At 40.1% G+C, this 64,968-nt stretch overlaps 3 protein-coding genes across 4 annotated transcripts; 2 read left to right on the top strand and 1 right to left on the bottom strand.

The window, feature by feature from the left end:
• The first annotated feature begins 6,512 nt into the window (after positions 1-6,512).
• slc10a7 (solute carrier family 10 member 7) lies at positions 6,513-30,013 on the top strand. The gene is made up of 12 exons (XM_067445498.1): positions 6,513-6,685; positions 7,354-7,436; positions 7,514-7,650; positions 21,808-21,883; positions 22,666-22,704; positions 22,841-22,876; positions 23,542-23,625; positions 23,745-23,910; positions 28,006-28,057; positions 28,242-28,315; positions 28,476-28,621; positions 29,486-30,013. The coding sequence occupies exons 1-12, from the start codon at positions 6,586-6,588 to the stop codon at positions 29,501-29,503; spliced, it is 1,011 nt and encodes a 336-aa protein (XP_067301599.1). The 5' UTR covers positions 6,513-6,585; the 3' UTR covers positions 29,504-30,013.
• Positions 30,014-30,089: 76 nt separating this feature from the next.
• On the bottom strand, positions 30,090-35,241 carry LOC137078313 (reelin domain-containing protein 1-like). The gene is made up of 4 exons (XM_067445496.1): positions 34,913-35,241; positions 33,566-33,791; positions 33,360-33,472; positions 30,090-33,214 (listed from the first exon to the last, which is right to left on the bottom strand). The coding sequence occupies exons 1-4, from the start codon at positions 35,238-35,240 to the stop codon at positions 32,142-32,144; spliced, it is 1,740 nt and encodes a 579-aa protein (XP_067301597.1). The 5' UTR covers position 35,241; the 3' UTR covers positions 30,090-32,141.
• A 2,716-nt stretch (positions 35,242-37,957) lies between these two features.
• On the top strand, positions 37,958-58,874 carry otud4 (OTU deubiquitinase 4). Of its 2 annotated transcripts, none has more exons than XM_067445494.1 (20): positions 37,958-38,442; positions 39,433-39,516; positions 39,620-39,670; positions 39,777-39,823; positions 43,734-43,806; positions 43,951-44,032; positions 44,114-44,270; positions 44,427-44,484; positions 44,584-44,704; positions 44,797-44,861; positions 44,950-45,050; positions 49,279-49,397; positions 49,490-49,625; positions 49,741-49,864; positions 50,483-50,567; positions 50,820-50,875; positions 53,575-54,460; positions 54,591-54,767; positions 54,929-54,969; positions 57,734-58,874. In XM_067445494.1, the coding sequence occupies exons 1-20, from the start codon at positions 38,287-38,289 to the stop codon at positions 58,838-58,840; spliced, it is 3,726 nt and encodes a 1,241-aa protein (XP_067301595.1). In that variant the 5' UTR covers positions 37,958-38,286; the 3' UTR covers positions 58,841-58,874. The 2 variants fall into 2 exon arrangements, with proteins under 2 accessions (XP_067301595.1, XP_067301596.1); XM_067445495.1 differs by having other exon boundaries at positions 37,959-38,442; positions 44,114-44,264.
• Positions 58,875-64,968: the final 6,094 nt, after the last annotated feature.

The following is a 64,968-nucleotide window of genomic DNA, read 5'->3' as shown; positions in this document are numbered from 1 at the left end:
ATAATGAACTTTATCACAATATGCTAATTTTTGAGAAGTACACACAGCATTCGTAAAGAGACAATGAAAAAACAGCTGGTTTAGTCAATGCAGATAATGACTTAAGACTTTTCCAAATTCTGGGGGGATTATTTAAATCCTCTGTGGTTTCAGATAAATACTGTAATGAAGTGTGTAAATGGGAAGGAAGGAGGCGGGAACCGGCGAACGTTCAAAAACATTTATTCAAAATAAATAAACAAAATGAAAGTAAAACCGCGGGCAGCCTCTCACGGACGACTGCCCGCAAACACACAAAATAAAACGTGAGCAGCCCCTCACGGACGACTGCCCACTAACACATAAACAAAACTAAACATAAACTCCAGGCCTGGTCCTCTCTCGTCTTCCGCAGCTCTTGTTCCTCCTTATATGCTCCCGTCACATGGCCGCGAGACGAGACCGGTGTGCCACGCAGCTGGCACTCGTGAACATTAATCACCGGCCCGCTCTCGCGGTCCCTCGCCCCGCTGCCTGTCACACCACAAATACATTTCAGCTTTAGCTTTGCTGGAGAGGGAAGTGAATCTGTTTTTAGGAACTATTGGATATTTCAAATGTTCCTTTAATATTTTAATCCTCAGCATTGTGATACTCTTGATAAGTTTATCAGACACTCTAGAGGATTGTATTTACCACAAAAAGCATAATTTTCCTCAGTATATATATCATGTGCTATAGTGAACTTTCTGCCACACAGATCTCCTGCTCACTGTTATACATCATATTATATTCGGAAATCAAATTTCCAGTCTCATAATGTTGGTGAAAAGCAGAAAGTTTTACAGGGAGTTCAGAAAGCTCAAAGTCTCAGTGAAACAAAAACACTCATGGACATTTTACTATCTGATGAGCCCATTCATAATATCAGACAATTTTAAGATCACCTTCATCATCATCTTTATATAATGACTTCATATTCCATATAAAATCAAAATAACTAAAATAGTGTGTGTGTGTGTGTGTGTGTGTGTGTGTGTGTGTGTGTGTGTGTGTGTGTGTGTGTGTGTGTGTGTGCCTTGTTTGGCAATACTTGTATTAAAATATGAAAACAATGTACTGAGTACTGAGGACATTAGACTGGTCCTCACTAGTTAAAAAGGCTTATAAATCGGCCAAAACAAGTTTTTATTTAAATCTATTGTTCTGCAGATGTTTCTGGGATGGCTAGGTTTAGGGATAGGGGTTGGGTTAGTTAAGGGATAGAAAATATCATTAACCTGATATAAAATCAGTCTATGTTATGTTCTCACTAATATGACAAACGTGCGTGTGTGTGTGTCCAGGGTGTGTGGTCTGGTGTGTGTGTCCATCAGTGTCCTGCTGTCTGTCTGCTCTCTGGAGGATAATGACTTCTGTTTGTTCCTCTGACGGTATGATTATTCTTTAATATTATTCATTTATTAACACACTCGACATTTAACCCTCAAAACATGAGTTTCTGACTGAAGATCTGTCCTGTAATAATACAGTGTGTTTAAGTTGATCTCCATCTTGTGTTAAATCTGCAGGCAGTGTGTGTATAGAAATGGATGGTCAGTGTGTGGATGTTGGTCTCTCTGTAGAGGAGACCCGAGCAGAACCGGCCCAGAGTTCAGTGCGGCCGTGTTCATTCACACAGGAGGAAGAGTGGGAGCGATGGAGATGAAGATGAAGATGAAGAGCGTCTTTAAGGCTTGAGACGAAGTGCAATGATCTAAAAATGTACATTTTAGTTGACTTTATATTAAATAGTTTTTGTGATCACTTATTATAAGGGTGATTACGTAACCCCTCCTATTCAATTCACCTGCTCCAAGCGGGACTCAAACCAGGGTCCGCCGGCATGAGAGTCGGACGCTCTAACTAGGAGGCTAAAGGCTGAAACCTCTAGAGTCAGTCACAGGAGCGTCTCTTGAGGACAGAGGAGTGAGGTTTACTCACACAGTGACTATATAGCTGGCCTCTGGTACAATTACAAAAAGATTTCATTATTTGTTTAAACATTGCCCCGCCTTTGACATTTCAGATCTAGGTTTCCCAAACTGGAAGTTTAAATTAGTAATTAAAATGCCAAATTAAAACAAATAATTGTATAATAAGAAGTAAGAACGTAAAAAAAATAAAGCACTCACTAAAAAAAGATGGAATATTTTATTAGTTTACCTGTCATGTGTCATCTGACAGGTCATTTATTATCGCTACAAAGACGTTATATCGCAAATTCTTTGTCTGCCGTTTCTATAAGCAATAATATTAAATATGTTACACTCTTGCTAGAGAGAGAGAGAGAGAGAGAGAGAGAGAGAGAGAGAGAGAGAGAGATGGAGCGACACGACAGTCCCTGTTAATGAGTGATGATGGCCATTAGTCTGGTTGCACTTCAGGTCTGTGATTTTGGTTGCCAATAATTATAAATATGATGAAAAAGTGAAACTATTAAAAACTTGCCACGCTCCGTCTTGCGCAACTTCCTTCCCTTCACAGCTGAGCGCTAGTTCCCTAAACACCAAACTTGACGTCAGAATCAGCACAATCGGTGTTTAATTTGCCTGATGTGTTTGTTAAGGCATAGATAGAGCTATTAAAATCACAATAATCCGCACAAGAGTTCCCAACTTCAAGGCGGCTTATGCATGTGTGATTTGAAACCGATCACAACTTGCACAGCGCGTCTAAACCATCAAATACACAAAACAAACTGCCTATGTCAAAATGACCGCTTCGAGAGTAATCCATTAAACACAGTTTATGTCTTAAATGGGTGTTAATAGTTGGTGGAAAAATATAATGTATGTTATAAGATCGGTCTTAAAGGGGCAGTGTCTAATAAACCCTGACGATTGTGTCATTAATGTGAATCAAACAAAAGGCAAAGGGAAAGATATACGCAGCTTTAAAAAGCATTAACTTAATTATAATGGGGTAGGTGTAGGACTACAAATTAGATGGACTACAAACCCCATGAATCAATAATAATAATACCAATAATACTACTGCTAATTAATAAAAATAAGAATAAGAATAATACACTATAAAAGGAAACCAACCTGTTGGTGCTTCCTCTTTGTGGCAAAAACACCCCATCTTCTCATTGTGTAATGGCAGATGAAAAGGCCAGTGGTTAATAAGCGGTATAGATCTGAATTGTGAAGTGTTCTCAGGGGAACTGTGTAGACTGGTGATGCATGATTGCTGTTTACTTTATTGAAAGCATTGATGGCTAAATTAGTATTTGCAGAGGTTACTAATATTGACTGGTGTCTTGTATATTGAAGTATTTTGTGTTATTTTGGACCTACAAACAACAGTGGGGTTCCCATTGTCTTGTATATATGGTTTACTCTGTTAAGGGGGAGGGAACACTTTGTAGTGATTTGATGATTTTTGCTTCGGAGTTTGGAGTGAAATGGTGTTTTATTTGTGAATGAGTGTGCACTTATTTGCAGAGTTATTTCCATTTGGATATGATTGAGAACCCTGTCTGCAATGGTTATAGGTTTTTTGTTTTGTTTTTGTTTTTTGACATTTCTGATTACTTGTTGTGCTGTCTGTGAATGTTTTATAATAAACCTTATTATATTTGCAAAGAAACACACTGTGGATGTTTCCCCTTTCCTGAGATGATGGGGTTACATCATTTGTACAGTAAAAACTATAGTGTTGTTTTATATTTGATTACTTTATTAGATGTATTTTAGGCCATTACCCAAACAGTAATGTTAGTAGACCTTCCTGAGATTAAAGCACTATTTTATTTCTATCTTTGTTTTATTGTATTTATTTGACTACTTTGTTTCTTGTTCTTATCATATCTATCTATCTATCTATCTATCTATCTATCTATCTATCTATCTATCTATCTATCTATCTATCTATCTATCTATCTATCTATCTATCTATCTATCTATCTATCTATCTATCTATCTATCTATATATATATATATATATATATATATATATATATATATATATATATATATATATATATATATATATATATATATATATATATATATATATATATAAATTGCCTGTAAATGCACTGGACTGGTGATATATGTTTTATATTCATTTGGTTCAAACATTGCTGTCTATTTTGATATAAATATTCTACAATCTCAGATTATAAAGCAAAGTTATTGAGCCTCATCTCATTGAGCCTCATGTTAAAATTCTCAAATTTAAAGGAGAAAAAAACACGTTTATAGCCTGGTACAATTGTGGTTTTGGCCTATACGGCTAATTTTGATCTTCATGACAACTGTGAATTTTTTTATAGCTCATTCGTTTACGTTATATAAAGCCTTAGAGTTCTGCATAATTAAGGGCATGGTTACTTTGAGTGACAGGTGGATAGCCATTTATCTGCAGTCTATAGTCATTGCGTCACCTAAGCTCCGCCCACATCCCGGCTCTTTGCCCATTTTCTGTTATCCGGGAGTGACGCGCGATGCCATGTTGCTAAGATGGCGACGGCTAGCTCGTCTCTACTTTACGCTTCAGAACGGCTTATAGGAATCCTATGAGTGACGTCACGGACATTACCTCCATTTGGATTCAAAACCATTACCCAAATGGTTTTGAAAGACTACAGCGTCTGGCTTTTAACAATGCTTATTTATAATAATAATTATAATTATGAATGATTTAGTTATAATATGTAATTATTATACCCTTGGATTAAGAATCCAGGTGTGGTGTGTTTCCGGTGATGGCTTCAGTTAAAGCTGCACTATGTAATTTATTCGGCCAGGACTCGGGCAGAAATCATGTTCATGGATGCGGTTATTAACGTTACTGTAATGTGAAGTAGAGCAGGAGCTGAGCAAGGCCTCTGGAGCTAACGGTACAACAATAGTAACTCATGATCTTCAACTTTATAAAAACATGAACTGTATTTTCTGTCTATGAAAGGGCGTGGTTACTTTAAGTGACAGGTGGATAGGCATTTATAACCGTCTAGTCATTGCGTCCCCTAAGCTCCGCCCACATCCCGCCTCTTTGCCCATTTTCTGTTATCCGGGAGTGACGCACGATGACTTGTAGCTAAGATGGTGACAACCAGCTCGTCTACTTTATGCTTCAGAACGGCTCATTGGAATCCTATGGGTGATGTCACGGACACTATGTCCATATATTTTTTCCAGTCTATGGTTTAGGGTTAGTTGTGGGGGAGGGGTTAGGATTAGAGGTGGGGTTAGGATTAGGATTAGGCAATCAGGTAGGGATTTCAACGAGGGGGTAATAATTTGGCAGGGGGTCGAAATTCGGCACAACACCTGTTGCAATGTTCTTCCGCAAGAAGCATACAGTTCTGTTACGCAAAAAGTTACGGACTGCAGCTTTAAAGGTGCCATGTGTAAAAATTGAGGTAAAAATATCCAAAAAAATGGCCTACACGCATCAAAAGAATGAGAAGTAATAAGGGCGATGATGTCATTAAAAAAATGTCAAGTTATAGTGCTGCAGAGATGTCAACCTTAATTAGCAGTAGCATTACTAGCCCCGGCCCGTCAGGTATCGTAATACCAGTCTCGGCCATTGGAGGCGGTATGCGGGAAACATAACCACCAGCCAACCTGGCGTACTTGAACCTGATGTCAATCGTGTGGAAAGTACAGCCCACTACTTCATTTCAGTTCAGGGAAGAGAGTGGACGAATGGCCGAAGCCCTTGGCCCCCTAAATGTATCTGATATGATAAAAATAGCTGTTTTTACCTGACCGGAAAAGCGGAAGTGTGCCCAGCGACTGTGTTCCATCCCGTCATAATAAAAGTCCCGGTACTCGCGAGCCGTTTCGAATAGGCACCCCCAAGTGGACGAAAAGTTGCATAGTGCACCTTTAAAGTAAACATTTTAGCTGAAAACGTTTGTGAAACCGTGATAAAGAGTTGATTGGGTGTTAATTGAGTTGATTGTTGAACAGTTAACTGGAGCCATTGACTTCCATAGTATTTTTTTTTCCTACTATGGAAGTCAACGGCTTCAGTTAACTGACTGGTTACTGACATTCTTCAATAATCTTCCCTTGTGTTCAGCTGTAGAAAGAAATTCATACAGGTTTGAAACAACTAGAGGGTGAGTAAAGGATGACAGAATTTTCATTTTAAAGTGAACTATCCCTTTAATGTGAGCATACACTGAGCAAACCTTGAATAATTAAAAATGTTAAATGAAGCAAATATTTTTGTATGTACAATCTCACTCTTTTGACCATTTTTCGACGATTCAATTAAACCATGAGCAATACGAGATATTTTTTATTGGTGATGTTTTAAACGTTATTTTTAACGCAATATTTTAATGCAATACTTTTCAAAGTAACTTTCCCCATCACTGGTCTTGACGCTAGAAATGTTTTAGAATCAACACACAAAAAAGTCTCCGTTGATCCACAAAAGAAAACAGATTTTCATTAGTATTTATCTAGCTGTAGTAGCCTAGTGAAAATAAGCGAGTGCGCGCTGATAGCAGTCGTTACGGTAGCGCATATGTGTCCGGAAGAGCGAGGAGCGACGGACACTGAGCTCGTCGGTTTTAGTTGCGCGTCGGTTTGATGGGCGATGGGTCTGATCGCTCGCGTGCGGAGAGAATGGTTTATCATCGGTATAGTGCTCGTTATCTCGTGCGCAAAGCTCGCGCCGTCCGTGGGAGTGAAAGGAGGTAAGAACGATCAAACACACACCTGGAAACATTTCTGCCCATACACACTTTAAAACCAGCTAATGCACCAATAATACACAAATCGCTATAAGGAAACGATCGGGATATGCACGAATATGACACAACAAGTGGTGTGATCGATGATTAATAATTTGTACATTGATATTAATGAAAGTTATTTTTATCAGGGATGGTGTCACGTATTGCATAGTTTTCTGCGTATAGAGAGAAACATAACGATAAAGTTGATCAGCATAGTGTCATTATCGATGGGGTTTGATTGTCGTTTTTACTGTAATTGTCACTGTGACACGTTGCAACACCCGGATCTGAATCCTGCATGGGTGGAGAGTTGCTTTAAAGTTTGTTTTTCCTGTTTATACTGGCGTGAGGACATTGACTGTTGCCTTGACAAAGACTTAAACACATTTGAAGTTGGAGGTCTGATAGCCCATAGATGGATAACGTTTTGACTTAGAGTACAGTAACTGTACCATGATACAAATGTTTACATTATGGTACTGAATTATTACCATGTTTGTATTTATTCATACCTATCTAAATTACCATTACACTAGTGTCATTATCCTAGTGTCCCAAAACACATCACAATCACAGTTCCTTATGCTATTATTTCCCCATGATCATTTAACTCTGTTCTCTTGCAGGTCCTCTTCGGCCAGAAATCACCATCACCTATGTTGCAGTATCTGTTATTTTCTTTAACAGCGGCTTGTCCCTGAAAACGGAGGTATGAGTGCTACCTGTTTTTGTTGTGCTTTTCATAGATTTGTTTAAAACTGATTTCTAGTTTGCTCTGTTTTTCAGGAGCTCGCGAGTGCGTTATTGCACGTAAAGTTGCATTTGTTCGTCCAGACGTTTACACTAGTGTTTTTCCCCATCGCCATTTGGCTGCTTCTCAAAGTTCTGGCCCTGACGGCGATCAACGAATGGCTTCTCAGAGGGTGAGTGCTCATATTTTCAGACCTCCCCTCTCATACACAATCGCCCTCTCTACCTGCTCAAGGCTTGGCTGAATGAAGTCTCTGTCGCTGGGGTTGTGCCGTGGGTAACTGGATCTCAGAGGGCTTCTGTGTTGGCGCTTTAGGTTATTTTCCAGCAAGAGAGTCTCCCTGTTCACCTGCAACCTCTACACGTCCTTTCACAGACAGAAAATACAGTTCATGTTTTTATAACGTTGAAGATTATGAGTTACTATTGTTGTACCGTTAGCTCCAGCGGCCTTGCTCAGCTCCTGCTCTGCTTCACATTACAGTAACGTTAATAACCGCATCCAACATGATTTCTGCCCGAGTCCTGTCCGCAAAAATTACATAGTGCAGCTTTAACTGAAGCCAATCACTGGAAACACACCACACCTGGATTCTTAATCCAAGGGTATAATAATTACTTAAATTTAGTGTTGTCAAAAGTACCAACCACGATACCAAATCGCTACTGAAATGTTAACAATGTGACACTTTGAGCGCTGTTGAGCGGAATCGGAAACACCTCTGACTGGTCATTGTGCTCACGCACTCATCAAATATGTCTGTGATTGGCTACTACGATCAGCGCTTCACCAGCATGTTGTAAAAATACATCAATGATGCATTTCACGGAGCACTTGCAGAGATAGACACGGAGCGGTTGAATGCAGGAGTCTATAAGCCTACCGGTCTGCTGTTCGACGCCAGCTTGTGCTTTCAAACGCTCCCACTTTCAAAGACTTCCGTGTTCTTTCAAACCGCTGCCTTGTATTGATCACTTTGACCGCGACTCTGGAAGACTTGGAGTTAAGCTTTTCTCTGAGAAAAGAACAAAGAAAGGCACTGAAGTCATTCTTAAGAAGGGAAGATGTGTTTGGAGTTTTGCCGACTGGATACGGCGAATGTTTAATCTATCAGCGAGCTCTGCTTCACCTTCGTTGCTCTGGTTGGTTGTAGCGCTATCCTATCGCGTGCAGAGGGAGTTTGAAAGACAACCGTTTATCCGCCCCTCGGATTGAGCTGTCAATGGTGAGTTTCCAGACCAAACATCTTGATGTGGGTCAGGCTTGTCAGGCTAGTGTTATCCTGTATCACTTACAAAATTCTTCTGCTTACTTTTAAGTCACTCAATGGTCCTGCTACCGCCTATCTCTCTGACTTACTTTCTCCTTATATTCCCCCTCAAACTCTCCGCTCGTCTGGCTGTGACCTCCTCTGCGAGCGGAGATTTAGTTTATCATCTATGGGTGGCAGGTCTTTCTTTGTTACAGCCCCTAAACTATGGAACTCTCTCCCCCTGCCTCTCAGGACAACATCCACGTTACCTGAATTGAAATGTAAACTCAAAACACATTTGTTTAATCAGTATTATCAGGCATGAAAATGGTAACTTGACATAACACAATCAAATGATAACTAACTCGCTACCAATAATCTGCTTCTAACTGCCCACCATGCTGTCTGTAATATCCGTCTTTCATTGGGAAATGTAATCGCGCATGCAAGAAATCTGATCGATTGCCACAGGAATGCAGAGCAGTCTATACAAATCCTGTTGTCATCGGTGTGCTATGAATTCTGGGATAGGTAGGCTGCGAATGGTTCACCTGCTGAACCCTTCCTTTGCCTGAGAAACGGAGGGCGCGTTTTGAAGTCGCTTTGAAATTGTGGCAGCCTTTATGGTGCCGCTGTGGCTCATTCAGCCTTCGAATGCGACCTTCATTTTGGGAGACAGCTTACATTTGTCATGATCCGTCCTGGCTCCCACCTGGCTCCCACCTGCACACACTCCGCCATCATTCCCCTTCATCAGCTCAACTCAAAGCTTTCTGTTCCTGTCAGTTTGCTGTCTGCACTGTAAAAACTAATTTGTTCAGTTTACTTAATTAAATTGTGCAAACTCGTTGCCTTAATTCGATTAAGTAAGCATTGCTTAATTCCATTAAGTTGTTCTTACTTAAACCGTTTAAGTTTTGTCAACTTAATTCTGTCTGTGATCTGAGGAACCGTGCTCCCAGAGTGCATAGCGGCACTAATAAAATAATTGCTTCATTTGACTAATTTTGGCTTTATTTTACCATTTGTCTTTTGTCAGTATAACCCAAATAACGACAACAAATACAATTGTAAAGGTCTTATTAATAATTTAAAAAAATCCTTGTTAACATTGTTGTGTTTTGCATGCTTAATGTGTGACTCACGCATGGTCAACTGCTATTGTCACAGATATAGGAGGATTATGTCAACCCAATTAACAGTTTATGCCATAAATATTAGCAAAACAGTTTAATAATATCATTAATTGACATGAAATATAGTTATATGTTCTGGGTCTGAAATTGTCATCATAGGTGCATGTCCACTGTGAGAGACATAATCTAAAAATCCAAAAAAAGTCAGGTTTCTGGCCTGTTGCTGAGAAACACAGAGTTTGAGCTCCCTCCAAAGATTCTCTATTGGGTTTAGGTCTGGAGACGGGCTAGGCCACGCCAGAACCTTGATATGCTTCTTACAGAGCCACTCCTTGGTTATCCTGGCTGTGTGCTTTGTGTCATTGTCATGTTGGAAGACCCAGCCTCGACCCATCTTCAATGCACTAACTGAGGGAAGGAGGTTGTTCCCCAAAATCTTGCAATACATGGTCCCAGTCATCCTTTCCTTAATGCAGTGCAGAAATGTCCAGAAATGTGCTCATGTCCCATGTGCAGAAAAACCCCTAAAGCATGATGCTACCACCCCCATGCTTCACAGTAGGGATGGTGTTTTTGGGATGGTAGTCATCATTCTTCTTCCTCCAAACACGTTTAGTGGAATTATGACCAAATATTTCCATTTTGGTCTCATCTGACCACATGACTTTCTCCCATGACTCCTCTGGATCATCCAAATGGTCATTGGCAAACTTAAGACGGGCCTGGACGTGTGCTGGTTTAAGCAGGGGAACCTTCCGTGTCATGATTTCAAACCATGACGTCTTAGGCCGGGGACACACTGCAAGCGTGTCGTGAGCATCTCTGCTGCGTGGCGTGTCCGTTTTTATTTCGGCTCTCATGTTAACCGGTTAGAGCTTGCATACTGCCTGCGTCACACGCGCGGCTCACACGCCGTTCGAGCCGCGCAGAAAACACGTGCACGCTTCAAATAGAAGAGACGCCTATTTTTCAAGTGACACGCGAGCGTTTTGGAAGCGTTTCCAGGCAAAATATAATAGGAAAAGATGTTTATATATCATTTTGACTAATACATATTAATAAATGACATTTTCATGTTTGACAGTCTGTAGGTTAACATAAATGCAGATATAGGCCTAATTGTAATAATAAAAAACAACATAATTATCGATTTTGAAATATTAAACCTGTTAATACAGAACAAAATGTTCTGTAGCCTATTTTGCCGTCAATACCATATATATGTATGGTCAATAGGCTACTGTCGACTAGACAAAAGAGAACTGGAGCGCTGCTGGAATCCCTTTCACCCTATGGTGCTCTTGGAAGGGTTAAATGTAGAAAACAAATTTGGAAAAAATCCAAGTCCAGGCACTCAATAGGATGCAAAAAGTAAAAAAGCCTTTAATGGTAGGGCTAAAACATTAAAACACCAACGCGTATCGGCCCATAGGCCTTCATCAGGGTGTTGGTAACAAACAGACAGGATCAAGCACTACTTAAAGTTGCATTGGTTTCAGGTGTGCTACTCTGGCACTTGCAACACAACTATTTGCCACTAGAGGCAATAGTTCGGATACTGGCTAATGTCAAAAGTTAAACCATACAAATACAAGGAAAAATAAGAGATCTCCAAGTGGTAAAAATAGGAGTGACACCAATACAAACATCTTGTGTACTCTATACAGTTATGTCCCCAAAGTCAATAAATGTGAATAGGCTAGTTACCCATCTTACTTCTGAATTCAATTGTCAAGATAGTTCTAAAACAACAAAAGAAAAATGTTATGGGCATTACAGTACATTAAAAGAATAGTAAACATTCACGGACAACAATACACTGCCCCTATAGAGACACAACCATTACAAAAAAGGTTACAAAAAAGGTGAGAGGTCAAACTCTTCATTGAGACCTGGATGACTGGTGGCCCTCAAGGAATAGATCCAATATGTCTCCCTTTGTTTAAGGCGTTTGATAATATCCCCACCCCTGGCATCAAGGCGAATAGCCTCAATGCCCACTACTCTTAGGGTCGAATCACTCCCATGTTTTGCATCTATATAATGTTTGGCCATTGGATAGTTCATATTTCCAGTCCGAATGGCATATCTATGTTCAGATACCCTGTCTCTTAGTCTCCTTTTAGTTAGGCCTATGTAAAAACAGCCGCAAGTACACTCTAAACGATAAACAACATGGGTAGTATTGCAATTTATAAAACTATTAATAGTGTAGGTCTTATTGCTAAAAACATCCAAAAATTTGTCAGTTTTAGCAATATTCTCACAATAATTACAATTACCACAAGGGAAGTTACCCTTGGGTTGACGAAGCCAAGTTTCACGTTTAGGAGCAGGGAGGTAACTTCTTACTAACTTGTCTTTAAGTGTGGGGGCCCTCCTAAAGCTGATCCCAGGGGGTTCCGTGAATATTTCCCGTAAAGTCGGGTCACATTCAATAATGTTCCAGTTTTTCTTTATAATGTGTTTAATCTGGACAGCCTCCTTGCTGTAACGAGTGACAAAATAGGGTTTCTGTGTTGATACTCTTTTGGGTCTAGACTGAAGCAGGCTCTTCCTTTCAAGTGATTGGGCTCGATTATGAGCTTGAACGAGAGTTTGTGTTTGATAACCTCTTTGTCGAAAACGCTGCTGCATATCCATAGATTGATACTGGAAATCCTGATCTAAATCACATATACGCCTTAGTCTCTGGATCTGTCCAAAAGGTATGTTATCAATGAGCCATGAGGGATGAAAACTATTAGCATGCAATAAGGTATTACGATCTGTTGCCTTTCTAAAGATAGATGTATGTAAGAATCCCTCATTATCTTTTGAGATCCGTAGATCCAGAAAGTTAATAGCGTGTAAATCATAGTCCAGACTAAATTTTAGGTTCTCATTTAAGGTATTTACATATACATGGAAGTCTAAAAGTTCTTTTTCTGAGCCTGAGAACATCAAAATCACATCGTCAATGTATCTACCCCACCACAAGACTTTATCTTTAAAAGGGTTAACTTGGGAAAATATATAGCGCTCCTCCCATAAGCCTAGAAAAAGATTGGCATAATTGGGAGCAAAACAAGCACCCATTGCAGTCCCCTTTTCTTGTCTATACAATTTGTCTTGAAAGAGAAAGATATTGTTCTTTAAAGTCCACTCAGTAAGTTGCACTATAAAGTCACTGGGAGGCATCAAATGTTCAGGTCTAGATGAGAGATAGTGTTTTAAAGCCTCTAGACCCTCATCATGTACAATATTGCTGTATAAAGACTCCACATCCATTGTAGCCATAATACAAGAGCCTATATTACCTATTTGTTCAATTTTCTTTAAAACCTGTGTAGTATCTTGAATGTAAGAAGGTAAATCTGCCACAAATGGCTTGATAAAATAATCCACAAACTTGGAAGCAGGTTCTGTTATGGAATCATTCCCGCTAATTATCGGTCTGCCAGGTGGATTTTCCAGATCCTTGTGGACTTTGGGAGCATATAAAAAGACGAATAACGTGGGTGTTGACAAAGCAAAAACTCATATTCTTTCTTAGTAATCCAATTACGTAATTTTGCCTCATTAAGCAATTGCTCCAGTTCTCTTCTTATAGTGTCCATTGGGTTGGATGAGGGCTTTGAGTAATACTGAGTGTTGTCTGGTTGGCGAAGAGCTTCACTTATATACTTCTTCTTGTCCCACTTATATACTTCAGGTAGACCATTCGACACCAAAGTGGACCTCTTTCGATTCTATAGAAGTCTACATTTGAAGGCCTGGTACTCTCAGAACGCACAGGGTTCAGCTACCTACTCAACCACCACGGTAAACTCTTCTTTTCGGCCTAAGTCTACTTTTTCACCCTGCACCACGAATCCCATTTTGACTACTTTCACCAAAAAGGTGTCCTATGAAGTAGAAAAGCTTTACAGTAAACAAAAAAAGATCTCCCAGTATAACCTCACACAAAATGAATCTCAAGCACTTAAGTGGCTTTCGGAGAGGGATGATATAATCATAAAAAGTGCTGATAAGGGTGGTGCTGTCTGTGTGTGGGACAAGAAGAAGTATATAAGTGAAGCTCTTCGCCAACTAGACAACACTCAGTATTACTCAAAGCCCTCATCCAACCCAATGGACACTATAAGAAGAGAACTGGAGCAATTGCTTAATGAGGCAAAATTACGTAATTGGATTACTAAGAAAGAATATGAGTTTTTGCTTTGTCAACACCCACGTTATTCGTCTTTTTATATGCTCCCCAAAGTCCACAAGGATCTGGAAAATCCACCTGGCAGACCGATAATTAGCGGGAATGATTCCATAACAGAACCTGCTTCCAAGTTTGTGGATTATTTTATCAAGCCATTTGTGGCAGATTTACCTTCTTACATTCAAGATACTACACAGGTTTTAAAGAAAATTGAACAAATAGGTAATATAGGCTCTTGTATTATGGCTACAATGGATGTGGAGTCTTTATACAGCAATATTGTACATGATGAGGGTCTAGAGGCTTTAAAACACTATCTCTCATCTAGACCTGAACATTTGATGCCTCCCAGTGACTTTATAGTGCAACTTACTGAGTGGACTTTAAAGAACAATATCTTTCTCTTTCAAGACAAATTGTATAGACAAGAAAAGGGGACTGCAATGGGTGCTTGTTTTGCTCCCAATTATGCCAATCTTTTTCTAGGCTTATGGGAGGAGCGCTATATATTTTCCCAAGTTAACCCTTTTAAAGATAAAGTCTTGTGGTGGGGTAGATACATTGACGATGTGATTTTGATGTTCTCAGGCTCAGAAAAAGAACTTTTAGACTTCCATGTATATGTAAATACCTTAAATGAGAACCTAAAATTTAGTCTGGACTATGATTTACACGCTATTAACTTTCTGGATCTACGGATCTCAAAAGATAATGAGGGATTCTTACATACATCTATCTTTAGAAAGGCAACAGATCGTAATACCTTATTGCATGCTAATAGTTTTCATCCCTCATGGCTCATTGATAACATACCTTTTGGACAGATCCAGAGACTAAGGCGTATATGTGATTTAGATCAGGATTTCCAGTATCAATCTATGGATATGCAGCAGCGTTTTCGACAAAGAGGTTATCAAACACAAACTCTCGTTCAAGCTCATAATCGAGCCCAATCACTTGAAAGGAAGAGCCTGCTTCAGTCTAGACCCAAAAGAGTATCAACACAGAAACCCTATTTTGTCACTCGTTACAGCAAGGAGGCTGTCCAGATTAAACACATTATAAAGAAAAACTGGAACATTATTGAATGTGACCCGACTTTACGGGAAATATTCACGGAACCCCCTGGGATCAGCTTTAGGAGGGCCCCCACACTTAAAGACAAGTTAGTAAGAAGTTACCTCCCTGCTCCTAAACGTGAAACTTGGCTTCGTCAACCCAAGGGTAACTTCCCTTGTGGTAATTGTAATTATTGTGAGAATATTGCTAAAACTGACAAATTTTTGGATGTTTTTAGCAATAAGACCTACACTATTAATAGTTTTATAAATTGCAATACTACCCATGTTGTTTATCGTTTAGAGTGTACTTGCGGCTGTTTTTACATAGGCCTAACTAAAAGGAGACTAAGAGACAGGGTATCTGAACATAGATATGCCATTCGGACTGGAAATATGAACTATCCAATGGCCAAACATTATATAGATGCAAAACATGGGAGTGATTCGACCCTAAGAGTAGTGGGCATTGAGGCTATTCGCCTTGATGCCAGGGGTGGGGATATTATCAAACGCCTTAAACAAAGGGAGACATATTGGATCTATTCCTTGAGGGCCACCAGTCATCCAGGTCTCAATGAAGAGTTTGACCTCTCACCTTTTTTGTAACCTTTTTTGTAATGGTTGTGTCTCTATAGGGGCAGTGTATTGTTGTCCGTGAATGTTTACTATTCTTTTAATGTACTGTAATGCCCATAACATTTTTCTTTTGTTGTTTTAGAACTATCTTGACAATTGAATTCAGAAGTAAGATGGGTAACTAGCCTATTCACATTTATTGACTTTGGGGACATAACTGTATAGAGTACACAAGATGTTTGTATTGGTGTCACTCCTATTTTTACCACTTGGAGATCTCTTATTTTTCCTTGTATTTGTATGGTTTAACTTTTGACATTAGCCAGTATCCGAACTATTGCCTCTAGTGGCAAATAGTTGTGTTGCAAGTGCCAGAGTAGCACACCTGAAACCAATGCAACTTTAAGTAGTGCTTGATCCTGTCTGTTTGTTACCAACACCCTGATGAAGGCCTATAGGCTACTGTCGACGTTGTCTTTGCTGTATCAATAGGCAATATATTTATATTTAACATGAAGTATAGGGCTTCCCTGTACATTAATAGCAGCAGCAGCGCCGCGTCAGACACGCTTCTGGTGTGCAAAGAAAGAGAAAACGCCAGGCAGCCGCCCCGCGGATGACACGCAACAGAAACGCCACGCTCACGCCATGCTTGCGGTGTCTCCAGCCTTAGTGTATTACCAACAGTAACCTTGGAAACGGTGGTCCCAGCTCTTTTCAGGTCATTGACCAGCTCCTCCCGTGTAGTTCTGGGCTGATTTCTCACCTTTCTTAGGATCATTGAGACCCCATGAGGTGAGATCTTGCATTGAGCCCCAGTCCAAGAGAGATTGACAGTCATGTTTAGCTTCTTCCATTTTCTAATGATTGCTCCAACAGTGGACCTTTTTTCACCAAGCTGCTTAGCAATTTCCCCGTAGCCCTTTCCAGCCTTGTGGAGGTGTACAATTTTGTCTCTAGTGTCTTTGGACAGCTCTTTGGTCTTGGCCATGTTAGTAGTTGGATTCTTACTGATTGTATGGGGTGGACAGGTGTCTTTATGCAGCTAACAACCTCAAACAGGAGCATCTAATTTAGGATAATAAATGGAGTGGAGGTGGATATTTTAAAGGCAGACTAACAGGTCTTTGAGGGTCAGAATTCTAGCTGATAGACAGGTGTTCAAATACTTATTTGCAGCTGTATCGTACAAATAAATAGTTAATAAATCATATATTGTGATTTCTGGATTTTTTAGATTATGTCTCTCACAGTGGACATGCCCCTACGGTGACAATTTCAGACCCCTCCATGATTTCTAAGTGGGAGAACTTGCAAAATAGCAGGGTGTTCAAATACTTATTTTCCTCACTCTATATCTCATATATTACTCCCCTTCCTTTGAAATCAGATTTCTTGTTGCATCGCTGCAATAATAGGAAGAATATTTAAATAATATGGATGAAGTTCCAAGTGCCCAACCGAAGGCAACATCACTAATCACAATTATGGTGAGAGGAAGTGGAGGAAATGAGTCAAAAGTGTAGTCTTTGTGCAGTGCTGACCTTCTGAACATTGCACTGTGAAAGTTCAGTAAAGAGGAACTTACTTACTATTTCGATTTCGATAAACACGTTCTGTCTGTGCTGGGGAAATGGGGAACAAACAGCAAAACAGCTGCGTCTCTGAGCAAAAGTGTTTTATTCCTCAAATAATCAGTTTGAATGAATCAGATAAGTAAATTATTTAAATGGTGAATTAATTATAGTAGTAATTATACTATAGTAATTTTTTACTAGCTATTAAAGGTGCACTATGTAACATTTTTTTCAGTTAAGTATCCAAAAACCACTAGGCTAGTATTATTTATTTTGTTCAGTTGAGTTCTTACAATATCCCAAATGTTTCCAACTATTTGTAAATCGTAAGAAAATTGCCTTCTTTACCAAGCGGGATGTGTGAGGGATTCACCTGTCTGTAGCATCTGCGGTTACTCTCGGTTTCTGTACCAAGAGGAAGTGCTTTAGTCTCAATGAGGAGTCAACAAGTGTCACAACAGCCGCTGAGTCATAGCTTCAAAAAGGTCAAAAAATCCTTTTAAACACACTCTGATGTGTCTAATTATACACAGAGCTGCGTTAGCTAATACTCATGACAGGAAAAGAGAAAATGTTGCCGGTGACTGTGGCATAATGAAGTCCCGTAGTTCACGAGGTGTGTGTATCGTTCATCTCTTCAACACTCGCTCCTGCTTTGCTTCACACTACAGAAACAAGGGCTCGCAATATTCATCAAAATCCCGGGTAGCCCTTCAGACAGGCACCTTCGAGAGTTTGGTTGCCCGAACACATTTAAACTAGCCTGAATCATTTTTTTTATAATTCTTTTTAGATAAATGGACAGGAGTCGAAATATCAATCAAAAACAAAAACGTGTATTTGGTTCTTAGAGAGCTAAGATTTCTATGAATTTCTATCCTGACCGTTCTTATTTTGGATAAGCAGAACTGAAATACCATGTTCCTCTTAACGTTTTCACACGCACAAGTGTCATTGTTTTCACTATTGTCCCAGATACACATGCAGTCTCTTTCATTCAGCAACAACAACAACAAAACAACAACATATATATATATACAGTCCCTGACAAAAGTCTTGTCGCTTATCTATTTTCTAGAAATACCTGATATTAACCTGACTTTTAATTAATTCATTGGTGTTAGAAATAGCTCATATGAAAAGCTAAAACCCTCCCAAATGATGTTTAATGCACTGAAATAAATAATTTTCACAGAAAAAATATTTATCATTTAATCAAGACAGAAAGGTCAAATTTTGGCAAGACAAACGTTTTGTCGCCTGTACAGAAATTGAACAAATTTACTGCAAATACAAAAATATGTCAGCAAATTAAGTTGTGGTGCTGTGAGATCCAAATTTAATATCTTGTATGACTTCCATGAGCTTGAAGGACTGCATCCATGCGGTTTGGCAAGGATTCATACAATTTATTGATGAAGTCATCAGGAATAGCTAAGAAAGCAGTCTTGCATGCCTCCCAGAGCTCATCAATATTCTTTGGTTTCGTCTTCCATGCGTCCTCTTTCATCCTACCCCACATATGCTCAATGATGTTCATGTCTGGTGACTGGGCTGGCCAATCCTGGAGCATCTTGATCTTCTTCGCCTTGAGGAACTTTGATGTGGAGATGGAAGTATGCGATGGAGCACCGTCCTGCTGCAGAATTTGGCCTCTTTTATGGTTGGGAATATAAGAGGTAGCTAAGATTTCTTGGTATTTTAGACTATTGATGTTGCCTTCCACCCTGCAGATCTCTCGTACACCCCCATACTGGATGTAACCCCAAACCATGATTTTTCCGCCACCAAACTTCACTGTTTTCTGGGTGAATCTCGGATCCATTCGGGCTCCAGTAGGTCTCCTGCAATATATGTGGCGACTGTGGTGTAATTCAACAGAAGATTAATCTGAAAAATCCACCTTCTGCCACTTTTCCTGCGTTCATCCTTTTAGCAGGCTGTGGGCCTTGGCAAATGCCACACGGTTTTTCAATTGTCTTTTGTTTAGTGCTGGCTTCTGGGCACTGATTCGACCATGGAGGCCATTTCGAGACAGAATCCGACAAACTGTTCTGGTTGACACAGGGACTTCAGGTGACCAGGTCTCGTGGAGCTCTGCTGCAGTGGTAAATGGGCTGGCCTTGGATTTTCGAGCCAACAAACGGTCCTCTTGAGCAGTTGTCTTGCGGGGTCTGCCTGACCTGGGCTTGTCAAAAACGTCTCCAGTCTCTTCAAATCTTTTTTTTATCCTCTGTACTTGACGCTGAGACACATTGAAGGTGTCTGCCACATCAGCAGCGGATCTGTTCTTCAGCCTCTTGATAATCAAAACTTTAGTCTCAGGGTGAATCTTAGGCATGTTTGCAGAGGTCTAGTTGCAGTTGATGTGAAGGTCTAGTGTACTGGGGTTCTTTTTATACACACTTGAGACCTAATTGATCCATTATTAGTCACAGGTGAAGCTCATATGACAAGGCGACAACACTTATGTCTTTGCAAAAATTGACTCAATGGGCTTTGTGTGAATATTAGAATACTTTTTGAAAGTTTAGTTTTTCACTGAAACATTATCACAAAAGCTGGTGGGATTAAAATGAGCCATTTCTTGTAAAAAAATCTTGATTAGAAATATATTTCAGCGGCACTTTAGGTCAATTTGTTCACAAGCGACAAGACTTTTGTCAGGGACTGTATATATATATATATATATATATATATATATATATATATATATATATATATATATATATATATATATATATATATATATATATATATATATATATATATATATATATAGTATATATTAGTGCTGGGGAAAAAGTAAGTGTGAGATATATATATATGAAATAAATTATATATAGTATATACACATGCAAACGTTTTTTTGGCAAAATGACATTTCCTTAATAAACACCATATTAAAAGGTCACTGTTTACATCACTGCAGCTACACACACACACACACACACACACACACACACACACACACTATATTTTTCTAAATATTTTCATCCCAAGCTGAAACTGAATATGCTTTATTATTAGCTTACTGTCATATACACACCGGTTTTCACAGAGTTGCCTAAGTTTTTAAATTAAAGTTTTAAATTAATATTTCATGAAGGTACCTGTGTTTTTTAAAATAATGACCACTAGGAGGTGTTCTAGGCATACGTTTTCCAGTAACACTTTACAATACGGGTGCACTAATATGCAGTGTACAGTTGTTTTAGTACGTTTGATTTTAGTACGTTTGTAAATCATAATGATTAATTAAAGCAGACAACTGGATGTTGAAATGCATGGCTTAAATAACACACTAATTTAAATGATTACGTAATATATGTTATTAAAGGAAATAATACTTTGACACATTTAATTAATAGCAATTCATATGTTATTTAATATATTAATCATATTGAATGTTCATTAGTTGCTGATGCAGTAATCATTAATAAATGTTTAGTTCTTCATAAGTCAGACATTAACTCACAATGTTTAATGTCAGAACTTGTTGACATTTTCTGGTGAAAATTCTTTAGTTTATACTCCAAGACGTAGAATCTGTTTCTATAGTATCCATAATATAATAATAAACTGAAAATTGCTGCATTTCTACGACGTGCTACGATGAAATGATTTCTTATTTGGTTTCCCCGCCTGTGCGGCCGGATGCCAGAACATCAGCTGTCCATCATCAAGTAAATCTTTTCATAAAGCTTGTGTTCTGGTTTTTAACAAAAATGTGCTTAATAAGAGTATTTTATTACCATGTTTGATAATAAACCAGAATGGAGATCATTGTGTAAGCAGTTTTTAGGTCAAAACGGTTGCAGACAGTGACAAACATTGTGAAAGTACTGCTTTTATTTCAGGTTTAAATCCTGATGTCAACACAGAATTGCCCTTTTAGTCAAAGAGAGAAACGGCATGTTTATGTTAAATGGGTTGTTTCAGACTGAAAAGAGTTTATTGTATAATTTATTTGATAGTTTTACTGAATCTTTAGTTGTATTTATTGTTGAAAGCGAAAGAGGTTTATTTCTGTCAGTGTTTAAATGCTATTAAAGGTTAAGCAAAGTTAGCAATTTGTATGAGTAGAAAAAATAAAATGGTTGCAGATGAATATTAATACTCTGTTTTTTAGCCACAGCAAAATCCAGAATATTCATCGATTTTTAGAGTTCCTGGGAAGACATTATCACGTTTGAAACAAAATGGTGTCAGAATTCATTTCAAATGTGACTTTGTGCACCTGTTATTAATTGGAACATTTTTTTTTTGTATTTGGTTTGTTTTCTTTGTGGTATAAAAGGTGAATGTTGACTTGTTGAACTGTTTCATGTGAAAATTTGTAATAGTCGTAAATCTTCACTATTTTCTCTCTCTCTCTCTCTCTCTCTCGCTCTCTCGCTCTCTCGCTCTCTCGCTCTCTCGCTCTCGCTCTCGCTCTCTCTCTCTCTCTCTCTCTCTCTCTCTCTCTCTCTCTCTCTCTCTCTCTCTCTCTCTCTCTCTCTCTCTCTCTCTCTCTCTCTCTCTCTCTCTCTCAGGTTGCAGACGGTTGCATGTATGCCTCCTCCTGTTTCCTCCGCTGTTATCCTCACTAAAGCTGTTGGAGGAAATGAGGTAAAATTTTAAATTTAACATGACATTTAAAATGATATTCTTCAAAACAATCACTACTTTACAAACACATTCTTCACTACTTTACAAACACTCTTTACAAACACATTCTTCACTACTTTACAAACACTCTTTACAAACACATTCTTCACAACTTTACAAACACTCTTTACAAACACATTCTTCACTACTTTACAAACACTCTTTACGAACACACTTTACGAACACACTTTACAAACACTCTTAACAAACACTCTTTACGAACACACTTTACAAACACATTCTTCACAACTTTACAAACACTCTTTACAAACACATTCTTTACAACTTTACAAACACTCTTTACAAACACATTCTTCACTCTTTACAAACACTCTTTACAAACACTTTTTACAAATGCATTCTTCACAACTTTACAAACACTCTTTACAAACACTCTTTACATTCACTACTATACAAACACATTCTTCACAACATTCACTACTTTACAAACACATTCTTCACAACATTCACTACTTTACAAACACATTTCTCCATAAGAATAACACTGTTACAAAAACACGATCGTATCTATCACAACTTTACATATTTTTCATCAACTTTACAAATGGATCGCACTACAAAATATTGACCATTGTTATAATCATAATCACACTTTTATACAAAATAAATCATAACTTTTTACAACAATCACAACATTTGGTGAAGATCATTGTTAAACATCAAAATCAACATTCATTATTTAGTATTTGTTGTAAAAGTGTATATATCTGTTTTCTTTACAGGCTGCAGCCATTTTCAATTCTGCATTTGGGAGCTTTTTGGTAAGTGTGATAATGCAGAGAGAAAAAGAAATGAGAGGATGGGGAATGGAGCAGAAAAGAGAGGAATAGGCAAACAAAAGAAAACAGAATTAAAAGCATAATGTGAAAGAGTGTGGTTTGTCTGTCCTGTCTGCAGGGGATTGTGGTCACTCCTCTTCTGCTGCTGGTGTTTGTGAGTAAAACTCCTCTTTATTAGTCTTGAGTTCAGTGTGGATGTGCTGGACAACGAGACTGTTATATGGGTGGGACTGTGTTATTATTATTATTATTATTTTATATGTACTTTTGAGTTAAATATGAGAAGTGAAAACTGGGTTTGATGGAAATAGCAAGTTTGACAAAAAGGTTTGATTATGTGGAAATCTGTGGATTTCTTGAGTAAGAAAATCAGGGAATAGTGATTGAAATGGATGTTATGAACGAGTTTGAGAAAGAAATGAATGAGATGTGATGTAATTAAGATGGGACATGTATGTAGACTGTAAACTGAAGGATGTTTAATGTAGAGGCTGAATGAAATTGGATGGATCCTTCTGTTTATTTATTTTGTTGTTTACTTTTTATTTCAGACCACTGTATTTGACCCTTTTATGTTATTTTTAATTCTCTTTACAGCTGATTTAATTATCATTGTTTTTATTTTGAATTCTTACACATGGTTTTCTTATTTCTCATGCATATGTAATCACTATTTTAATTAATTTCTATGTAAAGCACTTTGAATTGCCATTGGGTATGAAATGTGCTATACGAATAAACTTGCCTTGCCTATAATGGTTTTTACTGTGTGTGTGTGTGTGTGTGTGTGTGTGTGTGTGTGTGTGTGTGTGTGTGTAGCTGGGCTCCTCGTCTTCTGTCCCATTCTCCTCCATCTTCTCGCAGCTCTTCATGACGGTCGTCGTCCCGCTCATAGTTGGACAGGTGAGTGTGTGTGTTGATTTGTTAAATCTAATTTCACATGTGAAAAAAGGCGAATGGCGTCTGTAAGGGCAAAGATTAGGAGTGTTAATCTGAGATATGAAGGTGTTTTGTGTGTGCAGGTGTGCAGGAGGTTCCTGAGGGAGTGTCTGGACCGCCGGAAGCCTCCGTTCGGGACGGTGAGCAGCGTCGTTCTGCTCATGATAATCTACACCACCTTCTGCGACACCTTCTCCAACCCCAACATAGAGCTGGACCATCTGAGCCTGCTGCTCGTCGTCTTCATCAGTGAGTGTGTCATTAACCTCTAAGGTTTACATACGATGTTGTGAGTTGGAACATTTCATCCCATGTGTTTAAGAGAACAAAAGCATCACTACCTGGGAATTTGCCACAAAACATCAGAAATAAAAATGTAATTGGGCACGTTTTCCCTCCATTATAATTGAGTTGTTCTCTTGCATTCGGATGCTGATGTTTGGGAACGCAATTGCGCAAGACACTTCTGGAGGGAATTAAACCAAATCACTTTGACTCCGGTGACTAAACCAACATTTGAGATGCTGCGATGCGATTGGTCTGCTGATTAGTCCAGTTATCCAATCACAGCCTCTGTTGAGGCAAAGTCATATGTTTATGTGTTGTGCATTAAATCATTCAGTACATTTGTTTTATCGTAGTTTATGGGCATTTCTTTATCGGGGAAAAAAAGTTTTCAACAAGTTTTCAAAAGCACAACATGGCGTTTCCATTCTTGCAATAATTTTCCAGAAGTATGTGTGACTGTACAGTTGACTGTACAGCCGGTTAAAGGTGCACAATGTAGGATTTTTGCAGTAAAATATCCAGAAACCACTAGGCCAGTCTTATTATATTTTGTTCAGTTGAGTACTTTCAATATCCCAAATGTTTCCAACTATTTGTAAATATTAAGAAAGTTGCTATTTTAACTAAGGACCGGGACACGTCAGCATAGCGTTTGAGCGAGTCGCCTGTAGGGTTGGGCATCGAGAACCGGTTCTAACTTGGAACCGTTTAAAAAATAACGATTCCATTGGAATTGTTTAGAAAATTTATTTTCGGTTCCGATCTTCGGTTCCAAGCGCGCAAGTTTTGGTTTCCATGGCCACCTGATTTCCGGTGCTTGCGCGCCCGCTTGATCTTTTAGTCATGGAAGCCCGGTAAGCGGCTCTGAAGTGTGGATTTATTTCACTTTTAAAAGCCTGGGTCGGCACAGTGCAACTAGTGTTGTCAAAAATATCGATACTGAAATATCTGAAAAGATATAGCCTGCTCAGCTTACACAATCGATCCCAGCTGCTCTCCACTCCTCTCTGACCGACAGCGAGTTGACACGCAGCCGCATATTCTCATTCAGCCGGTTAACCTCTGAACACGACGGACGCGCGTTCTGCTGGACTTTTCCTTACGACAGCGTGTTAGTGTGTGTGATCGGTCTGAATTTCGCGCGGGATTGCACATAATTTTACGAATCCCCGCAGATTTCAAGCTCACATCTGAAGCGCACACACACACATAGTCTACCGTAATAAAGCCGCCCCTGACATACAAGTGCAAATATTTGCTTCTTTTTCCAGCTTATTATTGGTCAAATACACTCAAACAAATTCTCAGTGCACATTTTGAACAGTATGTAAACACAGTCTTAAACTATTCGGGAAGAAATGAAGAATGAGTAACAGGAACAGTGTTCAGGATCAATGAGTGCGGCAGTTCTTAAAGGGACAGCAGTCATTTGTTATTCAAAGTCAAACTACAAAAAGACAAACGATCACACTGCTCTTGACGGATCAACTTGTGTAACTTTAGTGGTTTTATATGAAACTATTTCATTTTTTGCAAAAAACATTATCCAATGTTATTTTAAATTTATTTAGCCACTTTGCGTTTTTTTATTCAGTTTCTTACCTGAATGTTAGACCTACCTGAAAAAATAAAGCAGTCTATTTCATTTATATCTTTTATTCTATTGTATTTATTTGTGCTATTTTTTGTAATATGTATCTTTGTTTATTCAATTTACCATTCAAAATCAAGCTTACTTGTGCTGTGTGTAAAAAATACATTGAGTTAACAAATATTTGTGAGATAATTTTAATAGTAATTGATCAATGTTTATATATGAGAAAAAGCTTAAAAGCTTTATCATATAAAGTGATCTCTTCAGAAGAAATGTTTGATTGCCTAGACTTTCAAAAGACAGACAAAAAATATATATATATATAAAAAATATCAAATTGACAGTATATGCAGCGTTTTCCCCCCGTGGTATTGAAAATAGCATTGAATATCGATGTGACATGTTTTGACTCCACCCCTCAAAGAATCGGAATCGAGAATCGAAAAGAACCGGAATCGAAAGTGAGAATCGGAATCGGAATCAGAATCGTTCAAATCAAAACGATGCCCAACCCTAGTCGCCTGTCAATCGTGTCATATCTGCGCTACCCTCGGTTTTATTCTGTAGGAGCGCTTTACTCTTAGCAGTGTGAACGTCACAGCAGCGCCGAGCGAACGCACAGAGTAACGTCATAACATCATTTTAAACACACTTAAATGTATCTAATATGATAAAAAGAGCTGCGTTACCTTATAATCATGACCAGAAAAAGCAGAAGTTCGGGCGCCCGGTGACTGTGTCCCATCCCATCATAATAAAAGTCCCGGTACTCGCGAGCTGTGTGCTTATGTAACAATCGCTCCAGCGGCCGTGCTCAGCTCCACAACACTCGGTCCTGCTCTGCTTTACACTACAGTAACGTTAATAACCAATCGCTCCAGCGGTCCTGCTCTGCTTCACTACAGTAACGTTAATAACCAATCGCTCCAGCGGCCGTGCTCAGCTCCACAACACTCGGTCCTGCTCTGCTTTACACTACAGTAACGTTAATAACCAATCGCTCCAGCGGCCGTGCTCAGCTCCTCAACACTCGGTCCTGCTCTGCTTCTCTACAGTAACGTTAATAACCAATCGCTCCAGCGGCCGTGCTCAGCTCCTCAACACTCGGTCCTGCTCTGCTTCACTACAGTAACGTTAATAACCAATCGCTCCAGCGGCCGTGCTCAGCTCCTCAACACTCGGTCCTGCTCTGCTTCACTACAGTAACGTTAATAACCAATCGCTCCAGCGGCCGTGCTCAGCTCCTCGACACTCGGTCCTGCTCTGCTTCACTACAGTAACGTTAATAACCAATCGCTCCAGCGGCCGTGCTCAGCTCCTCAACACTCGGTCCTGCTCTGCTTCACTACAGTAACGTTAATAACCAATCGCTCCAGCGGCCGTGCTCAGCTCCTCAACACTCGGTCCTGCTCTGCTTCTCTACAGTAACGTTAATAACCAATCGCTCCAGCGGCCGTGCTCAGCTCCTCAACACTCGGTCCTGCTCTGCTTCACTACAGTAACGTTAATAACCAATCGCTCCAGCGGCCGTGCTCAGCTCCTCAACACTCGGTCCTGCTCTGCTTTACACCACAGTAACGTTAATAACCAATCGCTCCAGCGGCCGTGCTCAGCTCCTCAACACTCGGTCCTGCTCTGCTTCACTACAGTAACGTTAATAACCAATCGCTCCAGCGGCCGTGCTCAGCTCCTCAACACTCGGTCCTGCTCTGCTTCACTACAGTAACGTTAATAACTGCATCCACGAACATGATTTCTGCCTGAGTCCTATTTTCCACCGGCTGTGAGGTGAAGACCACATCTCCCAAGATACTGCGCTCACACTTGGCGTCATCAAACTACGCCTTTGTTTAGAATAGGCGACCTTCAGTGGACGGAAAGTTGCATAGTGCACCTTTAATGCGGTATACCAAATATAAACTTGCATATTAATATGGGACGAAAACATTGGTATGGTCATTTAAAACCTTTTAGCAGCTGCTTCCCCTAGTGGACGGTCTCATGTTTTTAAATATTTTAATATTGACAAAGCATTGTAGGAGAGGTTCCATATTTGGCCAGTGTTTGGTGATAGAATTGATATTGTGACAGGAATGTTTTCATTTGTGACTGGAGAAAGCATAAAACAAATCAAGTGTGTGTGGGTGTCTATTTTTTCAAAATCTCACAGAAAACTTCAGGTTTTGTGATTATAAACTTTACATTTGAACACAGCTTAGTTAGACACACACAACTTCTATAACTTGATAACACTCAAAAAAGAGACCAACTTATAAGTCATCAATTAATTACAACAATTATGTTAGGATGCAATTTTAATTTTAAGGTTGAATTTTCACATCTGTGCTCAAAAAGCGGGTGATAGGTTTTAATAGTTGATTGCAAGAAACTTTAACTGCACTCACTGTAATACTATAAAGGTATATCATTAATAATAATATTGTTTTTTTCCCCATTTTTAGTATTTTCCATTCAGTTGAGCTTCATGTCCCTGATATTTTTCCTGTCTACAAGGTGAGAAACACTCACGTTTCTGTGAACTTTTGACTTCTTCTATTGGTTTATTTCTATCCTGTAAACGTAACCCTCTTAAAAACTATTCTGCATTTTTAGGTTAAGACATAATCCTGACCCCCTTACTCTCTAATGTGTGACTATATAAAGTGTGTATATGTATCGTGTTTTGTGATGTTTGCAGGAAATCCTCAGGTTTCACTGCAGCCGATTCAGTTGCCATCATGTTTTGTGCGACTCATAAATCCCTCACTTTAGGTAAAACACACGCTTCTGTCTGGATAAGGCAAATATAATTTATTACTTACCTTCTGTAACTGAAAACACCGGTTTACTGTGTGTGTGTGTGTGTGTGTGTGTGTGTGTGTGTGTGTGTGTGTGTGTGTGTGTGTGTGTGTGTGTGTGTGTGTGTGTGTAGGCATCCCCATGCTGAAGATCGTGTTTGAGGGTTATGAGCATCTGTCTCTGATATCAGTGCCTCTGTTGATCTATCATCCCGCTCAGATCCTGCTGGGCAGCATCCTTCTGCCCTCCATTAAAACATGGATGAGCAGCAGACAGAAGGTAACACACACACACACACACAGAGCCCTTGCCCCTGCCCATCACAGGAAACATTCTGCATTTTTACATTTTCAAAAAAACATAATTTATTATGTTTATGAATGGATTTACATTAGGGGGACCACTGGCTGGTGATCTTAGGTTTTATTATCCTTTTTTGGTCCCCACAATGTAATATTAACAAGGACAAACACACACACACTCATACACACAAATGTAATTGTATAAACCAGAGAAAGTTCAAACATGACTTTCTCTGAGATTTAAAGTTGGAATTATAAAATTGTTAAAAAGCAAAGACATTTTCAGCTTTAATTTACTAAACTTAAACCCAAGCATGAACAAAACATTTTTATATACATTTAGAAAAAATCTATGTTTTTGTAAAGAGCCATTTAAGAGTATTTTATAATTTATATTCTGAGCATTTATTTTTTGTTGCACTTTAACACACTCTCTCACACACACACACACACACACACACACAAACACTCTTACCCACACACTCACGTGCAAACTCACACACACACACACACACACACACACACACACACACACACACACACACAGAGATCTAATTGTATAAACCAGAGAAAGTTCAAACATTACTTTCTTTGAGATTTAAAGTTAGAATTATAAAATTGTTAAAAAGCAAAGACATGTTCAGCTTTAATTTACTAAACCGGAACCCTAACCATAAACAAAACATTATTATTTATTAGAATTAAACTCAATGTTTTTGTAATGTTTTTGCACTTTAACTTTATTAACAGGATCAGCATAAAACAACAAAAATGTGATTTTCATACGTTGTCAATTCATGCTTTGTGGCTCTGTTTTGACCTCTTGATTTGCTTCCGTCAGACTCTCTCGCCCATATGAGCCCCACTGTGGACTGAAGCTGTGAAACACTTGGCTGAGCCAAACCAAACCCGACCAAACCCATCGAGACCAAACCAGACGAGAACAGGAGCTTTACTCGTCACACGTACAGTAACCAGAGATCAAGTGCCTTAAAGCGGCCCGCGGGACGTCCGACGGCAGGGACCGAAAGTGATTCCATGAGCTTTTTTAAACAGATACTCGAATGTATATGTATATTTTTATATGAATTGTGAAATCTTTTCTTACTCCAACAGCACTCAGACTTTTTTCAGATGGATTTGTGTTCGTTATTTAGACTTCCAGGGAGTTCTTTCATGTATTGGTGTGGCTTCATCGGGAGTATTTCTAAAGCAGTATAAACCGTTCAATGCACTGCTAACTTTCTTACCTGATGACGAGAGTGTTACTGAACCATTGGGCACTTGTTTTGGTGCAGTGAACTCAAAGATCAGCTGCTGACTGTGCCGTGTTACGTTACTGAGACAATAAACAGTGTCAGAAATCCTGTCTTGATGAGGTTGTGTGTGGAAACGTGTGTTTTGAGGTGCATCGTGCAAAAAAATGACAACCAAATACACCATACGCTTTTCAAAATAGATCTATTTATTCAACTTATTAAAACATTTCATTTTTTAAATCAAAGTTTCTAAAAAATTCTAGGCTAATCGGCGAGAATACTGAAACCTTTAGTTCAGGTGCTAGTTTATTTATGGTTAAAATTGAGCTTTTAAACTAGTATTCAGACTAAAATGCATCATTTATGGTTATTAAACACAAATGATATTTTATCTTCGCTAAAGGCAAAAGCACTTTCTGCTTTTTTGTCTGGCAGTCATTCAGGAGGATTAATACAGTGGCTGTGTTTGGAAAGGATTACTTGTATGCTGTTGTTTTTGTATTAATAGTATGGTTTGAAGTTATGTTTTAAGAAACAGACACTTTTATTCAGCTAGGCTGCATTAAATTGATCAAAACTGACAGTACAGACACAAAAAAAAAAGTCCAGATGATTTCTGACGGATCATGTGACATTGAAGACTGGAGTATTGATACTGAAAATTCAGCTTTGATCACAGGAATAAATTACAGTTTTAAATGTATTACTATAGGAAAGCGTTATTAGGGGCCAAGCACCGATTGTAATCATTAGTCATCTTCCGCTCTTGAGTCTATGGCCGCCCATAGAAATGCTTGCGAGAAAGTTTGGCACACTGATAGAGGACCGTCTGAACTGTCCCTGTACCTAATTTGGAGTCTCTAAGTCAATCCCTCTAGCGCCACCACCTGTCCAAAGTTTCACTTCCATTTATGTTAATAACTTTTGAACCATAAGGGCTAGAAGCAAAATTTACTGCTTCTTTGGCTCAAGACGTTTCGAAAGCATGGCATAATTTTCTGTCATGAAAATCATTCCACCATTTTGAATTTTCGAACTCCTTGACCATTGCTCTGATTTTCACGCAAATCTAACCAGATTATCTCCAGACCATGCCGACAAAAATGTATGGAACTTAAGTTGATCCGTCAAACCTTCTTAAATAACAGGCTAATGATTTTGACGAAGATTGAGGAAAAATGGACGTGAGGCTATATCTCTGCTGTGCTTGAGCATTTTCCAACCAAACTTGGGGTGCGTCTCAATCAGCTCCCTAGTTCAGTTGTCAGGGCACTGATCAGGGAGTCAACCCATTGACTTATGTCCTGATCAGCGCCCTGACTAGTGAACTAGGGAGCTGATTGAGTCGCAGGGTTGGTTTGAGTTATGACAACCATGCACTGAGGTCACCTGCACAGTTTTGGCACAGTGCCACCTAGTGGACTGGAGATATGATTTTTTTTTTTTTGATTCGGTGCAGCATGCCAATACGAACTATACCCAATTGTCCCATATCGACCATTTTGGGAGTCAGCCATTTTGAATTTTGACCACCTAGTGGTCTGGAGATGTAAAAGATTGACATTTTTTGGTCAAAACTGGTCTCTTTATATTCGGTGCAGCATGCTGATATGAGCAATACCCAATTTTTTCACATCGGCCACTTCAAATTTTGTCGTAAAATGCTAGAGTTTACGAACGCATTGGCTTATTACGAAACTCGGTATGTGTCTTTTGGACCTTGTCCTAAAGGTACTCAAGGCAGCACCACCTTGTGGTCAAAAGTTACAGTGACATTTCTAAAAATGCAATGTAATGAAACTGGTCTACTCGTTATATGTCTTCGGGACCATGCCAGCAAAAAGATGTGGATTTCCTGTCGATAGTCAAAAACGTTTCCGTATATACCGGTCCCCATCAACAAAATTGATGTCATGATGCCAAAACGCTTCTAAGATTGTATGTCAGCAATACTTTGGCATATTGACATCAAACTTTCCATGTGTCATTGTCTCTTTACTCTGGCAAAACCTATTGTTTGTAACTTTACTAGTGACTGCATTTATGATTTTCCAGTCATTGTTGCAGTTGGTCTGACGCTTACTCCTTTGTGTTTGGCCCCTTAATTGCTGCTTGCAGCTATATTTTTAAACTGTAATAATATTTCACAATGTTACCGTTTTTGATTTTAGTTTCTTTTGATCAAAGAAGTGCAGCCTGGGTGGGAATTAGAGACCGTATTTAGCCATCTTTGTCTGTTCAGTTTCCTGTCGGTGTTATGAGGTTGTACTCGGCCTGCAGCACCAGGAAGCTGTTTTGCCGTATTTTGCGCACCTGCACCAGGTCTCCACACTCCTGCACGTGGATGATGCCTCTGTCTTCATGGTTGCAGTCGTTGAGCGACATGGCGGTGCGTTTGCGGCAGTGTTTCCTCTGCAGGTAGCGCAGACCCACGGCCACGGCCATCCCCAGCGCGGCCGACAGACCCAGTAGCAGACCCAGCTCGGATGTGCTCTGCCTGGGCACGCGCTCCGGCCTCTCGCCCCCTCTCTCCGGTGCTCCAGACGGGTCTTTAGCTTGTTTGGGGGGTTTGAGAACATCCCTAAACAGATTGGAAGTGTCTTTCTTGCGCTGGGTCAGAGAAACGGCACCCTCTGTTGGCTCCCGCGATGGGAAAATGTCGGAGAGGGCTCGGCGGAGGGCTTCAGGATGGAGGGATGCCGTGAAGATCTGTGTGTTGTCAGTGTGTACTAAAGGCGTATACGCGTTTTTTTGTTTCATTGATACGTGTGTATCTGTGCTGTGGGTCTGTAATAGTAGACCCGGGACAGTGTGTGTGTTTATACCTATTTTAGCTTTTATGGAGCTGTGAGATGAAGACGTGCTTGGGAAAGTTTGTGTAGATGTGTGTCTATACGAGGGCAGAGATGTCTGAGTGTTGTTTAGTGGTTGCGTGTTTGTGTTAACAGAAGGGGTTGTGTGTGTGCTATATGTTGAGGGTGTGTTGGTATTAGTGTGTGTAGATGTGTGTCTATAAGAAGACAGAGGTGTTTGAGAGACTTCAAGTGATTGTGTGTTTGTGTTAAGAGAAGGGGTTGTGTGTGTTCCATATGTTAAGAGTGTGTTGGTGTTAGTGTGTGTAGATGTGTGTCTATATGATGGCAGAGGTGTTTGAGAGACTTCTAGTGATTGTGTGTTTGTATTAACAGAAGGGGTTTTGTGTGTGTTATATGTTGAGAGTGTGTTGATGTGCGTCTTATATGGTGCATGTGTGTTAGGGTGTGTAGATGTGGTTGTATGTGTGTGCTTGCTGTTTTTTTCCAATATTGAGGCTGCATGAAAAATACATACACAAAGCATTAAGTATGAACTATCATTTAGGTGTTTGGGTGGCTTGTTTCTTACTTGCCACCCTAAAGTCCACCATGGGTAATCTCAAGGATGTGTGTGCATGTATTGTGTGTTGGTCATAATCACCTGTCGGTTGTCCTGTAACACTGTCAGTGATCTGCGAACTACGTGTCCCATCGTGCACCACGGCCGTTCTGATTCGAGACCAGTACACAAAATAGGACTGAACCAGCGTGATACTGCAGAGAGAGAATGAAAAGGTAAAAAAATGTGTGTGTTGTGCAGATGAAGACATGCTTAGACAATTGATTAATTTACACATTTTGTCTTACTAAAAGCGCAGGTCTCCGCTGGGTTGTGTCGGGGCCCTCCAGCTAAAGGACAGGTTCCTCTTGTGCATTTTGTCAGAGTGTGTGACGGTGTCGCCCGTGCTGAGGCAGGACAGTGTGTGTGTGCTGGGAGGGTGGAGTGTGAACTCCCCGCCGACGACACGGTCCTCCAGAACAGAGCGAGCCTGCAGCAGAAACCCCATAAACGCCCGGGAGCTCTGAACCGTTACTGACATAACACACACACACACACACACACACAATTAGTGGATGGACGGATGGATGGATGGATGGATGGATGCACATTTGTGAGGTCAGGCACTGATGTTGGACGAGAAGGCCTGGCTCTCAGTCTCCGCTCTAATTCATCCCAAAGCTGTTCTATCAGGTTGAGCTCAGGACTCTGTGCAGGCCAGTCAAGTTCCTCCACACCAAACTCCCTCATCCATGTGTTTATGGACCGACACTTTGTGCACTGGAGCGCAGTCATGTTGGGACAGGAAGGGGGCTGTTCCCACAAAGCTAGGAGCATGAAATTATCCAAAAATGTCTTGGTATGCTGAAGCATTGAGTTCCTTTCACTGGACCTAAGGGGCCAAGCCCAACCCCTGAAAAACAACCCCACACCATAATCCCTCCTCCACCAAACATTCCACATGGTACAACGCAGTCAGGCAAGTACCGTTCTCCTGGCTACCGCCAAACCCAGACTCGTCCATGGGATTGTCAGACTGAAGCGTGATTGGTCACTCAGAGAACACGTCTCCACTGCTCTAGAGTCCAGTGGCGGCTGCTTTACTCCACTGCATCCCACGCTTTGCATTACACTTGATGTAAGACTTGGATGAGCTGCTCGGCCATGGAAACCCATTCCATGAAGCTCTCTATGCTGTTCTTGAGTTCATCTGAAGGACACAGAAGTTTGGAGGTCTGGAGCTGTTGACTCTGCAGAAAGTTGGTGACTTCTGCGCACTGTGACCCTCAGCATGCGCTGACCCCCCTCTGTGATTTTACATGGCCTAACACTTTGTGGCTGAGTTGCTGTTGTTCCCAATTGCTTCCACTTTATAATCCCACTAACAGTTGAGCGTGGAATATTTAGTAGTGAGGAAATTTCCCAAATAAACTTATTGCACAGGTGGCAACCTATCACGGCCCCACGCTTGAGTTCACTGAGCTCCTGAGAGCGACCCATTCTTTCACTAATGTGTGTAGATGCGTCTGCAGGACTAGTGCTTAATTTATACACCTGTGGCCATGAAGTGATTGGAAAATCTGAATTCAATGATTTAAAGGGGTGTCCCAATACTTTTGGCAATATAGGCTGGATGGATATAAAGATGTGTTTACCTGTCAGTGTGTGTTGTGGCAGGTACACTGATCGGCTTGTGTGTATGGTGACAGCGGAGTGTGTGCGTGTGTGTTGTGGAAAGGAGCTGATGTGTCCGGGCTTCATGTTCACACATGACGAGACACTCGCTCCACGAGAGAAACACACGCCGCGCTCGGGAAACACACAGACAATCACACATCCGGCCAACACTGCCTTCATCAGCATCATCATCTTCATCATCATCATCATCATCATCATGTGCTTTCTGGAAGTTACAGGAATAAAACACACAAACATGCCAACAATCATCATCATCGTGATTAGTCTGTTATAATATGTATACATTAGTGTTTTTGTTACATCATTGCTATCTACACATTTACATTGTATATAATTTCTGTTCATATTTAAAAATAAGAATTTGTTTTAAAAATCTATTTGGATAAAAGCGTCAGCTAAATAAATACATGTAAAATGTATTTGTCAGACCCTTTTATCCAGAAACAGTTACTTTACATTCTAAGTTTACAATCACTTCATGCATTCCCTGAAAATAAATCTCAGCATTTTTATTTAGCTTTTAAATTACTTTTATCTTTAAATGCATGTATTTTGATTATTTTATATAATTTACATGTCAGAATATTCTAAAATCAAACAGTTATTTGCAGAAATAAATGGCAAGTTTGATAAAATATTGAAAAATAAGTAATGAATGCATTTATTCAGTTCATAAATATCTGAAAAACCTATAGTTTTACATGTTATGGTAGTTTATGAACTGATTAAATCCCTCAGTGATATAAATGAAACACTTACACTGAAGAAGCTTCAGTCCTGCTGCTCACTGCGACACACGCAACTGATCCTGAAGTTTCTCTGCTGGAGCTCAATCGCTCTCGGACTTCCCACACCTTACAGTTTTTTTCTTTTCTAATTCTGCCTTCCTTTCATCCTGATGTCTTTTATTCTCTCTCTCTGGTCCAGGATGTGCAACAGCTGCTGATCCAGGAACTACCACATCCTCCTCTAGACACACACACTCATACATACACACAGACACTCACACATAATCTCTCTCTCTCACACACACTCAAGCACAGATGCACTCACACACATACACTCTCTCACACACAGACCCCCATATACACACACTCTCTCTTTCAACACACACACACACACACACACACACACACAATCTCTCTGTCTCTCTCTCCCCATCTCATGAACTCCTGTAAAGAGAGACTTGAGTTTGTTTATTCATAAACAATATACTTTATTGTCAAACTGATTTTACATCAATCAAAAACATTTCCTCTCTTATCAGGGAGATTCTTCAACATCCTCTCCAAGAGCTGCACATCTGGAGAAACACACAGATTTTATAAAGTATATGTGCCATCGTGTGTGTGTCTGGTAGTAATATTAAGTACCCTGTTGTGCTGCTCTTCTCAGCCACTGATTGACAGCTGGCACACACTCCGGCAGTGCACGTGAGCACAAGGCCTGCCACTCACAATCAGAACAAGGCTCATTATCAGCATAAACATTGCTATATCCCCAATAAACCATTCAAATATTGCACAGATTATAATTGCTCACCTGGTGTATATAGCTGTTTACCGGATAACATGCACCTACTGACACACAGATCACATTAACCTAAACACTGACTCTAAAATTACACTTTCACACAGAAAGACTCTTTACCTGTAGCGTGTGTTTTATGAGGAGGCTCACTGATCACACACAGGGACCTGAAATAAGACAAATCACTCTATTTAAAAAAATCTTAAACCATATCTTATCAGCATGATTATCTGCAACAATAATATTTAATTTAATACGGTCGGTCATTTAGTAACCACCGTGTGGGATGAGGTCTGTGTCTCCGCGAGGGCGAACAGGGACGCGCCCGCGCGCCTGTGGGCTCGTCCATTGTTTTGTGTGGATGTTCCGCCGCGTACGTGGTCGCGCTTCTCTCGCGCTGCAGCGCGTGCCTTTCCCACGACCTCCGAGAAAACACCCTGATCTGCTCACAGTCACGTCGATCAAGACATTTATATGAGCCAGGTTTACTCTCATTCATACTGTCAGATTCAGATGAGAATAATAAAGCCGAATATCAGTAAAATGAGGAGAGCTGTGCTGGAAATAAAGTGACGAAGCAACTTTGTTTTGACAACCAGCTTTAATGATAGACAGGCTTTACTGGGCAACAAGATCGAGAGTCACGTGATCACAAAATATTATCAAAAATATATTTTTTAAATACATGTGTATGTATTATTTGTGGCACAAACTCAATCATTTAACAGAGAGAGAGAGAGAGAGAGAGAGAGAGAGAGAGAGAGAGAGAGAGAGAGAGAGAGAGAGAGAGAGAGAGAGAGAGAGAGAGAGAGTGTGTGTGTGTGTGTGTGTGTGTAGAAATATAAAAAATATTGTAGGGAACTAGTATAAACAATACCATAATAAATCTGATTCAAGATGTTCACATAAGGGCATACATTAATATTAATCCTCTATATTATTGTAAACAAGTATAATTTATATTTAGCCTATATTAAAATACGTATATTTAATACAAAATAATAAGCCTTACACTCTCTATCATGATCCGTCAACAGAAAGATAACTTCTAGGTTTTTGCTCATATAAGGATCATGCTAAAAAAGGCTTTTTATTTCGTATTAAATATACATATTTTAATAATAATTAGTTAATAATTATTGTTATTAATACATTAATAATAGCCTATAATATAATCATTATTGTGAATAAATTATATATAAAGAAATATGTTACTATATATCAGTATAGTATTATTATTACAACTATGAAATTGAAAATATCTGATAAAAGATTCACATAATTACTTTATTATTTATCCTCAATTATTTTCAAGACTTTTTTTAAGTCTTCCTCCCTTTTATGTCAGAGTCACTACGTTATTGTGAATAAATAAATATGCATTTTATATATTAAATGTATATTTTATTGATTTATTTACATGCTACTTTCTGTTTCAGTTCTGCTGCGGTGGGTGCAGCATGGGTGGTGTAGTTTCACTTTCTTTTTCGCCTACATCTCCCAGTGTCTCCAAAGATCCGCTCGGATCCTTTTATTGTCTCAGTTGTGCCATAATGCCTTAAGGAACTATATATTTACCTGCTGCACGGCATCGGGATCACCTGGGATTAAGTATCCAGGGCTGGAAGCGACTGAACCAGAAACAGTTTCGACTTTTCTTGCACTGTAATCAAACGCGAATCCAGTAAATCCAGTCCATCAGGAGCATTCACGAGAGCTTGCTGGAGTGCAGGGATGCTAAGCAAACTCGAGCTTCAGATATAGAGTTATAAATATTGGGATTGTATTGGAGTGGATCGTCATGGAGCTCCAGGCGGCATCAGCGGGCGCGCAGCAGCAGCTGGCCGGTGACAGGACGCACGAGTCCCGCATGGACGACTACCTGCACTCGCTGGGCTTTTACCGCAAAAAGATCGCCAAGGATGGGTCATGTCTGTTCCGGGCCGTGGCAGAACAGGTCAGAAGACCGATACTGATTCTTACAGTCACAATGTATAATGTCTCACGATTTGTATTATGTTAATAAACGGCCAACAAATCACGAATACACTTAAAAGTCCCTAATACGCCTTAAACGTGTCTTACCGTATGCTTAAATAATCTAAAATGTCACACAAAGTCTCTGAAGTAAAACGCATTGCCCTTTGTTTATACAACTTGTGCTCTAAATGCCGCGGTTTGTAGCTCTACGGTTTGTCAAAATCACTTTTTAGTTTTTCTGAAGCTAATTAGCTTTAGCCTACTAGCAGTTTATGCTAGCATCTGCACTAATAATAATAATAACAACATGGCTGTGGTTTATTATGCAGGACACAAATTATTTAATAGTCACTTCTACTAATCAGGTGCCTCACTACAATTATTAATTTCTATATCCTTTATTAAACATTCAACATATACTCATTAATATACCAAGTTATTATGTAGTTTCAAGTGTTGTATTGATTATTTGTTCGATGAACTTGAACAAGAATTTGAGTTAATGTTAATGTACATCCCTTTTGTTAATGTATGTTCAATGGTTGATACGGTTGTATATTCTTGTCAATTAATATTAACATGAATTGTATTATTAATGTTAAAATTTAAAGTATTCAAAGAGTTAGAAGTACTGCTGCATCATTGATTCAAATAAATAATGAAGAGTTAAAAGTATTGCTGAACCATCAGAGTGATTAATATTAATAACGAAGAGTTAAAAGTATTGCTGAACCATTAGAGTGATTAATATTAATAATGAAGAGTAGTATTGCTGAATCATCACTCATGAAGTTTGCATTCTGAATGAATTCAGTGCTTTGTGTTTTCGATAAACCTGTTATTCTGGGTTATGGAAGCTGAATGATGAAGTGTAATAAACTGAATTGGGATGATTAAGGCCGACATCTTTTTTTATAGATACAGACTGACAGGTGTGTGTGTGTGTGTGTGTGTGTGTGTTTGACAGGTGTTGCACTGTCAGGGTTTACACACAAAAGTGCGGGCGGCCTGTGTGAATCATCTGAAACGGAACAGATCTACCTATGAGCTGGTGAGATTGTAATACATTTAACATTCATATATATTCATATTTTACATTTACATTCATAGCTGACCTCTGACCTGTCTTTGTTCCTTCTCAATGTGTGTGGTAGTTTATCGAAGGCGATTTTGAGAAATACCTGGAGAATTTACGGGATCCTCAGGTAAACTTTAGCTTTAGTTAATTTTTTTAGTTTGGGCTTGGACTCTTTTAATGTTAAAATGTGGACATTTTTAACCCTCTTTTTCTTTATTCCTCCATCCATTTAGAGCTGGGTTGGACAGGTGGAGATCACTGTTTTGGCTGAGATCTATAAGTGAGAATATTACATTTGCTTATGTATTTTAACGGCATATTTTGTGGCATGAACTGTGGTGATGTCTTGTTCTCTGACAGTGAATGGCCAGTTTAGCCTAGAAATCTAGGCGCACCCTAGCGGCAGCAAATCTAATCTGTCGTGAGTGTCGTCTAGCAACTCTCAATACACTTCGGAGCTGTATTCGCCTAACTCTTGCCGGGCCACATCACATCCTGTATAGAGTCGGTGGGCGGAGCTTAACATAATGACGGCCGAGTTGCGCTTGCGTGCTTCTAGTAAACACAGAAACTGGCGAACGGCAGCCTTTCAAATCAGCTTTGACCGCGACTCTGGAAGACTTGGAGTTAAGCTTTTCTCCGAAACAAATCGCGTGCAGAGAGAGTTTGAAAGACAACCGTTTATCCGCCCCTCGGATTGAGCTGTCAATGGTGAGTTTCCAGACCAAACATCTTGATGTGGGTCTGGCTTGTCAGGCTATGGCCAGTTTGTAGACTGAGTAAACCCAGCCTGATCTTCCGAGACACCCCTCGCTGTAGCCTGTAGCACGATGACGTTGCTGGATCAGATCTAATACGTACTGGATGGTGGATCGTTATGCCGATCGTTATGCCGATCTCTGGGTTAATTTATTATGCGAATGAGCTAGTCTTAAGTGACATGTATGATCAATATTGTATGTGATGTTCTAAACTGTCTAGTTGTAGTACTAACAGTGTTGGGAAAGTTCACGTTCTACATGAACTAGTTCAAAGTTCAATTCACAAATTTTAAAATGAACTAGTTCAGTTCATAGTTCAAACTACAAAATTTTGAACTAAGTTCACTAAGTTCCAAAAACGAACTAGTTCATAGTTCTTTTTTTTTTCCATATGTTGCTGCGAGCTATTATTTTTCACAATTATTGCCACAGCCCATATAGAATCACAGACAGCAATTATTTTATCAGTTTTAACAATGAAGCTATGCGTCAGATTTTATCTTCATATCAAAAACATGAGGAAAACGTGCTGCTTGAATGGTCTTTTTTAAACAGGACAGTAATCATTAAGGTGCAAACGTTTTTCAGTTTTAATAATTTTCCATTGTCCTTATGCTAAAACAGAATATTGGAATCCTGGAAAAATATACCAGGCAGGTTCAACAAACAAGTTACATGAATAGTAAAACCCGTTTCAGGTTTGCTGTGGATGTAACTGAAGTGCGGATTTTCTTTTTGAAAGCCGGCGGGCAAAGTTTGCACAGAAAAGTGAGATTTCTCCCATTCTCACCGACCTTGTCATAAAATTATTTTAAATGATCATACTCCTTGCAACATGCTGCTGTCGCCTCCATGCCTTTTTTGTTTTGTTTTGATGACACGTCACGCATGCCGCGGACGGCGGTGCGACACTGGTGGCTAGTGTTGCCAAATTGAGTGTTTTTCCAATTGACATATTAAGACCTGTTTACGGTGTGTTTTAGCCGGGATTTCGCCTGGAAGGCTCTATAGAAATCTGGCACCCTATTGAACGAAGTTAACCTGAGAGAGCGTGCCGTTCACAGACACCAGAATGAACGAGTTCACAGTAACATTCATCAGGCAGTAATACAGCACGTTCAGTTCACGTTCGCCCAAAATATGAACGAGTTCAATGAACTCGTTCAGGTACAACACTGAGTACTAATAAATAGTATTAAGTAATTATTGATGAATAAATCATCTTTTCATAAATGTGATGCTTCAATTATCATAGTTTCGCTGTACATGATCAACACGATCTGTAAAGAACTTAAAATACCAGTAGCCTACACATGATGGCGTGAGCATGTTATTAATCATTGTTTTTGCGCGAGTGGTTTGAGTATTTATCTATCCAGCAAACTCTGCTGTGCATTCAATGATGTCCCCAAGACTCTACTGCGCATGCGTATGTGACATCATCGAATTGTGAATGAAACCACCGCGCATGCGCGTCCAGTACGTGTTGGATCTGATCCAGTACGTCATCGTGCTACAGGCTGCAGTGAGGACTTCTTGGATCTTCCGGCAATTTAATTTTGCCCGGCAACTCAGTCTGGAAACCTGTACAATAATTTCTACTGCTTCTGTTACACTTTTGTGGGAAGCAATCACAGACTGGCTTATCCACCTGGCGCACTATTGGCGAGTTTAACACGATGACAGATAGAGAAGTGATGGGTCGTGCCCGTTTATCACGCTTCTTGTGGTCTGATTGGTTGAAGGACTATCCAATTGCGTACAGAGTCATTTTAATAATGCTCCTTTATCACACCTCTTGTGCTGGAGAAAATACAGAGCAGACTCCCCAGACCAATGTTCAATCTTAAATTGAGCTTGGTTCGGTGATAGCCAGTAGCCTGACGTGGTTATAATCAATTCTAGTCAGAATATGAGTCTGATGCTCCATTGGGCTGTGATTATGGGGCGTTTCAACCGAAACAGGAAAGACATCAATTGGATAGACCTACAACCAATCAGAGCAACGAAGCGCCGTCAACAGAGCTCAACTGCACTGTGTTGCCAATTCCGTGTTTTATTTTCACGGGTTGTTTTCTATGTCCGCGGGTTGAAGCGACTATTATGTGATATATATAGACCCATGAGTGTGAATTTTAGCAGCAACCTTGCCAAAATAACACACATTTTACCCCCCAAACGCCATTTTTTTCCCGGAGAACCCCCCCGAGAAGCTATTGTTTAGGGCTAGTAGTTGGCGGGTTTTATTGGAAAAACTTGGCAACCCTGTCTGCACGCGTGCTGAACTACACGATATTTGCTGGTGTTGTAAAAAAAACAAAAGAATTGAATGATACACAGAATACTTACACAACATGATCATCATTTCTGAGAGAAATTGTGATGGTGAATGCAGATACAAACAAGCTCTCCGTTTAGGATTCGATCAATATAACCCAAGCTCCTTTGATGACGTGATGATTACGTTACTGTTGATCATCTGTCCGTCATCGGCTAAAGCCCGCCCTGATGATTTCATTGGTCCGAACAGTTTCTGTTCGGGGATAATTACTCCTCTATGGATCGAGGCCAGACCGAACTGCCCGACCTAAACATTTTTGTGGGCAGGGCTGAGTTCGGCTGGCCTCCAGGCTAGATAGCCAGACAAGCTAGTATGCAAAATTTTACATTTGACAATGATTCAGTTTTCTTGTTGCTATAAATGATCTTAGAGGGGAAAAAGTGTTTGTATGTAAATCCATCATATGATGAACAAGATTATCAGTGCGTGAATTAAATGAAAGCTTTCGATTTCTGATGCAGTTTTCATGCATATATATATATTTAAAAAAAAACGCATTCCTGCATGTGGGCCAAGATAAATATATATCAGAGAAAGCATATAAAACAATGAACCTGGCCAAAGTAACATGGATTTCTTCAAAGGTGCACTTATTATGCTATTTTATAGACTTATTTTAAAGGATTTTGCTTTTGGAGTTTCCTACAACAGGTTTACATCCATCCAAAGTTTCTCACAGTGTCTGAAATGGTTTGATAAAAGAGTCTGTCTCTAAACTTTGCCTTTCAGAGAGCCACCTCCACTCTGATTGGTCAGATAATCCTAAAAGACTGGACTGGTCTACTCTGCTCTGATTGGTCAGATGGTCCAGTCTGTTATGATTGGTCTACTCTGGCCAGATGGATCATGAGAAATTTGCTGCTCATTTGCATAAAGTTAAACAATTCTCAGCTTTGTTGCATTTCTCGACAACCTTACATTGCATTGAAATCAAATGACTTCTGTTAAACAAAACATTGTTTGTCATTGTGAACAGTGCATTAGTGTCACAACAATAGCAGCTTTACTTTTAATAACAAATGTTAACTCTATAGTCTAAACTGTTTGTTTACTAGCATCTCTTATGGTGTGATGTTTGTTTCTTCCAGGCATGATTTCATTATTTTCCAGGAGCCTGATAATCCGCCTGTTAACATCACAGAGAATGGCTTCCCTGATAAGGTGCAGACATGCATTCATGCACGATTATTTAAAAAATGCAATGGCCATAACACTCAAATATCTCTAGTTCTAGTTACAGTTGTGTTAAAGTTTGAGCTTTAATGAACAGAACCCCCCCCCCCCCCCCCCCCCTCTCTCTGTCAGGTGCGACTGTGCTTCCTCAATGGAAACCATTATGACAGTGTTTACCCACAGTCTTTTGAGAAAAGTGCTGCTGTATGTCAGTGTGAGTGTTTCTTCTTTATCCAGTGATATAATGCTGCGGTATGCTTCCAGTATCAGAATGACACCGTTTCTCCACCTCTAGCGATCCTGTACGAGATGCTGTATGATCGAGTGTGTGGCGCCGACCGCGGCGCTTTAGGGTCGTGTGTGAAAGGAGGAAGAGGACGAGATAAACTCGACTCAGAAGAATGCAAGAGCAGTGAAGAGTCTGACCTGGAGGAAGACGAGTTCTGGTTCGTGTTTGCGACTTTTACATGAGACTTGTTTTTTTTGTGCACATTTTTAATGAGCGATGATACCTATATCGGACTAGTTTTGGCATATCTTAATCCATAGGCTTAAGTGCATAGCAAAGTCTTAATGAATGTTGGTGTGTGTGTATTTGGTCTTACTAGGTCTAGTGAAAGCAGAGAAAAGACAACCAATGGGATGAACGTCAGACAGCCGTCGAGGGTGATTTACTCTCTCTTGAAGATTGAAATATCAGGTTTTTTCAATGAGACTGACGTCGTAGGATGATATATTTTACTAACAGCTCTGTTTGTGCTATAGGGTCGTGGGAGGGGCTCTCGTGGAAGGGGGCGTGGCCTTCTGTCCACTAAGGTGCAAAAGTCCCTAAACCCCGCCCTCTACAGGAACGTGGAGTATGATGTGTGGCTCCGCTCTAAACGAAGTACATCTACTTTTTTTGTTACTGTTTTGAAATATAGTTTGCATCTTGATTATCTCAATTAAATCCTATTTTATTTAACTTTGTGCGTTTAGTTCAGCAGCAGCGAGATTTCTGCATGGCCGCAGGAATGCAGTACTCTATCGGAGACAAGTGCAAGGTTAGCAGTGCTTTACACTTCTAAAAGGCATTCGAAGACTTAAGTTGCTTTTAATACAGGCGATTTAAGTTTTCTCTGTCTTTCTCAGGTGCAGCTGAGTGGCAGTAATCGCTTCTATAACGCTTATGTTCGGGAAGTCAGTCCTGACAATGGGCCAGTCACTGTGTTTATTGAGGAACTCAACAGACAGTATGTGTTTCTATTCATCACTATATATGTGTGTAGGTATTTTCAGAGACTTGTGGTTATGTTCAGGATACACTACCTACTGTTTTTGAAAAATAGTATGCAGTATGTATACTGGTCATGGTCTATGAATGTGCAGTATACAAGCAGAGAACATTATTAAAAAAACTTTTTTAAAAACATCTTTTTTTATTGCAAGACAAGTTGGTCTCAAGCATGTAAAACAGCCATAAAACCACTCGAATCATTATATAAAAGTGCTCTTAAAATTCATGATAAAAAACACGTCAGTTTCATCACTGTCAGATACTCACCAAATAACACCAAATCTCACAAGAAATTGGATGTTGTTACAGCAAATTTGTAGACATTTGTGAGTGAGTGGAGTGAGTGGAGTGAGTGGAGTGAGTGGAGTGAGTGAGTGGAGTGAGTGAGTGGAGTGAGTGAGTGGAGTGAGTGAGTGGAGTGAGTGAGTGGAGTGAGTGGAGTGAGTGAGTGAGTGAGTGGAGTGAGTGAGTGGAGTGAGTGAGTGGAGTGAGTGAGTGGAGTGAGTGAGTGGAGTGAGTGAGTGGAGTGAGTGAGTGGAGTGAGTGGAGTGAGTGGAGTGAGTGGAGTGAGTGAGTGAGTGGAGTGAGTGAGTGAGTGGAGTGAGTGAGTGAGTGAGTGAGTGAGTGGAGTGAGTGGAGTGAGTGGAGTGAGTGGAGTGAGTGAGTGAGTGGAGTGAGTGGAGTGAGTGGAGTGAGTGGAGTGAGTGAGTGAGTGAGTGAGTGGAGTGGAGTGAGTGAGTGAGTGAGTGAGTGAGTGAGTGGAGTGAGTGAGTGAGTGGAGTGAGTGGAGTGAGTGGAGTGAGTGGAGTGAGTGGAGTGAGTGAGTGAGTGGAGTGAGGTGAGTGAGTGAGTGAGTGAGTGGAGTGAGTGAGTGGAGTGAGTGGAGTGAGTGGAGTGAGTGAGTGAGTGAGTGAGTGAGTGAGTGAGTGAGTGAGTGAGTGGAGTGGAGTGGAGTGGAGTGGAGTGGAGTGGAGTGAGTGAGTGAGTGAGTGAGTGAGTGAGTGAGTGAGTGAGTGAGTGAGTGAGTGGAGTGAGTGAGTGAGTGAGTGAGTGAGTGAGTGAGTGGAGTGAGTGAGTGAGTGAGTGGAGTGAGTGAGTGAGTGAGTGAGTGAGTGAGTGAGTGAGTGAGTGAGTGAGTGAGTGAGTGAGTGAGTGAGTGAGTGTGTGAGTGAGTGAGTGAGTGTGTGAGTGAGTGAGTGAGTGTGTGAGTGGAGTGAGTGTGTGAGTGGAGTGAGTGTGTGAGTGGAGTGAGTGTGTGAGTGGAGTGAGTGAGTGGAGTGAGTGAGTGAGTGGAGTGAGTGGAGTGAGTGGAGTGAGTGGAGTGAGTGGAGTGAGTGGAGTGAGTGGAGTGAGTGTGTGTGAAGGAGGGAGGAGGCATATTTATTTAGAAAGGGTGGTGGGAGGGGGTACATTGTTTTAATGATGTTGAAATGTGTGTATTTAAAACTCTGTAATTGATATTGTGCACAACTATTTTAGTAACTGTTAATTTATTGTATGTTTCTATTTCTACCTGCCCAGGGACTACGGGTGGAAAATAGCATTTTGCTAAAACCCGGTGCAATGCATCTCTCGTTATAAACAAGGCTAATGTTTTTATTGTGCACTGTCCCTGTCTCAAATAAAAGTAATAATAATAATAATAATAACTAAGCAATACGCATTATATACAATATTGCCAAAAGTTTTGGGACTCCTTCCTTTACATGCACTTGACCTTTAATGCTATCCCATTCTTAATCCGTAGGGTTTAATATGGAGTCGGCCCACCCTTTGCAGCTCTAACAGCTTCAGCTCTTCTGGGAAGGCTTTCCTCAAGGTTTAGGAGTGTGTTTATGGGGATTTTTGCCCATTCTTCTAGAAACTCATTTGTGAGGTCAGGCACTGATGTTGGACGAGAAGGCCTGGCTCTCAGTCTCCGCTCTAATTCATCCCAAAGCTGTTCTATCGGGTTGAGCTCAGGATTCTCCACACCAATCTCACTCATCCATGTCTTTATGAGCCAGCGCTGGGTTGTCATGTCATGTTGGAGCAGGAAGGGGCCATCCCCAAACTGTTCCTACAAAATTGGGAGCATGAAATTGTCCAAAATGTCTTGTTGAAGCATTAAGAGTTCCTTTCACTGGAATTAAGGGGCCAAGCCCAACCCCTGAGAAACAACCCTATACCATAATAACCCCACACCAAACTTTACTCTTGGCACAATGCAGTCAAGCAAGTCCTGTTCTCCTGGTAACCACCAAACCCCGACTCGTCTATGGGATTGTCAGACTGAAGCGTGATTGGTCACTCAGAGAACACGTCTCCACTGATCTAGAGTCCAGTGGCGGCTGCTTTACTCCACTGCATCCCACGCTTTGCATTGCTCTTGGTGATGTAAGGCTTGGATGAGCTGCTCGGCCATGGAAACCCATTCCATGAAGCTCTCTACACACTGATCTTGAGCTCATCTGAAGGACACAGAAGTCTGGAGCTATTGACTATAGCTATTACAGAAAGTTGGCGACTTCCGCACGGTGTGACCCTCAGCATGCGCTGACCCCGCTCTGGGATTTCACTTCGTGGCTGAGTTGCTGTTGTTCCCAATCACTTCCACTTTATTATAATCCCACTAACAGCTGAGCGTGGAATATTTAGTAGTGAGGAAATGTCAGGAATGGACTTATTGCACAGGTGTCAACCTATCACGGTACCACGCTTGAGTTCACTGAGCTCCTGAGAGCGACCCGTTCTTTCACTAATGTGTGTAGAAGCGTCTGCAGGCCTAGTGCTTGATTTATACACCTGTGGCCATGAAGTGATTGAACACCTGAACTCAGTGATTTGGAGGGGCGTCCCAATACTTTTGGCAATATAGTGTATATTATAGCAGTATGTACTTTACAAAGGGCAGTAGTATTGGATTTTATACATAGCTGAAGACTTGAGTCTGACTTAGTTTTAATGTTGATCATTTTACCTGCCTATGAAAGCGTGCGTATGCGACTTGTAAAATCAATGTTTTCTGCTGCACATCTTAGAGCGGCTCAGTACACATTATTACTAGAAGAAACTCGTTCACATTACACCGGATAATTCAAATGTCACGAAAGGTTGTTTCAGGTCTGTTTATTCATCTCTGCCGTGCTGTTGAGCAACATCTCACTGCTTGATGAAGCCTATGTAGTTAGAATGACCCTAAAATTCAAGCTATCAGGGCAAAAAATATATTTTGTCTTATATTTGTATCTTATTATATAGTTAAGCAATTTCACACGAGTAACAAACGCAATATCACACAAATGCCATTTTTGTCCCAAATATAATGATTCTATACAACTTTTCGATAAATAAGAAGTTAATATTGTTATATATTAGACTCAATACTTTTTTTTACCATTTTGTATGTTGTCTGTTTTTGCTCAATTTTGCCAGTGAAAAATTCTTTATAAAGCCAGAGCAGAAGTGTTGTGTGTCTCTGAGCAACACACAGTGGTGTTTCGCTTCTGAATGAATCAGACGTTCGAACGAATCGAGTGAATGATTCAATGACTTGCTCGTTTAGACATTTACCGCCACCTACTGGCAGTTTTAGTTTAATTTGAATATTTAAATATGTATTTTAAAGATTCGATATTAAAGATATATTAAAGGTATATTTTACCCAAACATTTAAATTGTCATCATTTACTCACCCTCATGGCTGTTTAAGCCTAAAGGTTCGCAAAACAAATTCTGTTGAATTAAAAACATTTTTTTTCCTAAGATTTATTTAGTAATTTTGTCACATAACAAAATAATGACTTTAAATGATCATTTGGGGGTAATTTCTCAGACAAATTTTTGCGATTAATTACCCCATGTAAATAATTACATATGTATATTTTTTTTATTTGTCAATTTATAATTTTTTAGATTTCCATTAATCAAGAGGCAATAACATGGAAATTCTGTGATTAAAAATATTTTGTCACTTTTATTTTATTGATTTAATTTTTTTAAAGAAAGCATCTTTAAGACCAGAACAAATAAAGCTCTGGAAAAAATTAAGAGAAATCATTGTTAAGTGGTCTCTTCATTTTTACCAGAGCTGTAGTTTTTACGAAAATGTATATTCTCAGCCCTAAAAAAAAATATTTTAAATGTTATTTTTATATACAATATTCATATATTAATCATCCTTATGTATGTGTTTGTGTGTTTAGACAAACTGTGCCGTTGTTGAGTTTGCGTCTTCCATCTGAAGAGCCTCCGTCGTGGCAGGCGGTGTCAGAGAGGGGCAAAAGACATAGCATACCAAGCAACGTTTCACAGCCGCCCTCCGGTACGTTCTCTCCAAACCAAAAACGTACCTGAGTGACATCAACACACACACACACACACACACACACTTACTGTCTCGGTTTCTCTTTGCAGAATGGGAAAACAGAGGAAATCGGAAGCCAAACAAAGCGCCGCCTCAGTCTGCGTCCAGCGGTCGAGTGCATAAGCAACACTCCTGGCCTCCGCAGGCCGTCCAAGATGAGCAGGCAGCTGGGCGGAACAAGCTCAGGTGTGCTGGCTTATATTTAAAGTTATCACACACATTCATTTTAATTTATCGCATTTTGTGGCTTCTGAAGACACTTGATTTGAGGTGTAAATCTGCTGGTGTGATGTGTTTGCAGACGGTCCGATCAGCGCAGCAGTCCTGTGTGTGTTCCTCCAGAGGAGGAGGTGGAGAGCGTCGTTTTGGAGCTTCTGCACAAAGACGAGCACAACTTCCCCTTGCTCGGAACAAGCCCTCAAACGGTGCGGAAAATGCATTTACCTTCTGTGTAGTGAAACGTGATATTTGGGTGGAAATAATGTTTGGCAAGACTTAGATTTTCAGAAGCATGGTCATATTATTGTTATGATAATATTGGTTAATGTTTTTTTTTCACGCCCCATTTCCGTAGTTATGTCTGCAGAAAAAAACATTGTCATTGGGGAAAATAAATGTTATAAAATTAATCGACTTGACAGAACTACTCTCTCAAATTTTCTGAATAATATGCATTTACAAAGAGACATTTATTAAGTTAATTAGGGTCATATTTCATTCACTTGAAACACAATTCACTCTGATTTTATCTGTACTTTTTGATTTTATCTGATTTTAAGTACCTTTATTTATATAGCGCTTTATTCAATACAGATTTTTTTCCAGAGTAGCTTTACAGTAATAAGAAAATAACACAATCAACTACTCAAGCTTCATTAAATATGAAATTCTGCTTTAAAGAAACTCAATAGTGGCATTATTCAGCTCAATTCGCTATTCAGTTCAGTACTTTAGTATTTCAGTACTTGTGTAAAGTACTTCGCTTAATGACAAAAAGATGCAAATGCGTGTATTTGTACTATAGTAGTTTCCTCTGACCTTAGGTCCCTGTTGGTGAGGTCGTAAAGAAAGGAGGGGAAAGGAGAGGCTCTCGGAAGAAGGAACAGAAGGAGTTTGTCTCAGAGACAGGTGAGCAGTGACGCTCCGCCATCTTTATATCCACGTTTAACAAATTAGCTGGCTGAAAAATTTCTAGGCTGATGTCCCTACCTTAAAATACTTGCATCTTTAATAATATATTTCTATAAATAAGATGAAATATACAGCACAATGGACAGTCACTTTTAAAAAACAAATTGTGCATTGCCCTGACATTGATAATATGGCTTACCATATTTTTATTTATGAATGGAATCATTTATTTTGCTTTTCGGCTTTTAGAAACGTCCCAGAGGCCTGTACAAAGACAGAAGATCGCCACTGAAGAAAAACATGGGGTGAGTTACATTGGGTCATTTACACCACTAAACCAATTCAGGCCTATTTATTATTTATGGCTTTGTTTAAACTGTTGACATACTGTAGATGCGTCCCGATTTGCAAGCGGCAGACTCAGATTCTGAATGACAAAATAACGTTAGAAAAGTAATACAATACACAGTTGCTTACATAGTATAAGTGCATAGTGGTTAGTGTGTCATTTGGTACTCAACGTGTTTTTAACCCCTTAACGCCTGAATTTATATAGCTGTTTATAAAAAAATGTTTTATGTGTGTTTTTGCCTTTAAGTAGATGGTAAATAATGTTGAGATTATCAATTTCACTTTTGCACAACAAATACATTTTGGAAATGTTGGTATGTTGCAAATTTGCAACAGCGGGCATAATTGTCAATAATAAAGATAACAAAAAACACAGTAAAATAACAGTAAAAAAAAACATTTTTTTATTTATTCACCTTTTTTTAACTTATTTATTTATATAAATCTGCAACAGGAGGTATTTAATAATAAGAATTATGACTACTTTTTTATGTCAGCAACACAATATACACAAACGTTACTTAAGTTTTCAAATGTATGTTGCTGAACCAGAAAGAATGAAAGGGAATGCACAGAAGGAGTTCTTTGTACTATAATGCCGGCTTCACACTGCACGCGTAAGCAGGGCGTAAGCAGCGCGTATTTTTTTCGGCGCTCATGTTAACAGATGAGTGCATTCACACCGGCAGAAGAGGCAGCGCAGCGGCGCGTAGCAGGAGCAGAGTAGAAGCGGCAGTGCCGCGATCGTTTCGGCGCCGGCTCTATTTTTGACGCGCTGCTCACGATGAATTAAAGCCACAGTGCATTGTTCTGATCAAAATTAACCTGGTTAACATGAAAAATAACACATTTAACCATGAAATAATTTAGTGAAGTGTTCCGTGTGTTTCTCAGTCACCATATGACATCCGGCACTGTGGGAATAAAAAGTTCTACACAAAAACCGAAGTCACTGCCATAAGTTTTTGCCTGAACAACAAAACTAATTTTAAATAATGTATGCCAGTTTAGCTTAAATTAAATATGAATCAAATTATGTATATATGATAACTATATGCTGGCATAAAAACAGAAACGATAAACAAAAGCACGTGGTGTCACAGGCAGTGTTCTTCAGAGTGCACCTGTCCTGGAAAGACAGTAATGGACGGCACTCGTCTCATCGTGGAGGTTGAGAAGCACACAGTTCTCTATGATCCACACAATTTGCTTTATAAAGACTTGCAAGTGAATGAAAGCATGGGAGGAAGTTGGTGAGCGTGAGCGGCTCTGGGTGCTGATGGGAAGTCATTTTAAAGTGTTTTTGACAATCTTTCGTTGTCTCACAAACGAACAACTAAATATGGATAGGTAAATAGAATATACACACATTAATATAGCACACATACAGGATAGACATGTAGATAGACTATGATGTGCGTTATTTTGTCATTTAAAAAACATTTTTAGATAATTTGCTCATTTAGCCTACAATATATCATTAAGAAGTTTCCTCTTAGTTATTACAGTCATTTATGAATTATCTTTAAGAGGTTTATGATGGGTAATGCATGTAAATTTGATGCCAATCCAATATTTCAAGACAATTTCCTGAAGTTTCTCTTTTTAGCAGTGTGCTTTTCATGGACATAGTGCGATGGCCTTTCTTCTATCAACAACTCGCACTGAACTAAATAAAAAAAACATCAGAAACAAGTGAAACGATTTTTTTAAATAAAATTAGCTTCATAATAAATCTTTGCTTTATTCCCATTTCAAATACATTAAAGAGAAATGCAAACGTATCCATTATAGAGTACTCTCTACACAACTGCGCGTGACAACTGCGCGCGACAAACGCTGCCTGTGTGAAAGCAAAAAGTGTGCACGCTACTACTGCTTTACACACGCGCTGCTTCGGCGCTGCCTACGCCCTGCTTACGCGTGCAGTGTGAAGCCGGCGTAACAATGTAACATAACAATGCTACTCCACTCTTTAAGTATTTAAGGAGCAGGGGCCGTGAAACACCTCTTGGGTAGCCCCAGGGTTAACCTCCACGCACTCACGCACAAACCATAGACCGTAAAAAAATATGGACTCGACATCATCCGTTTCCGCTTGCCAGAGTTAAAGCTTTCAGGCGGCCTGCACGGCGCTGACATCTTGGGACCGAGTCTGCGCAGTAGAGAGCAGGAAGTACAGTCGCGATATCAAAAGCCCGCCCACACTCTCAGATGCAGAACAATTAATTATGTTGGTGAGAAATAAACAGTTATGGAAATGTAGAAATTAAAGCTAAAGCTCCAATCTGCTCCCAAAAATCCTGGAAAAAGTCTGTTAGTGCCTCAGTGACAACTTCACTCAGAGAAGCCGTCGATCTCAGCTGTCAATCATGACGTCACACAACCCGTTTTTATCAAATAACTAAATTAAACTAAACTTATTTTAAAACTGAACACTTGAAATGAAATCATCGTGATGATAACTGCCTTCAATGACATAAACTAACTTTGGGGGGGAAATATTTTCAACAAGATATGACCAAGGATACTAGAAAGTGTTGTTGTCAACATGTCCAAATTTACTGCAAAAAAAACAAGTAATATATCCTGTCTTTTCCATGTTAATCTAAATTCTTTGTCCTAACCAGTCACTGGTTTATATTGTCTCTAGAATACAGTGGTTTCTGAGGAACCAGTGCAGAGACCTTCACCAACAATCAAAGAGAAACCCGTGCCTGTCTCTCCGTCTCTACCTCCTGCGGTTATCTTTGCTGGCCCAAAAACAGTCCCATCTTCATCTCAGACTTCATCTGCTACTTCCTCCGCCCCTAGTCTTGATAAGCCTGCTCCTGAGGCAATTAAAAAGAGCCCTAATCAACCCAAGAATAGCATTGCTCGAAGCCCTTACAACAGTCAGTTTGCCCTGGTGTCCACTTTAGCCCCTTCACAGCCCATATCTGTGGCAGCAGTCTCAGTTCCCACCCCTGCCACTATTCAATCTGCTGCGTCTGCATTAAAACCTACCCAGCCCTCATTGCAAACTGCCCCAGTGCCTACCACAGCGCTCCCCACATCTGAACTTATTTCCCAGCCTAATCAAGCACCATCTCAGAATACCTTGGTTGCATCTCAGATCACCCCTGTCCAATTACCTGCTGCTATCCCAACTCGCACTGCTCTGGCGTCTTTTGGCTCAATCCCAGATGCCCCTATTGAATCCACCCCATCCATTCAAACCGCCCCATCAGCTTTTATTTCCACTCCACCCCTCTTGCCCGCCTCTGCAATACCTGTTTCTAGCCAAGCTCCGGCAGCTGCCCCTATACTAGATACCCCAAAAGCGCCTTCTACCACCCTTCCCATTGGTGCTCCACCGACTGCCCAAAAGACTGTCGATCCTCGTACCACTATGACATCAATCCCTGTTCCCCAAGCTCCTGCCCCCTCCATCTCCCCTTCATCTGTTCCTGCCGCTGCTCCACCTCCAGACTTACCTCAATCATCATGCAATGCATCAGATCCACAACCCTGTGAAACATCGGCCATACCGTCCTCTGGTAAGTTTTGTGCAATGAAGGTCAAACTCAGTCATGACCTTGCTTGAAATGCATCACGTACATCTGGTTGCAAATGTTGACTTTCTAGTAAACTCAACCGAGTTCTCACAGAGCATCTTTTGGCCGCCAGGTGTAGCACCTGCTCCTGACCCCCCATCCCAACCCCAACAAATCCATTATCCTCATCTCCAATGGTCTCAGCTCCTTCAGGACCCAGTTTATCCAGGATTCCCCCTGAACGAGAAGGGAGAGGTGGAACCATTGCCTAACTTTTCCCTCTCCCAAAAAGGAGAAGACCTACCACAAGGTAATGAAAACTCTAGAGATCTGATATACCTCTAAAAACCATTGACCTGGCATTACAAGATCCTCTCAGTAGCCCATTATTCAGGGCTAAATGGCAGGTAAATGAGTGTTATCCTCAATATAATGAATTTTAATCTTTGAAATGCTTATGTAATATTTCAGATATCAATGTCCTCAAGTTCTTCTTCAACCTCGGTGTCAAGGTAGAGTTTTGAGAATTCTTCTTTGCATTTGTTGCTTCATTAATGGCTATCATTAGCTGCGTTTCCATTACCCTTTAAATTGCACAAATTGAAATTGTGAACTTAAAATACGGCCAATGGAAATGTCATTTTTGCAAAAGGTCCCGTATATCACAAACAAGTTTTTACGCTCGCATGAGGTGGTTTTTCAGGCAATTCGGGAAGAAGAATATTTCGCGAAACTGCAATGGAAACAGTCACATGGTAACATGACATCATGACTGTGTAAACATACACGACACTTTCTAAAGCCAAGTGGCATGTTATCTGTACACATTTTGAGCTATCGGCGTGAATGTCTAAGCCGAAACAAACCATCATCTCCGCGTGTATGTCTACGCCGTGTGATTCCACGTGAAAGTCTACGCCGAAACGAACCATTATGTGTGTGTGTGTGTGTGTGTGTGTGTGTGTAAGGTAAAGGGATTTATAAACATACTAAATTATGTTTTTTTGAAAATGTAAAAATGCTGAATGTTTCTTGTGATGGGTAGGTTTAGGTGCAGGGGCAGTGTTGGGGGATAGAATAAAATGGTGTTGATAAACACACTAAAAAGCGATTATGCGTCTTGATTAGGCGTATCCATGGTTAACCGATTAACCGTTAAAAATTGCGTAACCGAGTGAAACATTTTTCTCTGTTAAGTGGCATCAATGACGTGCTTTGAATTTAGTTGTAATATATTTTTGCACCCCTAGAGACCGTCAGAGCACTCCCAGACATTTGTAATATCCACAAGAAGAAGTCATGACCAGCTTTCTAAGCGGGCAATGAAGCGGGCAAAGAAAAGTACAGCGTGGGAGCACTGTAAAATGAGAGTGACGGGGCAAAATGCAAGTATTGCAATGCAGTGCTTACCGCATTTTTCAGGCTATAAGTCGTTCCGGAGTATGAGTCGTATCAGTCAAAATATGCGTCATGAAGAGGAAAATACCATAAGTCGCACTGGACTATAAGTCGCATTAGGGCAGAAGTAGAGCGGGAGCCGCGAGCGCTGTGCATAACGGAGCAGAAGAAAGAAAGTTTGAAGTGAGAAACTTGTGAATGACTAGAGAAAAGCAGAGGTTACTTTAACTGTAATGAAGAAAACAAAAAAGCTAATCGCGGACTGAAAGCAAGATGGCCAGAGCTGAAGGAACGAGTCCACAGATGCTTGAACTCTCTGCCGGGAGAGACTCAGCCGCGCGAGTCAAACGCTGAGTGAATCGTTCTCGGCTGCATATTTTACTACATGCCCTAATCATGCAGGCGCCCTCGCGGCCACTCGCATTGCTCGTGAACTGGAGCGCATCTCATCCTAATTTAACGAAACTCAGCGTAGGCCTCACAGACATGAAATATATCTTAAGAAAGCTTGAAATGTCTTTAACAATTTAAAACGAAAAGAAATAGGCTACTCTCTGATTATGTAATCCATGATGTGCATTTCTCTCTATAGGCGCGTTCACTACGGAGATGGCGGCCGTCAAATGAATAAACTAAAAATAACCCTGACGCACACTATGGTTAACTGAGTATTAACCGCTAAGGGCCTCGGTTAACGGTCAATGAAAAACTTGAAAACGTGCAGCCCTAGTCTTGATAGATGACATACGAATTGGCGTATCATACATATGCCATTTCATGAGATCAGTCTGCACCTGGGGTATGTAAAATTTGATCATTCTTTAAAGAAGGTGTGGTATGTTTGTACAGAAGACGAGACTTCTTTATTAAACTCAAAAGACAAAAGAATTATGGTAATACTGGATTCTTAACAACAAAGAAATGCTACAATTTATCAAGACCTAGAAGCAGACAGGAGGTAGCCTGATGTTGTCATACTCAGACTCTAGTCAGAATGTGAGTTTGATACTGCTCTACTGGGCTGTGATTATGGGGTGTTTCAGCCAAACCAGGAAAGAAAATGCCTTTGCGCTTAATTGGATTGACTTACAACCAATCAGAGCAACAGAGTAAGTGCGTATGTTGAGCGACACATAGTTGTCAACAGAACTACACTACACGCACGCTGGAAGAAGTAGAAGAAGATGATGAGTGTAAACAATCTTTGCTGGTGTTATAAAAAGAATTTAAGGAAACACAACCAACACAATCACCATTTTTGAGAGAAATAGTAAAGGGTGAATGCATATATGAACAAGTTCTCCGTTTAGGATTAGAACGAATTCAACCCAAGCGCTCTTTGTTGACAAGGATGATTACGTTACTGTTTATCATCTGTCCATCATCGTATAAAGCCCGTCCTGATGATTTCATTGGTCCGAACAGCTCTGGTTCAAACATATTGCTCTACAACAGATCAAGTCCAGACTGAACTTCCAGACCTCAGATGTTGTGGGCGGGGCCGAGTTTGGCTGGCATTCAGGCAGGAGGGAGAAACACCCAAAAACACCTCTCATGTGGCTGCTCCCAAGTATAAGGGGCTTTCCTTGCCATTAATGCTTGGATAGCATGGTTTCGTCTCCTTCGATTAAAAATAATAGCGAGTGCGGGGGCTGGGATAGGCTATACGCAAACCTACCAACATCCGTCGGCATGATTTCTGGAATGAATTGCCACAAGTGAAAAAAATACGTATCAGTCGTATAACATCGGTTAATGGAAACGCTATCATTTCGCATTTCAGAACAAAATCACGAAAATTTTGTGCAAATCTGTAATGGAAACGCGGCTGCTGTTTATGGAATTACATAGAAGTGTAATGTCTCCCTATTTCCTCAGGCATACTCTCAGCCAATGTTTCCTCCCATCATTTATCTGGGTCCACTGAACCAAGCCTATCAAATGAACCTTAGAGGGCCACCTCCTTCATCTGAATCTCCTGCTAACCCCACAATGACTTCATGGCAACCAGAAATCCCTTCTCCTCCTCGGAGTTTGAGCTCCAACCCTGACACCTCATTGGAGAGCCATGCTCCCGTCACACCTGTAGCAGTTAATAGTGGTCCTGTTGGTCCTATAGAGGTAGGAGGGTACAATAATAATCATCATCATCCTCCATCCGTTCCAGTGCAGGTGCCACCAAGACCACCTATGCCCTGGTCAGCTTCTTCTGGTCCAAGTGCCTATGCTGGGACATACCCAGCTGCCCCTCAAGTGCATTTTTCAGCGCCACCCTGTCCACCTCAGGGGAATCAGATGTATCCTCCATCATCTGTTGGGTACCATCACATGCCGCCTCCACGAATGCCTCATGAAGCCTTAAACCATGGTCGGATGGATGTCTTGTCATTTGCTCCACCCACAATGGACAGAGGTCAAGAAAATTGCCAGAGGTCTATGAACCCCCAGTATGGGTCCTTGCAGAAGATCTCTGGCTTTCCCGGAGGACAACCTCAGTTGAGTGCTGGTGAATTCAAGCCTGTAGATATTCCTGTTTCAATGGCCACAATGCAACCCTTTGGTGGAGCTTGTCCTGTTGTACAGCCTTTTCAGTTCAGCCAAATGCAAGGAGACATGGCAGGATTGACCTCTCCAGCCAATGGGAGCTTAGGAAGACATGGGGGAGTCTACGCAAATAGCCCCCATGCTGGACAATTTGCAGAAGACCCTTCCCGCCTCATCCACGCATATTCTCCCGATGACAATTGGTCCATTGAAGAGATGGAGATTCACAATGTCGATCTCAGACAACCCCAGTCCTTCTACAGCCAGGCCTACAGAAGTGGAGGAAGACGTGGCCAAGATGACAGAGGAGGATATCGAGGCCGGGGCTACCGTGGGCGAAAAGATTACTCTAGCCGAGGTAGACCGGATGACCAGTCCTATAGACATTATGGGAGACGAGGTGCTGGGCCAATGGTCGGGATACAGGTGCCATATCAGTGATGCTGAAATGCTGGATACACCCCCCCCCCCCCCCCCCCCCCCCCACCCCGGTTTACAATGATCTGTTGTTTGAGTTTCTGGGTGGCTTTTGATACATGTTATTGATTAGTAATATATCCAATGTTTTTAACAGTTTTTTCCTCCCCTTACATTCTTGATTAAGCAAATCGGTTTCATGTTTTGATTTCATCCACAAAGCCCTAGTGAAAATGTGTGTTTACATAGATGTAATAAAATCTAATAAATAATCTAATGTTTTTTTTTTGTTTTGTTGTTGAGCAGACTTCACTGCCCCTACATGCACACTAAAAGGGAAAAATATTATGGCTCATACCATTTATATTGGTTTGAATGTATAAAACAATTCAGATCTGTGTAAAAATCTGATTCTTGTAGTTTTCCTTTAGTCTTTTTTTAACATTTAAATTTATGTCAAGAATGTTCTGCATCTTTTTAATATTTTATTTTTATTTTTTAGGACTGTCCTAAAAATCTGAATTGTAAACAATTCAACTTGTGCTGCTGCAAAGCGAAAAATATAATGCCGTCAGTATCTCACCTGGTATAGGAAAGTGCCTTTTTGTCAGGTTTTGTTCATTTTGGGGGATTTAATTTGTTTTTCTTTGACCACCTTTATTGTCCACTCTCAGTCTCCTCCAGAGGGCTCTGAATAAATCACATTTCTGATCCAAAGATGTTGTTTTAACCAAATAAATCACTAAGAATTTCTTTCTCAGTTGTCTCTTTTTCCTTCCAAGGAATTTATAGATTAGGGTGAATTCAGAGTAATTGGGACACTTTTTCACCCAAGTAATTTCAATGGCAAAAAGTGTCCCATTCACCCTGAATTCACTCTATATTTGATGATGTTTCTCACAGCTTTATTTTCATTGGTCAATTCTTAGTTCTCTTTCTAAGGTCTATAAAAGGAAATTACAATTACATTATCAGAGCAAATAAAGTACACGGAGAAAGATGTAGTTCTGACACCATATAAAAGCCAAAGAAAATCCTTCTCGTTTGTAATCTTTACATTAAATTAGTTTATGGTTGCAACTACCTCAAGTTCCCTTTGAGATTGACTGGGGGAAAATGTCCCAGAATTCACCCCATGTGGTTCTGACACCAAATAAGTCCAGGGGTGTATTCCAGAAAGCAAGGTTATCTTACCGTCACATATACCTTGAACTCCCGGTTGATTAACCCAAACCTTGCTTACTCAAGGTATGTTAGTTCCAAAAATGAGTCCGAGAGTAATGCAGCGTTTCAGGCAACCTATAACCTGTGTTTTTCCAACCTTCTACCAGTGAAAGTGCGCTGGAAACGGCAGTCAAAGCCGTGACTTCCCACCGGTGAACTCATACTAGATCAATGTACTCCCAGTTACGAGCTCTGACATCACATAGCCCGCGAAACAACAATGGCCCCTATGGATACGGTATAATATACAAATAATGTAAAATAAAAGGTATAACAGCTTCTCCTGCCTTATGCACCGTTTTTCTCCTCCACTTCCCTCAAACAAGCAAGGAGTAGCTAGCCTGACAAGTCAGACCCACATCAAGATGTTTGGTCGGGAAACTCTCCATTGACAGCTCAATCCGAGGGGCGGATAAACGGTTGTCTTTCAAACTCCCTCTGCACGCGATAGGATAGCGCTACAACCAACCAGAGCAACGAAGGTGAAACAGAGCTCGCTGATAGATTAAACATTCGCCGTATCCGGTCGGCTAAACTCTGAACACATCTTCCCTTCTTAAGAATGACTTCAGTGCCGTTCTTTGTTCTTTTCTCAGAGAAAAGCTTAACTCCAAGTCTTCCAGAGTCGCGGTCAAAGCTGATTCGAAAGACCGCCGTTCGCCAGTTTCTGTGTTTACTAGAAGCACGCAAACGCAACTCGGCCGTCATTATGTTAAGCCCCGCCCACCGACTCTATACACGATGTGATTGGCCCGACCAGAGTTTGGCGTTTATAGCTCAGAAGTGAATTGAGAGTTGCTGAACGACACTCGCGGCAAATTAGATTTGCTGCCGCTAGGGTGCGTCTAGATTTCTAGGCTAAAGAGTAGCACCTATAGTGATATAAGTGATTGTAAAAGAGCATAAGACCCTTACAGTCCGCCATGCTTTGTTTACATCTTTCTACCGCAGTTCCTCGCGCTCAGGCAGTTTGGCGTGACTTTGCCTAGAATGCTACAAAGTTGTGAATCGTGATTTGAAGACGTAATTTACACATTCTCAACAGAGCAATGAATCGATGATTCACCTTGGAAAGAGGGAAAAGCTGGCCACATGTCTTCTTTTGATTAATGGCGATTTACATAACCTACTTAAAAGAACTTTATGTAAGAAATGTACTTCAATTAATCATAAAATTGGATAGTGGGGATAATGAAGTTTTGGCCACAATCTTACATACACTTCCTTTAATGCACATTTGGTGGTTGTGCAATAACTTTTTGTTTAATAAGTAATCTTTATTCATTGAGAATAAGGATTATATTGTTTGTTTGATACTAATTAATTGAACGCAGATCCGTTTGTGGGTCTGTCACAAGATATTGTCAGATGACAATAAAATAAATATATTTGAATTGAATTAACATTTAAACATTACCTTATTGTAATAGTGCTTTAGAATTAATATATAATATTGGATATTATATAACTAACACATTTGGTTATATTAATATAAAACACATCTGAATACCTCTTAAGAAAACTAACCGTGGAACATAGGTGGCTCCGGGGCAGGTTATGTTAAGTGAGTTGATATGGATTTATGTAATCCGTAACCCATTTTTTTCCTAATTCCTCCGTGAAAGTGCCCTGGAACGATGTCCTGACATTTCATCCTACCCGTCAATTGTGCAAAAGAGGCTTACTGCGCATGCGCACATCAATATTGCATACTTTTTTTACACGCTGACCACCACGCCCATTATTTCGTGCTGCTGGCGCGTGGCCTTCTTCGTGTAAGGTAAGTTTTGGACTATTTCTGTTTGAGAACTTCTACATGTAGTATAGGGTAAGTTTATCACGGAGCCCCGCACATGACATGTAGGAAAAACTAGGCTAAATGCGCTCGATTTACTACGTTAATTCGTTCCCTCGATCGTGCGCACAATTAACTTTTTTTTTTTTTTTTTTTTTGCACGTCATCTCCGTACATGACTATTTCCCTGGCATTTTTTTCTAATGCATTTTAGACTGGATTTGTTAATTTTTATAACAACAAGACTAACTTAGTAGTAATGAAGAGTATTTATGGTCACATTCTTCTTACGAAGCCAGCCATTGTTTCATTTTTCATGGAAAATTTAGAACAAAATGTGGTATGCATCACTGGTCAAGCATTTATTTTGTTGTTAAATTTTGATTGTTTGGTGTAAGATAGATATATAGATAGAGAAGTTAAAAAAAGGTATCTGTTTATTTGTGTTTTTTTTTCTTTCTTGCATTTTTAACTGCTATGGAAGATAAGTGGGATACACTTTATAATCTTCGGAGATTTGCACTCAAATTCACTCAAAAAGGTAATGTGTTGTTTTAAATTTAAATGTCAATCATGTTTATTTTATTATACATCTGTTTTATTATACATCTTTATGGAATCTTGATTTTCTTTCACAACAATGTCCTTTTTAATGTACATTTGTCATTTATAACTACACCATTTAGGCATAACATTATGACCACTGACAGGTGAAGTGAATAACACTGATGATCTCTTCATCACGGCTCCTGTTAGTGCGTGGGATATATTAGGCAGCAAGTGAACATTTTGGCTGAATCTGAAGGTAGTTTGGCGTGACTTTTCCTGGAAAGCTACAGAGTTGTATGTTGTGGTTTGAAGTCGTAATTTAGGGGCTCAACCTGCCTTCATCATTTCACGGCTCTGTGCAATACTTGATTCTGATTGGTTAATCTCGCATTCCAGCGGTATGTTATTCCCAGATAACAACTGCCAAAAGTGAATAACACACCGCTCATCCGGGTACTATAAGTTATCTTGACTGGTACCACTTATATGCTTTACTTGTCACTCTGCTAGCACCATCTTGTGACGGAAAAACACTTAACCGTTTCTGCTGGAGTGAATACGGAAGTGACTTAAACTGTAAATCACAGACTGGCCGCTAGGTTTTGGTCGATACGGCTAATTTTGCCCTTCATGACGACTGTGAGGGGGTCTCATTCGTTTACATTATGTAAAGTCTTAAAGTTCTGCATAATTAATACTGCACTAGGTAACTTTTCAACCTTCATAATATATTTTTGAGACTCTTGTGATGATACATCGAATTACAATAGGTTGAATGACACGTCTGCCATAGCTTGATGGGGTCTGTATCGTTTTTAATCGTACTTTTAAACTTCGGATTTCGGGTAGTAACCCGAGAACAAAAAGAACTACAAAATTCGACTGCTTTACGGCATATACGTCACTTCCACCAACACCCACACTTCCTTACATTCGGACGTGCGAGCCCAACTTTGTTCGTCGGATAATATAGTCATGTCCGAAGCAGAACAGACAAATAAGAAAGGACGCGTGCCCGACCGATGCTGTCCTGCTTGTTACGGTGATTACCTACCACTCAAACATTGAACTGAAGTATCATATAGATTCTGTAAAACGCTAACCAATAGACTACTATAATGACGCTGGCTTGTAAACGTGAGCATCGTGATTATTTGGCGTTTGAAAAAAATAAAACCCATGAAATGATATTCATATGACATGCTGAAATATATGCCACTGAATGTAACATTACCTGGGATGAAGACATTTCACACGAGCCGCCAGAAGAACACCTGCATGTGAACTCCTCCTGCAGTGTTCAGGGGAACTGTTAGTGCTGCACCGACCCGCGGGCCGCTTTTATGAAGTTATTTGGCCCGCACCGCACCTCTGTATATATTTTTACTACCCGCTCCGCACCCGCGACCATTAAATAGAAATACGGGGTCCGCGGGTTATAAGACGACCCGCGCATCACTAGTTCAGGGCTATCAGGGTTGTCATGTCATCAAATGCACGCGCGATGGCATCCCCTGTTGTAGGATGACTGAGCTTACGACAGTAGTTGAGGACATTATTTTTTCCCAACTGTAGAGGGACCCCGAGAGCAAAAGTTACCCAGTGCTGATTTAAGGGCATGGCCACTTTGAGTAACATGTGGATAGCCGTTTGTTTGAGACACCCCTCGCTGCAGCCTGTAGCACGATCTGATCCAATACGTACTGGATGGTGGATTATTAAGGCGATGTCATAGCACCAATCTCTGGGTTAATTTATAATGCGTATGCACTAGTCTTAAAGGGTCATATAATGGTACATGCACTTTTACAAGTTGATTGTATGGAAATGTGATTTGGCAGTGCCTGTACACAACCATCCTATAATAATAAAAATCCATCAATGGATCAATCCATCCATTATATGTTTTCCCATCTCAAATCGAGCCGTTCGGTGTGTGACGTCACACGATCGGACAGCCCTCCCACGACTGTTGACCAGTGGTGGAATGTAACGAAGTACAAATACTTCGTTACTTTACTTAAGTACATTTTTCATGTATCTGTACTTTACTTAATTAGAATAAATAGGGCATACTTTTTACTTTTACTTCGTTACATTTTGCAGCAATTATTATACTTTCTACTCCACTACATTTCTGCAACGTTTCGTTACATTTTCGTTGCATTTTCTGATCAGTTTCAGGGCTCGAGATTAAGGCTTGCCCGGATAATAATATATAATGTACGTTATAGGCTAATGAATTGACGGTTGCGCTGTTGAGGCTCGCGCAGCCTCTCGAGGAGAAATGGAAACAAATCACCCCCCCGCTCACACAAAGACACTCAGTAACATACTGCATTAAAAACTCAAAATGTTTAGTTTTTATATTTTATAACAGTTAAAAAAACATCACATGACACGACCAACGAGTGTAGTTTTCCTGAATACCATCACGACAGAAAATGTGACACTGATTTCATTTGACAGTTCCATAAACAATTAATTAACATCAAGTCACTTACATTTTATTGATTGCTTTATTGCTTTTGTTCTGTTTCAGCAGCGAAAATATTTCCAAGATCAGATTTCCACATCCGAACCA

The sequence above is a fragment of the Pseudorasbora parva genome, chromosome 6, assembly GCF_024679245.1.
Source record: "Pseudorasbora parva isolate DD20220531a chromosome 6, ASM2467924v1, whole genome shotgun sequence".
Classification (NCBI taxonomy): Eukaryota; Metazoa; Chordata; class Actinopteri; order Cypriniformes; family Gobionidae; genus Pseudorasbora; species Pseudorasbora parva.
The sequence above is the reverse complement of the archived record's forward strand: the minus strand, read 5'-3'. Positions and strand labels throughout refer to the sequence as shown.

Bases quoted from the DNA above. Each gene is read 5' to 3' on its own strand.
- LOC137078313 (XM_067445496.1), bottom strand. From the start codon at position 35,240: ATGTATACATATTATAACAGACTAATCACGATGATGATGATTGTTGGC. The intron at 33,792-34,912 runs GTAAACACATCT...GTGTTATGTCAG, and splicing joins GCCACAACACACACTGACAG to TAACGGTTCAGAGCTCCCGG. The intron at 33,473-33,565 runs GTAAGACAAAAT...CTCTCTCTGCAG, and splicing joins AGCGGAGACCTGCGCTTTTA to TATCACGCTGGTTCAGTCCT.
- slc10a7 (XM_067445498.1), top strand. From the start codon at position 6,586: ATGGGTCTGATCGCTCGCGTGCGGAGAGAATGGTTTATCATCGGTATA. The intron at 21,884-22,665 runs GTAAAATTTTAA...TTTTCTTTACAG, and splicing joins AAGCTGTTGGAGGAAATGAG to GCTGCAGCCATTTTCAATTC. The intron at 28,316-28,475 runs GTAAAACACACG...GTGTGTGTGTAG, and splicing joins TCATAAATCCCTCACTTTAG to GCATCCCCATGCTGAAGATC.
- otud4 (XM_067445494.1), top strand. From the start codon at position 38,287: ATGGAGCTCCAGGCGGCATCAGCGGGCGCGCAGCAGCAGCTGGCCGGT. The intron at 44,033-44,113 runs GTGAGTGTTTCT...CTCCACCTCTAG, and splicing joins AAGTGCTGCTGTATGTCAGT to CGATCCTGTACGAGATGCTG. The intron at 50,876-53,574 runs GTGAGTTACATT...TATTGTCTCTAG, and splicing joins CCACTGAAGAAAAACATGGG to AATACAGTGGTTTCTGAGGA.